The sequence below is a fragment of the Sorghum bicolor genome, chromosome 3 (assembly GCF_000003195.3).
Source record: "Sorghum bicolor cultivar BTx623 chromosome 3, Sorghum_bicolor_NCBIv3, whole genome shotgun sequence".
Lineage (NCBI taxonomy): Eukaryota > Viridiplantae > Streptophyta > Magnoliopsida > Poales > Poaceae > Sorghum > Sorghum bicolor.
This window is the reverse complement of record NC_012872.2, coordinates 65,256,911-65,325,658: the sequence shown is the minus strand read 5'-3', so window position 1 is coordinate 65,325,658 and position 68,748 is coordinate 65,256,911. Positions and strand designations below refer to the sequence as shown.

The 68,748-nt window shown below is 44.7% G+C and overlaps 10 protein-coding genes across 11 annotated transcripts; 6 read left to right on the top strand and 4 right to left on the bottom strand.

The window, feature by feature from the left end:
* LOC110434197 (probable sugar phosphate/phosphate translocator At2g25520) lies at window positions 6,426-8,535 on the top strand. Its single transcript, XM_021457997.1, has 2 exons — window positions 6,426-7,715; window positions 8,151-8,535. Exon 1 carries the CDS (start codon window positions 6,585-6,587, stop codon window positions 7,668-7,670), a length of 1,086 nt encoding a protein of 361 aa, XP_021313672.1. The 5' UTR covers window positions 6,426-6,584; the 3' UTR covers window positions 7,671-7,715; window positions 8,151-8,535.
* LOC8055260 (probable auxin efflux carrier component 9) lies at window positions 14,410-17,558 on the top strand. The gene is made up of 5 exons (XM_002458601.2): window positions 14,410-15,551; window positions 15,716-15,801; window positions 15,928-16,085; window positions 16,954-17,030; window positions 17,170-17,558. The coding sequence occupies exons 1-5, from the start codon at window positions 14,605-14,607 to the stop codon at window positions 17,234-17,236; spliced, it is 1,335 nt and encodes a 444-aa protein (XP_002458646.1). The 5' UTR covers window positions 14,410-14,604; the 3' UTR covers window positions 17,237-17,558.
* LOC8082404 (EID1-like F-box protein 3) lies at window positions 22,517-24,298 on the bottom strand. The gene has a single exon (XM_002456453.2). The coding sequence runs from the start codon at window positions 23,723-23,725 to the stop codon at window positions 22,826-22,828; it is 900 nt and encodes a 299-aa protein (XP_002456498.1). The 5' UTR covers window positions 23,726-24,298; the 3' UTR covers window positions 22,517-22,825.
* LOC8055259 lies at window positions 31,067-31,918 on the top strand. Its single transcript, XM_021457383.1, has one exon. The coding sequence runs from the start codon at window positions 31,201-31,203 to the stop codon at window positions 31,720-31,722; it is 522 nt and encodes a 173-aa protein (XP_021313058.1). The 5' UTR covers window positions 31,067-31,200; the 3' UTR covers window positions 31,723-31,918.
* Window positions 32,845-37,311, bottom strand: LOC8055258 (4-diphosphocytidyl-2-C-methyl-D-erythritol kinase, chloroplastic). The gene is made up of 11 exons (XM_021455436.1): window positions 37,009-37,311; window positions 36,157-36,252; window positions 35,985-36,053; window positions 35,296-35,400; window positions 35,144-35,200; window positions 34,829-35,029; window positions 34,358-34,450; window positions 34,188-34,287; window positions 33,992-34,091; window positions 33,476-33,561; window positions 32,845-33,262 (listed from the first exon to the last, which is right to left on the bottom strand). The coding sequence occupies exons 1-11, from the start codon at window positions 37,210-37,212 to the stop codon at window positions 33,159-33,161; spliced, it is 1,215 nt and encodes a 404-aa protein (XP_021311111.1). The 5' UTR covers window positions 37,213-37,311; the 3' UTR covers window positions 32,845-33,158.
* LOC110433405 (probable E3 ubiquitin-protein ligase RHC1A) lies at window positions 38,017-42,640 on the bottom strand. The gene is made up of 2 exons (XM_021455437.1): window positions 42,398-42,640; window positions 38,017-39,343 (listed from the first exon to the last, which is right to left on the bottom strand). The coding sequence occupies exons 1-2, from the start codon at window positions 42,544-42,546 to the stop codon at window positions 38,428-38,430; spliced, it is 1,065 nt and encodes a 354-aa protein (XP_021311112.1). The 5' UTR covers window positions 42,547-42,640; the 3' UTR covers window positions 38,017-38,427.
* LOC8055257 (basic leucine zipper 23) lies at window positions 45,912-47,510 on the bottom strand. 2 transcript variants are annotated; one of them, XM_021455622.1, is made up of 3 exons: window positions 47,255-47,510; window positions 47,045-47,138; window positions 45,912-46,925 (listed from the first exon to the last, which is right to left on the bottom strand). In XM_021455622.1, exon 3 carries the CDS (start codon window positions 46,828-46,830, stop codon window positions 46,177-46,179), a length of 654 nt encoding a protein of 217 aa, XP_021311297.1. In that variant the 5' UTR covers window positions 46,831-46,925; window positions 47,045-47,138; window positions 47,255-47,510; the 3' UTR covers window positions 45,912-46,176. The 2 variants fall into 2 exon arrangements, with proteins under 2 accessions (XP_021311297.1, XP_002456496.2); XM_002456451.2 differs by having other exon boundaries at window positions 45,912-46,878.
* On the top strand, window positions 57,145-60,096 carry LOC8082401. Its single transcript, XM_002458598.2, has 3 exons — window positions 57,145-57,887; window positions 59,060-59,249; window positions 59,487-60,096. Exons 1-3 carry the CDS (start codon window positions 57,193-57,195, stop codon window positions 59,712-59,714), a joined length of 1,113 nt encoding a protein of 370 aa, XP_002458643.1. The 5' UTR covers window positions 57,145-57,192; the 3' UTR covers window positions 59,715-60,096.
* On the top strand, window positions 61,426-64,830 carry LOC8082400 (probable glycerol-3-phosphate dehydrogenase [NAD(+)] 2, cytosolic). The gene is made up of 5 exons (XM_002458597.2): window positions 61,426-62,418; window positions 63,108-63,329; window positions 63,754-64,001; window positions 64,104-64,243; window positions 64,474-64,830. Exons 1-5 carry the CDS (start codon window positions 61,773-61,775, stop codon window positions 64,610-64,612), a joined length of 1,395 nt encoding a protein of 464 aa, XP_002458642.1. The 5' UTR covers window positions 61,426-61,772; the 3' UTR covers window positions 64,613-64,830.
* Window positions 65,743-68,330, top strand: LOC8082399 (putative glucan endo-1,3-beta-glucosidase GVI). The gene is made up of 2 exons (XM_002458596.2): window positions 65,743-65,996; window positions 67,172-68,330. The coding sequence occupies exons 1-2, from the start codon at window positions 65,930-65,932 to the stop codon at window positions 68,149-68,151; spliced, it is 1,047 nt and encodes a 348-aa protein (XP_002458641.1). The 5' UTR covers window positions 65,743-65,929; the 3' UTR covers window positions 68,152-68,330.

Sequence of the window (68,748 nt, the reverse complement as noted above, 5' to 3'; positions counted from 1 at the left end):
ACTCAGAGTCAAGCATCTGACAAATCCACCCAGCTAGTGCGATCGTGTGTCCTTCGGTGAAGGGAAACGATAGTGCAGCGCCATGTTGGTCGTCCCCGTCCTGACGGAAATAAATAAATGCAGAAAATTACTCTCCCCGCCGTGGATGTGCAGACTGATCAAGCGATCAGGTCGTAGGCAAGCCAATGAACTGTACTGTCTTGGCCATGCAGCGGAGATGCTACGTGCATCAATCAGGCAACAGAAACAGGGCATGCGAACTGTTGAAGGAAACTTGCATTCAGTGTTGCAGTTGCAGCGAGTCAGCATCAGCAGCAGGTTCGGTTCTGGGTGGTGGTACACTGTCCTCGTCAAGGCGAAGCTAAAAAGAGCTCGGCTGCCCAGGTCTCCATGAAGCTTTGTTATTAGTGGATCCATCCATACCATACCATACCATACATAAGGCGCCGGTGGCTGGAACATAACAAAAGCTCCGGCCATCTTGGTGCTCAGCTGCTGTCAACGATTTCCCTCCTGCGCACGTTACATACATAGCTCGGGCCTTGCCACTCACCAGTCACCAGAGACAGACAACGCTTCCTTAACCACACAGACTATCCGTGCGATTGATCCCTGCATGCCATTGCACGACCACGCACATCATCTTGTAGTAGAGTAGTAGTAGACTAAGTACTAGTAGTGTTGGATATTTGGATTGGCTGCAGTCCAATGCTTGCTTGCTAGATGTGAAGATAAAACAAAAGCTCTCGATACGTCCACTGCAGCTCTGAAGTGGCCTGAAGCTTCCGACCAAGGACGAACGCGATCGAACGAGACGCCCAAAAAGGTGCAGCTGCCTGGCATCTCTTTTCCGGAGATCGGAAAAGTCTCATGGAAGGGTACCTGGTTCACGTGGGAATATGCCAGCACAGGTACGCTGGAGGAAGAGGAAAAGAAACCAAAGCCGATGGAGAACGATGCCCAGCCCCCGAGCCATCAGATCTCATCTCGTCGGCCCGGGGAGAGGAGGGTCCTCTTCCTCTCCTCCCGTCCACTGGTCCACCACATGCAGTGCAATGAAGAATTGCAGATCCGCCGAGGTCACCAAACTCGCCACAGCAGTCGGTGTCGGTCACCGCCAACACCTCGCTCGCCCGCTCTACTCAGATTCCATCGTTTTCCTGCGCCCAAGCTGCGCTGCACCCGCACTGCACTCCGCCGGTCTCGCGGTGGCGGTATCGGTAGCCGCCAAGGCTGGCCGTCGGCGTCAGTCTCGCCAGCTCGCCGAACCGCACCAAACTGGGCTCTGTTTTTCCACGCGGACGCGGGCAAGCTCGCTCGCTCGTTCTCGTTCGTCGCTGGATGGTCCAATTTCCTTGGGTTCGGCACGGTGGGGAAAACGGAGGAGGGATCGTCGTCGTTTGGTCTGGTTTGTCCAATTGCACAGGGCTTAAGGTCCACGCTTAATTAACGCTTTGGGTGGAATGGAAGAAGGGTTTCCCGTCCGAATTAGGTGAGAAGCACACACACACACATCCAGACATCCTTAGAGATCCTGGAAGGCCGGAAGCCTGTCAGCTAGTCACATTGGATTGGAGAGGCGTTTCAAGGGCAAGGGCCCATGCTGCTGTTGCGATTCCAGCATCCGACTTTGCATCGGGCCCGGCCGGAGTGACGGGGGGTTTCAGACGTACTACTCATCACCGGAAGATCAATGACCCTGCGCGTCAAGTCAGACCAGGCCAATCAAGGACGGCTGGACTCCAGTTTCGACCGCATCAGTTTGGCTACGCTGAGGTCGTCGGGCGCGTCATGATTTTGGCGGCATCCATTTCCATTCTTTGAGCGGCGGAGATGGACCTTCCCATCCCCAAGACTAAGAGCACACGTAGTACACGCGTGATGTAGCCCGGTTTCGGTGGCGGGCATCTTGACTCGACCTCCGGCGCTGCCGCACAAACTCTCATGGTCATTATTGTTCTTGGTTGCAGACTTTGCAATGCCAGAGGGTAGCATGGTGCATGCTGTTGATCTTGATTCACACTGCGATTGTAAAGTACAGTAGCGGACTGCCTGGCCTTTTCCCTGTAAAGAACTCGCGTAAGCATGTTAGTGCCACTGAGGCGAATCTCGGAAACCTTTCTTGAGGAGTACAGTAGAATATACTACTCCTAAGTCCTAAGTTAACTCATGTTCGACAGTAAATAAACTACAGATCCTAAATGTCAAAGTGCCTAGGCATCGAAAACGTGATTTATTCGAGATTAAAACTTGTTGTGCTATGTCATAGGTTTTTTTCGGTACTTCTTTCCTTTACTGTGACAACTATAGTGCTTTTTCGTACTTCTTTCCACAACTATAGTGTGCCATACTTTCTTACCATCATAACCCATATGTTATAGGATTCATTTCTGTACCAAATTTAGTTATAAGTATGACTTTGATTTTTCTCGCTACACTTTCAGTGGCGGTCATAGTTTACCGAAGTTTAGGTGTGGCAAACTACGACACTAACCAAACATACCCAACTACATCAGCGCTATGATCAAGTGACTGTAGTAATTACGAATTAAAGAGGGTTGCTCTCTCGGGTGGATAAAATGTTTTCATGTTTGTCCCTTTTTGAGCAGCTCAGCATACTCTGCACTGCGTTTTGATTAATATAAGAAAACAAAGTAGAAGAAATAGACCGGCACCTTGTCCTTTGTTTAGACGGACTCGTATGTTGTTTGGGATAGGTGCAGGTATATATATCACACAAAAGGCTCGCTGATCTTTCGAAAAGAGAAGCTTCTTACTTTCATAAACAAATGTACATTTAGAAACATGTCATGTTTTCTACCCGGTTAAGGTTGAAAACGAATGAGACAAATCATGTTCTATCCCGTCATGTATTGTGGGAAAAGTAAGAAAATGGAGAGAGACTTGCGAAGAGGTGTTCTCTGTCCTTTTTTTTTAAGAAACTGCAAGGCCCCTACAGATTCTCCGTCCATTTTTAAGCGAGATAAACCCATATTTACAAAATGGAGGATAAGTTTGAGCAGCAAATGTTCTTTTGGTAACCATCCTAAAAGGAAAGCAAACATTATATTTTCTGGACAAATACAGTATTAGTTTAAGAATTTAGATACTCCTCGTGAGGAGGCCAAAGAATGATCTTAATGCACTTTAACAAGGCTCCTAACATACCGCATAGGCACACTAAGATTCTAGTTTAAGTTTTCAGCTGACGTTTGTATTTATTAGTTTCGTTCTCACATATCTTGTTTTTGTTCCCCTTTCTGACTACTAGTATATTGCCCGTGCTAACGCTACGGTGACTTTTAAAAAATAAACCATAAATTTAAAATGAATGTTAAGTTGTAAAGATCTTAAATCACTAAAGAGTATCCAATAGAAACATTGATAATCATATATTCATGGAAAACAAAAGGAATACAATATACATTAAAAAATATTGAAGTATACAAACACAAAACAGCGTAGTTCTCCTGCTTTTTTAAAAAAAAACAAAAACAAAACTAATATAAAGAAAAATACAAATGCCAAACAAATATAAAGGAAAATATGGTACAAATAAAGATCACACCTCTTCAACAAAAGGGTAGCATGTACTTTGAAAAAAGCATAAATAAGAAAATTGCAGCTCTCATCAATGACAACATTAGGTTGTGGAACATTTCCTGGTTCCTCTATTTCCTTCTTCACAACCATTCGTCATCCAAAATTAATAGCCTCAAGTAGATACCTTTCTAGTAGCTGTTATGTATGCTTTCATGGGGAGCCGAATGGACGAAGTGCATCATTAAGTGTCTGAATAGCATCTGAAAATATATAAGATGAGGAGCAGTAGGAAGGGCTGATAGCAGTAGCGGATGCTTTGTTACCTGACAGGTGTATATTCATCAGCATAGAACATTGAAAATACAGATAGGAAACAACACAAGTGGGCCTACTCAAGCATATGTTTCACCCTATCCCTATGGTGAATAACTAATGCAATCATGATATCATATTCCATTAGAGAGACTCGAAAATGATTGTGTGACCAAGACTGAAAGCGAAGCTTGCAACATAGATATGCAAGATTTTCATCAGTTAAAAACCTATATACATATGTAGCCGATGAGGTGGTCCAGGTCTTGCTACTTGCTAGACTCAATGAGATGGCCCTGGTCTTGTTACTTGTAATAACTCAATGAGATAAATCCTTAATGTCCTAATCGCTAATATTTGATTCAGAATCCACAACTTCAGGACTTTTACTCAAGTAAAAAACATGCCAAAGAACAGAACCACATGCACTTACCTTGGCCGAGCAGTTATTGAGCCCACACATCTGGTGCAAAGTTTATGGATCAACGTCAAACATGATAGGATTAAGCGGTTTTGTAGAAACAGTAATAACCTTCTCATTTTTTTGATAACCAACTCGTGGGATCAACTCAATAAATGCATTCAGAGTTGGGTAGCCAACCTAAAATGAAAGAAATGGTCAGAACAATAGGTGTTGTATGCAGTTGCAGGGCGGCACTGAACAAAAATATAGATCACAGTTGCGTAACTTGCACAGACCATCTTGAATTCTAGTCGGAGGGCGCCGCCGACGTGCTTGCCGGTGTGGCTGCCCCCTGGCGGCTGTGCCCCCGCCAGACGCGCCACTGGTGGCCTGTGCTCGTGCTGCCCTAGTAATCACATCAGATCCAAGCACAAATAGTAAGTTAGGGTTTGGGTGCTTGTTTTGTCATAGCACGAAAGGACGACCAGGGATGAGCGTACCTGGTGGCAGAGAGGTCGTGCGGATCCTTGGAGGAGTGCCCGACGAGGCCATCACAAGGGCAGCTCGCAAGTCACCGGAGAGGTCGCCCGCCGGGGAAGAGGAGTTTGCTCGTGACCTTGGAGGTTTTTTATTTTTTTTCCTTCATAGGCATAGGCATACATACATACATTGTTTTTTTTTCTATTTTCCAGTGACTTCATTCGAACTTGTGTCGTTCATATTCGTAAGAGGGGAGGGCGTGGGAGGGGAGGGCGTGGCTTGAGAGGGTGAGAAGCTTCACATAAAAGGCCGAGGGTGTGTAAGGTCGTGATCATACTTTTAATCTGGGCCGTTAAATCTGTAGGATATATGCTGTGAGTCGTTGATCTTGCAGGTGGAATTTGCCTGGAGAAGATTTCAATTATAGTAGAGATTCTGATTTTAACCGACTTTCAATGGTCAAATGTGGAAATAAAAAGAGTTAACGGAACTCCGAATTCCGCCCATCTACATCCATTTTCATCCCTAACTGGCCTCCTTTAGAATGTAGAAAAGCATAGAGATTTCGAAAGATCCAATACCTATAGAAAATTTTTGAATGAAGATTTTGGAGTAGAAAAAATGTTTCCCAACTAATTCTACAGGAGTTATAGATAAAAACATGAACTTCCAACCTTATTATTTTGTTTTTTATTTTTCCTACATTGTTTCTAAAGACATCTCCTTAAACTTTTTTTTACTTTGAACTACTATAGGGATATGAAGTATTAAACGAATGAGATAAATGATTCCTAATAAGTTTTTTTTTATTTCTACGTACTTTAAATCCTTTATTCTGAAGGGTGTAAGAGTTAAAAATTGTATCTGTCTATGCATCCCTTAAGTGTTTTAGGAGCCTAAAACACTTGATTTCTTTTTTCGCACCCTCTTTCTCCTCCTAATGCGCTGCAACTATACGTTACCTACAGTACCACCGTGTTGCGGTAGGGTCTCGTGCGAAGCTCCATGGCCGTGGAGCTTCAAGAGATCTTACCGTGCCTATGGCTACCTCTTTCTTCTACTCACTCTTATGCTGTCGTGGCCATGGTTGCCCCGCCTCAACCTGGCCTCCTCCTCCACCCGCTCCGGTGGCATCATTGCTGCCTTTGGCTCGCTATCATCTGTCTCATCCTCACCATCTAGGCTACTTGTCTTCCTAAAGATTTTTTTTAAAAAAACTCTCTCGCCCTAGCGAGATGTGCCGTTTTCAGTAATTTTTCTTGTGGGATTTTCAGTAAAAAATTCTGGTGCACCGACCGTAAGCCCGTTTCGTTCCAAGGCCAGTTGCCACGGCCCAACGACACACCAGTTGACACAAGAAGCTCTTAAATCTTTAGACATATATATAGAGCATTAAATATAAGTAAAAGAATTAATTATACAGTTTAATTATAAATTACGAGACGATTTCTTTAAGTCTAATTAATCCATAATTAAACACTAATTACTAAAAAAACAAAAATACTATGTTAACTTAATCTAAATTTTTTCGCGAACTAGCTGAACCCAAAATCCGACCGGGGCCAGGAAACAAGTCAAAGCACACAGAAGCTCAAGTTCCATCAAAGCATCAACGCAATTGTCCACGTGGCCAGCATCCCCCTCCGCCCAAGTCTGCAAGAACCCCTGCCCGCCCGCTCCAAATCCCCCCGTCACCTACCTCCGTCCCCAGATCCGCCTCCTCCTCCTTCCCTGCCTGCCTCCCCCCCTTCCAGATCTCCCGCCCACTCCAGAGTCGAGATCCACCGCCTCCCCGCCCCCTCACCGGAGCAGAGCAGCGCGAGGGAGCGCGGGACAGAGGCCAGCCATGGGCAAGGAAGGGGCCAGCGCCGGCGGCGGCGGCGGCGACGGCGGCATGTCGGAGTCGGTGATCCGCAAGGTCCTGATCTCGTACATGTACGTGGCGGTGTGGATCTTCCTCTCCTTCTCCGTGATCGTCTACAACAAGTACATCCTCGACCCCAAGATGTACAACTGGCCCTTCCCCATCTCCCTCACCATGGTGCACATGGCCTTCTGCTCCTCCCTCGCCGTCGCGCTCGTCCGCGTCCTCCGCGTCGTCGACCTCCCGTCCTCCCCCGCCATGACGTCGCAGCTCTACGTCTCATCCGTCGTCCCCATCGGCGCGCTCTACTCGCTCTCGCTCTGGTTCTCCAACTCCGCCTACATCTACCTCTCCGTCTCCTTCATCCAGATGCTCAAGGCGCTCATGCCCGTCGCCGTCTACTCCATCGGGGTGCTCTTCAAGAAGGAGACCTTCAAGTCCTCCGCCATGCTCAACATGCTCTCCATCTCCTTCGGCGTCGCCATTGCCGCCTACGGCGAGGCCCGCTTCGACGCCCGTGGCGTTGCCCTGCAGCTCGCCGCCGTCGCCTTCGAGGCCACGCGCCTCGTCCTCATCCAGATCCTCCTCACCTCCAAGGGCATCTCCCTCAACCCCATCACCTCGCTCTACTACGTCGCGCCCTGCTGCCTCGCCTTCCTCGTCGTGCCCTGGGTCTTCGTCGAGTTGCCCAAACTGCGCGAAGTCGGCAGCTTCCAGCCGGACCTCTTCGTCTTCGGCACCAACTCGCTCTGCGCCTTCGCGCTCAACCTCGCCGTCTTCCTGCTCGTCGGCAAGACGTCCGCTCTCACAATGAACGTCGCCGGCGTCGTCAAGGACTGGCTGCTCATCGCCTTCTCCTGGTCCGTCATCCGCGACACCGTCACCCCCATCAACCTCTTCGGCTACGGGATCGCCTTCCTCGGGGTGGGCTACTACAACCACGTCAAGCTGCAGGCGCTCAAGGCCAAGGAGGCACAGAAGAAGGCGGCGCAGGCCGACGAGGAGGCCGGCTCGCTGCTGCAGGAGCGCGACTCGCACGGCGACCGCAAGACTGACACCCAGGCCTAGCGAGTGTGATGGATCTCATGATCCAACCGCCCTCGCCCTCATTCGGTCGGTTCTGAACCCAGCCCCCCTGCCTAGTGTACTCCAAATGTGTGATCCATCCAACCCTTACAAGTTTGATGCGAAATTTGTTCATTTCTTGTCTTTGACTTGATCTGGTGGTAGCAAGGCAAATAAGCACGGGAAAGATGCAAGCTTTGTGTCGAACATGTGGAAAAAAAAAATATATGAGCAATTTTTGTCTTTTTTGTCCAGTTGTAGCTGTACTACCACTTAAACAGTGAGCAAAATTGTTTGCATTATCTATATTGCTATGATTGGTCTGTTTTGTTATCTCGTAATACATCAAAAATTGGATCCATTGGTGCGAAAGGAGTGCAATTTCTGAGTACCGATTAAAAAGCATCCAATGTTAAGTTTTATATATTGTCAATCCCTCTGTTGTTTTTTATATTGCTCTAATTATCTTGGGACATTGGACAGGAGACCTGGTGCAAACACCATCTGAAGATTGGTGGCCTGATACATGGTTGATTTCCACGGAGCTGACATCGGTTTGGTGCTTTGACGCCTAACCCCATTGGTTGTTCTTGTGGGGATTCTTGAGGAATTTGTTGTGTAGGGAACATCAGGACGTAGAACTGCCTGCTGGACCAGAAGAAACTTGGATCTCACAATGCCACTTTTCTTTTGTGGAGCCAATACTATTGTTTTGCTATTCTTTTTCCATTTTTTTTTGGTCCCTTCCGAGCGCCTGTACTGTATTCAATCAGTGAAGGGAACTCTACATCATCAGTACTTAAAATGACAATCATATGGTACTATCTACAACAACCTCTGTCCCAAATTATGGACATTGCTTTTGCTATACATTTAAATACACCCTATGTCTAGATACATAATAAAAAGAAATGCACGTAGAAAAGCCTAAAGGTCTTATAATTTGGGACAAAGTATCTTCTATCTGGAATGATCTTACTGAAATTCGTAGCAGTGAGTCTGTTTCTTGTATACAACATGTTTCTTGTATACTGAAATTCGCAGCTGTGAGTTATCAGCTAGTCATTTAAACAATATTTTCAGTCATGACTTATCAGCCAAGCGAAATTGGATGCCTCCTGAATCAGTCAAAAGTGTCTGCACTGAAATTGGACGCCTTGTTTCTTCCCATTAGTTGGAATGAATCCAACGGGGAATCTGAAGAATTGATTGTTTGCGGAGCATCAGCGTTCATCCCCTTAATCTACCTGCAGCACTAGAAGAAAGTTGTTTGCTACTCCTTTTTCATTTCATCCCTTGTTGGCAGAAATCATCCGGGAATCAATCATTCATTGTAGTGAACTCAGACAGTATAGTTTGGCAGGGCTCTGGATTCTCCTAGCCAACAAACGTTTTTTTCTTCTTTGTGATTCTCGACCACATTCTTAGAAATATTCTCCTAGCCAACAGACTTTTTTTTTTGGTGATTCTCGATCACATTCTTTGAAAATGTTTGGTAGAGATTCTAGATGGGTATTCTCTTTAAGAAAAAGAGTGAAAAATGAGAGGAGATGAATCAGAAACTGACGAAGCACCCTTTTGGGTGATTCTCCCTTGAATTGTTAAAAATGAGACCCTAACTACTTGTATATATTCATTCACTCTACTGAGAATTGCAACGGGGTCTTGTTCTTGTGCTCGTCATGTGGTGTGATGCTTCCCAGTAGTCCGTTGGCGCTGTTGCAGTGGTGGTTGGTGACTTGTGATGTCACTATGGCAGTAAACTCAACACCTCTACCAACAGACGGTAGGCTCAGCTTGCAGTAGATCGTCCAGCTCACAGGTTGCTTTGCCTTCTAGTACCTCAAACATCTGCAGTTGCTGGTTGGTAGCAAACCTAGCACAGGATAAGCATCGATAGTCAAGTGACGGTCTGCAACCTGAATTCCATTGTTGGAGAACCTTATACACAGTACATCCTTTTGCTCAATTGGCTGTTGATCTAAGTTCTAAGGTACCCTTCAGTTATGGTCATGGTCATGGTCATAGACTCATAGCCTTGTTGTTAGCAATTCATATGGCAAATAATCAACAAGATCTCTTTCGCACCTGTTTAGAATGCAGGAATGTATACAACCTGTATATAGATTCTACACGAATCAGTTCAATTTCAGAGAGGAAAAAAAAAGTATAGAGTTCATGGGGGAACAAAAAGTAGAGTACTTGGAAGCGTAGCTCGGGAAGGCGGTTGCAGTTGCACGTACCCAGCTTCACATGATCCGCGTTGTACTTGGCTGTTCGTTGCGTTCGGGCCGCAACAATCGAACGCCGCTGCCAGCTTCCTGACGGTTTCTACTAGGGTACCCTTTGGACTGTACCTTATTACGCCGTATTAATAGCCCGTGCAGTTAGACCATGGCCATGGCGGAACGGGACGACGCGGCGGCGGCGGGCAGCGGGAGAGAGGTGACGGGACATGGGCAGGCGAGACTGCGAGAGGCGTCAATGCAAAATCGAGAGATCTTGCGTTGTGTGCACAGCGTCGTCGTCGTTTTCTGTAGGCTTTTTTTACGTGGAACCATGGAGGCCCATAGCAGTAACACTAAGCCAGTAAGTGCCCCAGAAGGTGGCCACGGTTGCAGGAGCGCCGTCTGTTCGATCTGGGCCTTGAAACAGTGAACTACCCGGACTGCTGCCCATTCGTGATCCAAGTCCAAGAACACGCTTTAACGCGGCCCGTTCAAGCATGCAGCTTGTCGGGATGGTAGCAGTAGTAGATTCCGTTCCAAACCCGATCGGTCAGTTCCAAACCCAAGGGTTGAGGATTGTATATGGTCGCCGACTCTTTTTTTCTCGAGGCCTTGTTTAGTTCCGAAAAATTTTGGAAAATGGACACTGTAGCACTTTCGTTTGTATTTGATAAATATTGTCCAATCATAGACTAACTAGACTCAAAAAATTCGTCTCGTCAATTTCGACCAAACTGTGCAATTAGTTTTTATTTTCGTTTATATTTAATACTCCATGCATACGTCTAAAGATTCGATGTGATGGGGAATGTGAAAAATTTTGCAAAATTTTGTGGGAAGTAAACAAGTCCCGAGTATGAATCCATCAGCAACGTTCAAGGCTCCGCACCTGCATGCCATGGTACGCTTTGACGAGAAGAAAGAAGGAGCAGGCGGCAGAGTTCCCCGTTGATTTTTTTTTTGTGTGACAGAAATTAAAGCGCGTTCTTTCAGTCTTCCATAGTAGTACAGGAAAGGAAACACATTCCAATCTACTACTGGCGCGCCCGTGCTAACCACTGCCGGCCACACTTCACTCGTGCTAAAGTATGTACGTGTATATGTATATGGCATTCAGGTGTTGATTCTAGTCTGCAGTTTTAATTTGCCTAGTTGGAATAATGATGAAATGCTGTACTAGTAGCAACGAACGAGATGCCAAAAGAATTTCGTCTGCCTTTTCGGCTACCCTTTTGCTGTTTGGGAACAAAAATAAAATTATAGAAAAAAAAAGCAGATGGTGTGAACCGAGTGATGTTTATTTCTTGGGTCCTCCCGATTTTTTTAATGAAACCAAAACAAAAACAAAAAAAAAAGCGGTCGAGGCAGTGGCAGACCGTAAAAGCTGCGGCACGATCGTGGTCACTTCTCCGGCATCTGGCGGCTGGTTCGCGACGTAAAACGTACGACGGTCGACGGACTGGACCCGTCGCACGCACCCACGTCCGACCGTCCCAGCCGGCCATAGTGCCCACACAAGTGGCCGCCGGCGCCGGCTGACCTGACCTCCTTTTCCGGCCGGGGGGAGAGGGGAGAAACTGGGGCGCGGCTCGCGAAACAGCTCTCGCGCGCCAAGGGGGAAAAAACCGGAAAGAAAAGGCTAGGCCTGGCCAGGCCTTGGCACTTTGGGTTGGAAACACGTCGGCTCGCAACTGCATCAGCATGATGATTCTCTGTTTATTGCAACTCGTTTACTGGCATGCCACGAATAGCAGCCGCGGTTGGTCGATCGATCGACGAAGTAGCGTAGTACTAGTACTAGTAGTACTAGTAGTAATGGGCCGGCGAAGTTTCGTGAAAAATTCACAGGCCGCAAGAGCATTTGGTAGTAGTGTCATTGGCCTTGTTTAGTTTGCGAAAATTTTTGCCTTTGGCTACTATAGCACTTTCGTTTGTATTTGAAAAATATTGTCCAATCATGGACTAACTAGGCTCAAAAGATTCATCTCGTAAATTACAGGCAAACTGTACAATTAGTTTTTATTTTTATTTATATTTAATGTTTCATGCATACGTTTAAAGATTCGGTGTGACGGGGAATCTTGAAAATTTTTGGAAACTAAACAAGGCCATTATAGGAAGCCGATCGATATTTCTGGTCATGCGAGAACTGGAGTAGTGCACAAAATTGAAGTTCTTCTAGGCGCTTGCTTTTGCTTTAACTTTTGGAACGGCAACGCACTCACTGACTCACATAGTCACATTGCTGTCTGGGGGACACACAGTAAAACGCATAACCTGTAGGGTTTCGTGGGGGGGGGAGAAAAGTTGGACAACGCTTTTTTTTTTTGGGCTAGGTAGGTGACCTACCGTACGTACGGGCTTTGAACTGGAGTACTGTTTGTAGTAGTCCGGAATGAACAATAGCGTCGTTTTGCTCTTCACAAGCCCCTCTTCTTTAATGTTTATTTGGTTAAAATTATCTCCTACTATATAATCTAATAATATAACACAACAAACTCTTATCTTCTAAAATATAACTCTATCTGTATCCGATGGCAGACAGATACAATTGATACTACGGAAGCTAAAGTCTTGATGTGTGAGCTTTAGGGTTAGATATTCGAGAATAGGTCTGCGGTTAAATTGAAAGGTTGGGCAAGGCCAGTGTGGGAAGCCCGGTGTGACAATGGAAGCAGTATTTAGTGTGCGGGATAACAAAACAATAGACGCGTTGCCAAACAAAGAGCGTAGGAAGCCGAATGGTTAGGGTTATGATTGAAGTATCTCGATGATAACCTCGTAGAAGACATAGCTTAGCGCGTCGGCAAGAACCGTCAGAGAGACACGAATGGAGGGACATCAACATAGGGACGAGGAGGGTGCGGTCGAGTTTCAATACAAATAGAAATAGATATGATAGAGAAAGGTGGGGCTGAACAAAGAAGGCATGAGGCCAAAGAAAGAACAGACTAGAGTTGTTGGATCGGTGATTAATAAATCAAAATTCTAGGTCCGAGGGGCCTAGAAGTGGCAAAAATGTGTGGTTGGTTAAACCTTTGTCTTTAGCACCATGATGTATGCCAACAGAAACATAACATTCATTGCAACACTTGAAGTCAGTTGGTTATTCCATCACTTGGTGCGGTGATACACTATGAGACTCCACAAGTACCAATTATTAATGCAACGGAACACACATGCCGTGTGCATATATGCAAGCTTGACCCCTAGTAGAGTAGCAACTGCCAGCTAGAGCATATGTATGTTTCCAAATTTCCCTCCATTATTCAGCTCTACTTGAAAACAACTCTTCTTCTATCGTCTTAGATACACTGCCATATTATTAGAATATCTATGTAATAACCTATTTAATATAGATAAAACCCACACGAAACTCCAATCAAGACTCACCTAACTGAAGAATAACATATAACAACATTTGTATTTTCAAATAAATTTATTATGAAAATAGATTTAACAATTCTATCTGATAATATTAGTTATGTACTATAAATATTGACTTTTGCTACAGTTGTAGTTTTTTTGTTACTATATCTGTTAGATTTCTATACGTTTGATTGTGTTGTAGAATTTATACTACAACTGTCTACTGGATCGCATTTATAAAAAAAATTTGACAGATTTGATGACATAAAATCTGTCAATAGATAACTAGACAATCTCATAATTATTAATATTTCTTTGTATATATGGTCAAAGCTAAAATTGGTTGACCTGTTTTTTTTAAAAAAGTTTTTGACTTAAGAACAACATTTATTTTGGGAGAGAGAGAGAGAGCGCTACGCATGCCGTGGTGAGCTTGACCGCTAGCAGCTATTGACGTCTGATTTCTGACTGTCCGCGAAGAAACGAATAAAAGCACACCTGGCCACAGAGATGGAAACTAGCGAATTGAAACCGTTGATGTAGGGGTTGCATCGCCTACTGTTTCTGCGATATTCGCATTCTCATGCATGTGATTGTGATTCAACACGCAGCATGCTGCTTGCTGCATGTGCCTGCTGGCTGGATCATTGGTAATTTGGTCAGCCCCGGAGGAGGACCCTGCGCTCGGGAGTCGGGACACGGCTGCGAATCAAATCGACCTAGACATTCAATTTAGCAGTTAAAACTTCGTCCAAAAATTGCATTGGATCGCCAGTTAAAACTCCTAACAGCGCTGTACCCAGCACGAGCACACACAACTCACTTTTCTTTGAGTTGCTAGCTAGTGGCGTCAGCACTCAGAGCACCCAGCTAGCTAATTCCCATTAACTAGTCCCAGTGCGTGCGCATGCATGCATTTGTAATTGCAGCTATAGCTGGCTGGCCCTTTTACTTGCTGGTTTTCTGACGTCCTTTTCCGCGATCCAAAACCATCGGCGAACCCTGGCACCACCATATGCAGATCGCAGTTGCAGAGTCGTCCGTCAAGCACCACCCATCCAACTGAATTCCGCGTCAACTACACACACCTCCCAATCGGCCACTATATATACACGTCCATGCCAAAACCTAAGCCTCCCGCACTACATACCATACCATACCACAACAATCAGTCACAAGATCCAGAGCAGCAAGCAAGAACTACTGCTTCGTTCTGTCTAGTCTAGTTATATATATATATATATATATCGACGACGAGGGTTTAGTGAGGGTTCCTTTGGTTGTCGATTGCTAGATTGATTGTTAATTTGCAGCTGGTTTGAAAGGGCCGATCGACAGCCATGATCCCGGGATCCGCGGTGTACCACGTCGTGGAGGCGATGGCGCCGCTGTACACGGCGGCGGTGCTGGGCTACGCGTCGGTGCGGTGGCTCAAGGCCTTCTCCGACGAGCAGTGCGCGGGGATCAACCACTTCGTGGCGCTCTACGCCGTCCCCGTGCTCATCTTCCACATGGTCTCCACCAACGACCCCTACCACATGAACGAGCGCCTCATCGCCGCCGACACGCTGCAGAAGGCCGTCATGCTGCTGGCGCTCACGGCCTGGGCCTTCTGGTCCCACTTCCGCAGGCGGCGTGACGGCAAGGCGTCGTCGGCGTCGGCGGCGTCGCCGATCAAGTGGGTGGTGACCAACTTCTCGGTGGCGTCGCTGCCCAACACCATCATCATGGGCGTGCCGCTCCTGGACGGCATGTACGGGTCCGTCTCCGGCGGGCTCATGAAGCAGATCGTCGTCATGCAGTTCTGCATCTGGTACAACGTCGTCATCTTCCTCTACGAGTTCATGGCGGCGCGGGACGGCACCGCCAAGATCAGCCCCGCCACCGTGCCGCCGGCGGCGGCGGCGGCCGAGAATCGCGACCGTGTCATCATCGACGAAAACGGCGGAAGCAGTATTCATGAACATGACCACCGTAGCCATCACCAGGTGGTCGTCAACATTGAGATCACGGAGGTGGCGGCGGCGGCAGTTGCGTCGACGCCCACTGCACCAGTCGACGGCGCGGCGGCCGCGAAGGAGCTGATGAGCGCAGACGACGCTGGAGATGGAGATGCAGATGCTAACAATAACAAGGCGGCCGTGGATGTCGTCCCGCCGCCAACGCCGGTCCAGCCGCAGGTGCCGTCGGTGATGCACGTCGTGTGGATGGCCACGAAGAAGCTTCTCCAGATTCCGAATACCTATGCCAGTTTCCTTGGCCTCATCTGGTCTCTCATGGCATTCAAGTGCGTATACCCCTTCAATCTAGCTAGTATCATATTTTTTTTTCTTGAGGTGAAAATATCATATTTTTATTAGTATGTTGTTGCCATTTTATGTTTTTTTTATTATATATCTCAATTTCTCAATCGTGCTCACTAATGATTGCCCTAATATGTTTCCACTGCAGGATTGGATTCTCAATGCCAAAAATTGTTGGTGACTCTCTGTTCATCATCTACACAACCGCAGTTGGGCTGAGCATGTTCGCTTCAGGTACTAATAACCTCACTAAAAAAATAAATCTGGGCACGTATTAATTAAATAACAACTAATTTGGGTTTTCTTAAACTTACACTCGAATTTAGCAATACAAACGTTCGTATGTGGATTATTTTTCAGGGACGTTCATAGCGCGGCAGTCGCGGTTCGTGCCATGCGGCTACACCATCGCGTCGCTCTCCATGGTCCTCAAGTTCCTGATTGGCCCGATCATCATGCTGCTCGCCTCGCTGGCCGTTGGAATGCACGGCACCCTTCTGCACATTGCTGTTGTACAGGTGAGCCACCAACAGCTAGCCCAATACGTACAGGAACTAGCTGTACACCTTTTTTTTTTACCCATACCGTATTTATTTCTGTTCAAACAAACACTTGTATAGGCGAAGAGCAAAACAAATTTCTATAGTAGCATCGCATCATAACAGCAAAAATCTTTAAAAAACGGAAACGTGCTTACTCGTGCCCAGTAATGCAAGCCGATGATGACGTGTGCCCAGCCCCTGCCGCGATTTCCCGTTGCATGACAGAAAAGGCATAGGTTCATAGCGAAGAGACGCGTACCGTTACGTACGCAAATTAAAACCAGTGCACCCGGTAATGTTTACTGGTCACATCTAATATTTACACACATGTATATAGAGTATTAAATATAGACTATTTATAAAACTAAAAATACAGAAAGTAATTTGCGATACGAATCTTTCGAACCTAATTAATCTATAATTAAATATTAATTGTCAAATAAAACAAAAATACTACCGTTCCCGTTAAACTTTAATAACCCAACCAAACAACTCTTTAGATGAGACAGAGCAACGGAGCCATGGTAGCTAGGCAAGCAAAGTCAGCCCCAAGTATCTCTACTAGCTAAGAGTAGTACTTGTTCGTACAACATCTATCGTGTCCACATTCGATGATCATCTCTGAAGGAATAATGTAAGGTTGACCTGAAACTAATTAATAACCAATTCTTGTTACCTTGTTTATTTGGGTACGGAAGAAGGACAGCTACCAGGAAAATCAATACCAACCCTTTTAACTTAACTTATTAAAAAGCTTTTTTTTTTATTGTTCACTGCTAGGAGTATAGTAGCAGCATGCATATCTGGAAGCTCACATTTTGCACATGCGTACAATTAATCGCAGGCGGCTCTCCCCCTGGCCGTGACCTCATTCGTGTATGCGGAGGAGTACAAGGTCCACGCCGACATCATGAGCACTGGGTTTGTACTTTTCACCACTCGCTTCTTACTGTCCTGTTAATTATTCTGTGGGTTTAATAATGCGCTTCGTGATTCTATTAACTGGTTTTGCTGAATCCCAATGGATAATTATTAACCTTGGTGGTCTCGTCTGTTTCAGGGTTATTCTCGGGATATTTATCTCGCTGCCCGTCACAATTGTGTACTACATACTGCTCGGCCTTTGAATTTGGATTGAATTTATGATGGATGAGTATATGTCTAGCTAGATTGATTAAGAAAAGGGCTCCCGTCATGTACAAAATCTGAAGCGGGCACAACCGCAGAAGAATTGGTGGTTACACAGCTCAGATGAGTCAGATCGAGATGCAACACCATGCAGGGAAATGTTGCTGATGCTACCAAAAATCAATAAGATTACCGTGTGCTAGCTAGACAATACCTTAACTACATATGTTCTTTTTAGAAATAGTCCCTTGTAATATGTTCCAAAATATCTCAATGTATATATAGCAGGCATGCAATAGAAACAATTCATTGCAGAGCTCATGTTGAAACATTTCATTGTACAACAAAAGATACAGAATAAGGGCACTCACAATGCAAAACTCTATCACAGAGTCCAAGACAATTAATTACATATTATTTATAGTATTTTGCTGATGTGGCAGCATATTTATTAAAGAAAGTCTTATTTAGACTCTAAGTCCACATTGTTCGAGGTAATAAATAACTTTAGACTCTATGATAGAGTCCTCATTGTGAGTGCTCTAAGGGTTTAGAGTTTAGGGTTTAGGACGGAGCGAGCATGCATGGAGCTCCATGCTGCTGCTAGCGGCTGTGAACAGAACACACTGTTGTACAGTAATGTTGTACAGTAAGAACTTGTTTGGCAAAGCTTAACTTCACTAGTAGAGGTGTTTTTTTTGAGAATAGTTTCATAAACAACTTTCTAGGTGAAGCTGCGCTGTTTTGAAAAAAGTGTATGGCAAATAGCTTCACCAACTGCATCATGCATAGATGACATTGAGAAATGAGGAAGAGAGCTACAATAAGGTACTTTCTTCAGCTTCATCTCGACTTATATCTTTATGAGAGAAGAAGAAAAATAAATTCACCCATGAAACTGTTTTAAAAATAAATGTTTGACAAAAAATATCTCACAATAACTCATGAAGATGTTGTAAACTGTATTAAACAGGCCCAGACCATGGCATGGGTGGTTGACTTGGAACTGCCCGTTGTTTTGAGGCCTTGTTTAGTTCAAAAAAAATTACAAAAAATTTTCCAAACTCCGTGTCATATCGAACCTTGCGGCACATGTATGAAGTATTAATTATAAAAAAATAACTAATTGTATAGTTTAACTATAATTTACAAGACGAATCTTTAGAGACTAGTTAGTCTATAATTGGTTAATAATTATAAAATACAAACAAATGTGCTATTATAGCCATTTATTTGCAAAATTTGTATGGAGTCAGAAGACGCTGCGCGCGAGTGTGTTTGCTGCTACAACGCTTGCACATTTTTGCTGCGACCAAGCACGGAGTCACCGCGGCCGCCGGCAACCGTACCAACGGACTGACTTTTGCTGAGCACGTACAGAGCTAGGCACGGATGAGCCGTGGCTTACGCCTTGTTTAGTTAAAAAAAACAAAAAGTTTTTAAGATTTTCTGTCACATCAAATCTTACAGCACATACATAAAATATTAAATATAAACGAAAATAAAAACTAATCACATAGTTTGACTGTGAATCACGAGGCGAATCTTTTGACTCTAGTTAGTCTATGATTGAATAATATTTACCACAAACAAACGAAAGTGCTATAGTAGCGAAATCTAAAAAAATTTCACATCTAAACAAGGCCTTATTTGGTTTCGTTTTGATTTGATTTGATTGACGATTTTTTTTAGATTCAGAAGGTCCACGGTTTATGATGATTCTGAATTGCCGTTACACGGGCATATTTTACGAGAGAGATACGACGAGTGTTGTATTCGTGAGTCGTGTTCCGCAGTTTTAACTTTTCCTCAGGTGAGGCCTAAATTGTTCAGAAGCCGGTGATTTTTTTTTTTTGAACCTAGAGGCCGGTGATTATCACTGGTGTTTCAGCCCAGTTGCCTGTATCAAGGCAGCAGCAGGAGGAGTCGATTATTTTTTTAATTACAGAATAAACATCTCTGCCTTCGCGCTCACAAGTGAACATTTATGGCACAATCTTACAAAAGGGTACTTAGACCAGAGTTCCACTACCCGGAGGCAAGAAAGAGCCCTACTACAGTCCACCAATGTAAGTGTCAACAAATGCATACAAAACAACACCGAGCCCACTGCTCTACAAGTTCAGCTCACAAACATGGCAACTAAAAACAGAGATCCTGCTTAGAGCCTCTAAACTAGTCTAAAAATAAGCAGCAGCAAAGAGCTATCCTTTTATCCTTCTCTGGTCCAGACATGGCCACTAAAGAGATACAATGCCCCTACTTCGATTATGACAATGTGCGAATGTCAAAGTTGATCTGGAACCAACCATTTCAGTTTCTTAGGCTCTAGCCTTGTACGGCATAGGGGCTAACAAACTGTAAGTACAACGACAGTAACGAATTTGAAACCGGAGTGCAAATTAAAACTAGCCTTGTACGGCATAGGGGCTAGCAGCAGTTTTAGGATAACAACAAGAAGCCGTACACGCTGAATCTAACACAAATCGTTTTTTATGGATCAAGACATAGTTTATCAACTCACAATTAGCACATGCGTTCAGGTGTCTCGATCGCCCCTGGCTGTAGTTTAACTTGTTCCATGTACGCTGATAAGGAGTATATGTACTACAGCTATGAATTCCACGTGAGGTTAATTTGTAGACTATGATTGTCCACAACGTTGCAAAACGACGAAATTGTAGGCGTCTCTGAGTTGAAAAAAAAACTAGCGCCGAGGTATGTTGGTTCCTCAATGCTGAGAGGATAAAAAAATATTTTTTTACCAGTTGAATCAGCGCACTCCCTCTTCAACACACCAAGCAGCACGCTGATAGCTCTGAACTTTTGGGTCCCATATACAGTAAAGCAACGATGCTCACATTGTGCCCATTTGTGGTTTCTGGCATCGATATGAGCTGGTGTACGGAGTTAGATTTTTTAACCTTTGTTTAGTTGTCAAAATTTTTCAAGATTTCTCGTCATATCGAATCTTATGCTACATTCATGAAGCATTAAATATATATAATTAAGAAAACTAACTACAAAGTTTACCTGTAATTTACGATATAAATCTTTTGAGTCTAATTAGTCTATAATTAAACAATAATTGTCAAATAAAACCAAAAGTGCTACAATAGCAAAATCTAAAATTTTTCGCGAACTAAACAAGGCCTTAGCACTGGTAACGCTGTGGCCAGTCTGACATGTTCACTTGAACTTATACTGATGTTAAAAAATGATGTTCGTTAATTTATTGTAAAAAAGAAACTATTCTGTTGTTTAAAATTATGATTATATAGGTTTTTGCTGGTTTTGATGAATTATATTGCATCTGACTAAAAATCTAGTCCATTTATCCTCGGAATATTTTTGTCGTTGCCCGTAACAATTATTTTACCACATCTGCATATTGCTGGGACTGCCGGAACCTCCTGCTGTCACGCGCGCTTCCACTCCCCCTGCACGCCACCCGCCCACCCTAACACCCTTGACTCTTTCAAGCAAATGGATTTTTTTGGCTACATGAGATCTTGTTTAGATGTTTATGTATCTATCTAACTATGTTCTTGTTTAGTTCGCAAAAAATTTTCTAGATTTTTCATCACATCGAATCTTGCGGCACATGCATAAAATATTAAATATAGATAAAAAAGATAGTTAATTGCACAGTTTACCTGTAATTTACGAGACGAATCTTTTGAGCCTAATTAGTCTATAATTAAATAATAATTACTAAATAAAACCGAAAGTGCTACGGTAGCGAGACCTAAAAATTTTCGTGAACTAAACAAGGCCTGTATGTATCGAGGTAGAATTGAGTGAAAAATAAACTAACTTTTATTTCAATCAATCTCATCATATGTGGAGTGATGCTAATATATGAGAACCCAAATAAGGCCTGAAGCGGACACACAAAGTCGTGGACTTGTGGTCGTGGGCGCACAGCTCAGATCGATGAGCAAACGGTGCGACGGAAATGTTGCTGATGCTGCCAAAAATTGATAAGCTCTTTTTTTAATGAGAAAAATCGATCAGATTGATCACCGTGTGGTAGCAGTAGATCGATGGGAGTAGCTTACTAGGTTAATTATATATCTCTTTTTTTAAATAAAAGTCAAATATGTTCTTTTTGAGAAATGGTAGCTTAGATGTGTTCCAAAACATCTCAATGTATAGCAGTTAGCATGCACACAACATAATCCGATCGTGTCGTAGAGCGTATACTCCCTCTGTCCCTCAATTACTAGAATGCATGCAAGTCAAATTATCTTAAATTTGGTTAAGTTTATAGAAAAAAGTAACAATATCTATTATATAAAATGAGTATATTATAAAAATGTATTCTATAATATATCTAATGATATTAATTTGATATCATAAATCTTAATATTTTTTATAAATTCAGTCAAAGTTTAAAAAATTAACTTAAAACAACTCTAGAAATCTATTTATTCACTACAATCTTAAAACATTCGATTGTATAACAAGAGAACAGAATAAGAAAATGATATAGCGCGTCAAACTAATATAGTTTGCCCCTTTTGGAATTGAAGGAATAAAATCATTGGCAAACACACGGTCAGCAAAACCTGTGAGTTCAGCTGGGGTCTGTATTGATATGGAGACGAGCGGATCGCATTGGGCGGCGCCTGGAACTGCCCTGGTTTTTGGAGTGAGAAAAGACACTGCACGCGAGCGGCGAGCGTGTCCGCTGCTACACCGTTCGCACAATTTCGCTGCGACAGGAGGTGTGCAGGAAGGCGCATAGGATCGACTTAGGTGAGAATAGTCTGTTTCGAATGAGGCCTTCTTTAGTTCTAAAAAAATTTCTAAGATTTCTTGCCACCTCAAATTTTTGAACATATATACGGTATAATTTAACTGTATAAAACATTAAATATAATAAAAAATAATTAATGGTATAATTTAACTGTAATTTGTAAGATAAATCTTTTAAATCTAATTAATTTATAATTGAATAACAAATACAAATGAAAGTGTTAGAGTAGCCAAACTCGAAAAAGTTCACGTACGCAATGGCCTCGAAACAGTATTTCATATTGTATACTTGCACCAGTACGAAGACGATGGAAATGAAGAGGGTAAGCTCATTAGCACGAGCACATCTCCTCCCGCTTCATTATTTCATACTGTAGATGACAGAGCAGAGCAGATCCATGTTGTCTCGCCAAGTGGACAGTCCTGGCCTGGAGCAGCAGACTACTACGAGCGGAGCGTCTTTTTCAACTGTTCAAGTCAACACACACGACAGTCGATTCCGAGCGGAAAACAAGAGGAGAGTGAACACAGCAGCTCAGAACACATCACAAAAGTCTCCATTCAGCCGCGCGCACAGCTCGCTGAAACGGTAAAACATGGTGCCATATCCATCCAGCCGCGGACCAGAAAAAAGCACTACTACTACTGCCGCTGCCTTCTACTACTACTCCTACGGGCTCCCATGGCTACACAAAAGGACGCCGGCTAGTCATCGACACCGAGTCTGTGACACGGTGCTGCTGATGGTACACTGCTACAGTACGCCAATTACGCACAAGTCCATCGAGCACATGGCGTTTCCGTGGTGGACCTTGACATGTCGGAGTTTACGGCGCGACGGGTCCGCCATCGCTGCCGCCTTCCGTGGACGCGTCGTCGTCGTCGTCATCCTCGGAGTCGTCGCCGTCGTGATCGCCGTCGCTGGAGGTGAGGCGCGCGAGCCAGCAGTTGCCGTGGAGGTGACCGCTGACGCAGACGTAGTACTCGAGCCGTCCCTCGTAGGCGCCCAGCCTGCGGCACGCGCTGCGCGGCGCCATCCCGGCCGCCACCATGCTCCACACGCGCGCGCCGCAGTAGGGGCAGCGCACGCGGGTCTCCAGCGGTGCCTGCCGCCCCACCAGGCACGCCCGCGTCCGGGAGCGCATAAAGCCCCGGAACACGCCGCGGTAGGCGCCCACGTCGTCGTCGGCGCCGGGGACGGCGTGCTCGCAGGGGTCCGACACGTAGAGCAGGTCGCCCCGGCACCGCCGCGACAGGAAGCTCCGCCCGGACGTCTTGGAGAAGCGGGACACGCCCGTGAAGTGGCCCCGCACCGCCGCCGCCGCCGCCGCCGCGCCGCAGCAGAAGAGCAGCAGCTTCGCCAGCGCCGGCCACCCGCCCACGACCCGGCCCGGGGCCGCGCCCGTGAGCGAGGCCACCATCCGCGGCGCACGGGAGATGCAGAGCTCCCGCCACAGCACGCGCTCCGCGACGGCGCGCAGCCGCCGGCTGACGCAGGAGACGGTGCACAGCGCCTTGGGGTCGAAGTTGAGGGACCGGAACACCAGCGCCAGGACGTTCTCGTCCAGGATCCCCGTGTTCACGTCGTTGGTAGCCCGCCGCGCCGCCGCACCAATGCCGCCGCTCCGGTAGCTCGCGCTGCTGCTCCCGCTCCCGCCCGCGCCCGCGCCCGCGCCGCTGCTCGACGCGCCCAAGAACCGCCGCGTGTTCCGCGCGCCCTCGCTCATCGCTCGGCAATAATCGAGCAAAATCCCGTTGGGTGTTGTGGGCTTCTAGCACCGTGCTGCAATGCACGGCTGCTGGCAGCTAGAAAACGCGAACCGACTCGTTGCCAACCCAAGGCAGAGAACGAGTAGGCGATGCAGAGCGTGCAGAGGGCAGTGCCAGCCGCCAGGGGGGATGGAGAAGATATATACGGTCGCGACGGGAAGCCGGCGAGCCGGCGATCACTTCGCGTGCTCCCCGAACGGCGTGGGTGTCGGGGCAGGGCGCGACCGGCCAGGGGTGTCGTGGCGCCATCGGGCGCTTGACAAATGGCCACTGCAGCCTCGAGTGCAAATAATTAGTCGTGGGCTTAGCTGGATTGCAGGTGCGACCAACGCGAGAACCATCCTGTCAAAAGAGTCTCCCCGTTCCTCCCTCGATCACGCAAATATCTGCTCAGTGCTCGCCTCGCGCCGCTAAAAAACAAGTGATGGCGCTAAAAAAACAAGTAACTACAGCCAATTCACGTAAGGATGGATCTCAGCTGATGTGGCGCGATGCGGCATCTCAATCACACATGATCACAGTCATCACCTGGGCCTTGTTTACTTCCGAAAAGATTTCGGATTTCGGTACTGTAGCACTTTCGTTTGTTTGTGACAAATATTATTTAATTATGGACTAACTAGAATCAAAAGATTCGTCTCGCGATTTCCAGCTAAACTGTGTAATTAGTTTTTATTTTTGTCTATATTTAATGTTTTATGCATGTGCCACAAGATTCGATGTGACGGAGAATCTTGAAAACTTTTTGGTTTTCAGGGTGAACTAAACCCCAATTTTTTACAATTTGGCTCTTTTTTTAAAAAAAGTTCACAATTGGACCCCTGGAAAACTTAAATGCAGAAATGGACCCAGGGGGTCGGCGCCATGCATCATGGCGCCGAGGTTTCACGTCTCGGCGCCATGGATCACGGCGCCGAGGCCCCTGGCTGCCTTCTGTCGTGGATCCGACGTGGCAGGGAGCTCGGCGCCACAGATCACGGCGCCGAGCTCGGCGCCACAGATCTCGGCGCCGAGCTCGGCGCCGTAGATCCTGGCGTCGACCCCTTGAATACCACCAGGCCGCGGCTCGCGTTCCTCTGTTCGCGAGGCAGTCTTCCTCACCGCCGCCGCGCTCCCTGCTCGCCGCCGCCGCCGCCTGCTCGCCGCGCTCCCCTTCCATCCCCGCTCGCCGCGTGCCCCGCCCGTCCCCCTACTCGGCGCGCGTGCCCCGGCCCGGCCGCGCCGCGCAGGGTGCTGCTCCCTGCGGCCGCGCCGCGCAGGTGCTGCTCCCTCCGGCCGCGCCGCGCAGGGCGCCCTCGGCCCCCGGTGCTGCTCCCTCCACCCGCCGCCGGCTTCGTCGTCGAGGGAGCAGGGAGCCGCCTTCGCCGGCGTTTGGCTGTCACGGGGCAGGGAGCAGGGGGCTTCCCCTCTTCCGGCGGTCACGAGCCTGAGGCCCCTCTGCCCTGCGTCCGTCTGCTGCAGCGGCGGGATGTAAGTTTTTTTTTGAAATTAGTTATTCTAGTTTACATAATAATTGAGTTACTAATTTATTTAGAATACTTAGTAAACTGAAATAGCAAGTTTAGGTAGTTTTGTTAGAAGCCTAAATTTTGTTAGTTAGCAATTAGTAATTTATTTAGTTAGCTAGTTTAGGATTTTATTTAGTTAGAAGCCAAAATATCGAACCTAATTTAGCAGAATTCACATTGGTTTCTCTGTTTCCTAATTTATCGTAGTTTAACTATTTAATCTAATTTAGGTAATGTAGTTATTAATTGTTTTAATTTCTTTACTAAATTGAGATATATAAGTCTATTAGTTGTATATTAGCAAATATATCTATATATTAGCAATCCCAAATCCAAGTACATGAAGAATAATATACCCTAGTTAGTTAGTAAATTTAGTTATATAGTAGTACTCGTGTTAGTTAGTTACATACATTGTTAGGTGTTTTATATGTATTAGTTATATGCCTAGTAACATGGTTATTTTGTATATCAATTAGATGGACAATTTAGTAACTCTATATCATGGAGGAAGTGTGGAGAAAGATCAGTTTGGCAATGTTGATTTTGTTGGAATGCAAACGGTCCCTTTGATGTTTGATGAGCGGCCCTTGTTTTCTGAATTGATGGGTAGTGCTCGTGATGAGCTTAAATGTAATTTGAATGAAGAAGAAATCTTAGTTGAGGGGGTCATTCACCATGGCGGGTCAGGTACAATTTTTAGGCGGTTGGTCCCAATTGTATCCGAGGTTCAATGGGACAAATATGTCAAAACTGTCATGAAGAGTGAGTTTAAATGTTTGGATTTGGTTGTGCGCAACTTGTCCAAGGAGCCAGGCCCTCTAGTGGATTCTCCTCTTAATTGGCAACCACCCATTGGCCCTCTAGTGGACAATCCGGCACCCTCAGCTTCTCTGATACCCATTCAGAACGTGGGTGTGGAAGATGTGGTTGTCGTTCCTGATGCTCAATCCGGTCCCAATGAGGTTGGCTGCGTACATACCCCTATGACCCAGACAATTCCATGTAAGTGGCGTAGTTGCATTATTCATTTTGTTAGCATTCCTTCGTTCGATTTAGTTGTCTCAATTGTATGCATATTTGTGGTTTTGTTGTATGTGACAATCCAAGTAATGATTGTTGTCATCCTGTGCCTCCAACAATTAATGTTGACGCAGCTTTTATAGCATCTAATAGTTTGGATGTTAATATTGAGGATGATGAGGAGCCCTATGGCACAGCTAGAGCTGTTGATTCCGATGATGACCGGCCAGTTGCACCTTTAAGTGAACAAGAAATGGAGCTTATCAGACGTTTTTGTCCTGATCGTGATCCACTAGTTCACGAGTTTAGTGACCTCAGTCATTCTCAAAATGCTTATGCAGAGGGAAGAGATGATGAGCTGCTGGAGGCTTCTGAGCCTGGTGAGAGTGTGCAAATTCAGAAGGGCATGATCTTTAATGATTTGCCCAGCTTAAGAAGGTGGTTGCAACAATATTCTGTAATACGTAAAAGACCCTTCAAGGTGATGCACTCCCATGTTGAGCGCCGCTACACGGTTGTGTGTGAGATGTCAGATTGCAACTGGAGGGTCTGTGCTCGTAAACAAAAGGCCACCGGGAAGTTTAAGATCACAAAAATTGTAGGTCCACACACTTGTGCCCAGACTGACCTTCAACAGAAGCATCGACAGTTGACCTCTACACTTATTGCTAGTACGTTATGCACAACTTTAAAGGGTCAGCCCAACTTGAAGGTCAGAACAATTATGGACATGGCTCAGAAGATATTTAAATATGACATAAAGTATGGCAAAGCATGGAGGGCAAAGCAAAGGGCCTGGAAGATGATATATGGGGACTGGGAGGAGGGATACGAGCAGCTGCCAGCAATGTTCAATGCAATGAAAGCAGCTAATCCAGGCATGCATTACGAGTACATTCCGAAGCCTAATGAATGGAGGAATGGGAGGCAGATATTCTTTCGTGCATTCTGGTGTTTTCCACAGTGTGTCCAGGCCTTTAGGCACTGCCGTCCAGTGTTATCAATTGATGGTACTTTTCTGCTTGGCAAGTACATGGGCACTCTTTTGGTAGCCATTTCCTGTGACGCTGACAACGCATTGGTTCCTTTGGCTTTTGCTTTGGTGGAGAGAGAGAACAAAGACAGCTGGGGTTGGTTCATGCGCCTTGTTCGGATACATGTCATTGGCCCACATAGGGAGGTTGGTGTCATATCTGATAGGCACCAGGGCATACTCAGTGCCGTACAGGAGCAGATTCCTGGTTATGCACCTTTGCACCATCGTTGGTGTACTAGACACCTTGCAGAGAATTTACTTCGGAAAGATGGTACGAAGGACAACTTTCCTCTATTCGAGGAGGTTGCTCGAATGCTTGAGGTGCCGTTTTTTGAGGAGAAGTTGGAGCAGTTAAAAACCGCAACAAATGCAGAAGGTAGGCAGTGGCTGCTAGGTTTGATGAGGGAACCTGAGAAATGGACAAGAGCCCATGATAATGGTGGATGGAGGTACGAGTTTCAGACTAGCAACATGGCAGAGTCATTTAATAGTGTGCTCAAGGGTATACGTGCCATGCCAGTCAATGCCATTGTATCTTTTACCTTTTATAGACTAGTGGCCTGGTTCAACGATAGACATGCTCAAGCATTGCAATTACAGAGTAATAATATAAAATGGGCACCTAGAGCTAAGAAGCACCTTGACAAGGCAAAGGAAAGGGCTAGAACACATGACATAGAGTGTTTTGACCATGCCACTGGCAAGTACCAGGTCACTGAAAGTATACCTGGCTCTTCAAGATCTATGGAACAAATCAAACTTTTGATGGTCCAAATATTGAATCCAAATTCGTGCTCGGTTTTTGGAGAGAGAGAGCCGAGAGGGGAGATGAAAATATGAACTGGTAGCGAAGGCGTCGGGTGATTAGTACCAGGGAGCTCGGCGCCGTGATCTGTGGCGCCGAGCTCGGCGCCGTGATCTGTGGCGCCGAGCTCCCTGCCACGTCGGATCCAAGTCAGAAGGCAGCCAGGGGCCTCGGCGCCGTGATCCATGGCGCCGAGACGTGAAACCTCGGCGCCATGATTCATGGCGCCGACCCCTGGGTCCATTTCTGCATTTAAGTTTTCCAGGGGTCCAATTGTGAACTTTTTTCAAAAAAAGGGTCAAATTGTAAAAAATTGGGGAACTAAACATGGCCCTGCTCTCTCTCTCTCCCCCCAAAGCGGGTACTGTTGCGTGCTACCTGACACAAGATCTGGCGCGCCATTGCTATTTCTGTAATGCGTCAGATGTTATTAGAGCGTCACATCACATCGCTCGACGGCTCTACGCTATCAATCAGGCTCGCGTTGTTTATAGCAGGAGGTCTATCCAGATGATTTGTTTGAATTCTTAATCCCGGCCACCTTTCCAAATCGAGCCATACTGCCGCCGTAACAGGACACGTGCCGGGGAAACAGGCCGTTCTTGCCTCCTCGGTGCACGCGTGTCCAGCCGGATTCCCGGAGGCCCGACGCGTGCGCGCGCAGGGGACGCGTGTCGACCAGTCCAAAGCACAGCGTTTTTTTTTTTTTTCAAACGTCTCCTCCGCGCGCAAGTTTGATTTGATCGTCACCGCAGTTTCTTTTGCGTGCGCGTGGTGGCGGGCGGATCCCGCGCCGTCAGGCGCTGCGCGCGGAGAGCGACACGTGGAGCCCCCCGTCCTGCCCGGCTCTCGGGGCGCCAAAATATCTCGCCGGCGGGGGGATTCGGGACGGACACGTGTCGGCTCCCTGGAGACGCTTGTGCGGGGGACAGCATGGACGTGTCCGCATCGCGTCGGAGCCGACTGGCTCTCGTCTCTCGGCGGCGACTCGGAGTGTTTCAGTTCAGAATTTTGGCGTCGTGCTGTGCTTTTCATTCTTCTCAGGCCTTGTTTAGTTTCAAATTTTTTTGCAAAATCGACACTGTAGCACTTTTGTTTGTATTTGACAAATATTGTCCAATCATGGACTAATTAGACTCAAAAGATTCGTCTCGTCAATTTCGATCAAACTGTGTAATTAGTTTTTATTTTCGTCTATATTTAATACTCTATGCATGCGTCTAAAGATTCGATGTGACGGGGAATTTGAAAAATTTTGCAAAATTTTTTGGGAACTAAACAAGGCCTCACTTGTGCTCTGTGGCTGACGTAGATCCAGACGAGTGTGATGTGGAAATTGCTTAATGTTGCATCGCAACCACTCGCGGGTGGACACGTTGGGCAAGGATATACAGTATGGTAAAGCGCGCAAGGTTGGAAAGAAAATACAGTATGGTTTTTTTTTCAGGACATCTTGACGAGTGAAAGAATCACTTTATATCTAACAATCATATACTAGATCGATTATGCTCGGCTGAACATGCCTAGACGGCTTACAGGTGTAAGCTCCGGAGCAATGGAGCATGACATGACCTGCAAGATGACGGAATCTACATTAACGGTGGAGGCGGCTCTGTTTACATGCCATCGTTGAGGTGCAAGAAACGGTTAAAACTCGGTCTCAATAGTGTGCGAGACAGGAGTTGCAGATTCCAGTTGAATGGATTAGATTTGATAGATAAGCTCAAGTCGACAGATCGAATTTATCGTCGAATTTGCCAACATTTAGCAGTTAGCGAACAATATTTTTAACCATGACTTATCAATCAAGCAAATATGGATTGTCGAATGGGCGATAAGTGCGGGAGAGGGGGAAATTCTCTGCACTCGTGATGCATTCAGGCCTTCTCCTCTACAGCACGGACCCGATGTCGTACGATCACCCTTTTGATAGCTCCACAAGTATGATCCGCATGACAACCAGTCTGGTCGCTTGAGCTTATTACCAAATATATTAATCATTCAATAATGTTTTTCTCTCATAACAAATTAGCAAACAGTAATTTCAGTAAACAGGGCCAAACCACACTCAAGTGAAAAAATATGGTCCACGAGATAAAGTTCGTGGATACTGGTAGAGCAAGAAAGTGAGGGGGCCAAAGACCCCTAAGCACCTATGGTTTCTACTGATTTTTTTCAAAATTATTTCGTTCACAAGAAGTTTTCTTTGAAAAAAAATAGTTAAATTTTTGAGAAGTTTGTACCGCTCGTCCTTTGGAAAAAAGGGTTAAAAATCGCTCACCTTCAAACTGAAGATGCAGCCCAACCCAACGAGACCGAGCAGAGTGTGTTTGTCAGCTTTAGATCAATGCTGATGCGCTCATATTCTACGGTATTCATTGCATTTGCGATTCTGGACGCCCTGGCTCGTTGATTTCGTGGCTCCCCGTCACGGGTGCGGCTCACTGTCACGAAGAAAAGCGTAGCAACGCCTTGTTTAGTTTATGAAACTTTATAAAAAAATTTAGATTTTTCATTAAATCAAATTCTACAGCACATGTATGAAACATTAATTATAGATTAAAAAATAAGTGTACAGTTTGTTTGTAATTTAGAAGACAAATCTTTTAAGTTTAGTTAGTATATGATTAGTCAATATTTATTAAATATTAATAAAAGTATTATAGTGTTTATTTAAAAAAAAATTGCAACTAAACCACAGCTTTCCAGTTGGCCGACGGCCGATGGCCCGACAGCGCCTGCAAGGCTGCATGACCGTAAAAGTCACTGCGACGGCAAGCGGGAGAACAGCGTGTGCCGGCGTGTCGTGGGCAGCGTCGTGTCATCCTCGTCCACGTATGGACACAAAAGCTGACTGACTGCTATACTGTCTACTGACACGTTGCCATCGCCAGAAAAATCACCGCCAAAGGCGAGCCGCGGACGCGCGCACCGGCACTGCGGGGCGCGGGCAGATCGGCCGGGAACACTCGTAGAAAATCCGCCTACCCATCTCACCCGCCCACCCACCAGTCCACCATCCGTCCCCGACCCTTTCGCTGTTGTGCCCGAATAGGAATAATGGCGGCGGAGGCTCAGGCCGAGGGTCCCGCGCTGCCCCCAGCGCCCCCTCCGCCCCTGGCGCACGGGAGCTCTTCCGCTTCCCCGGAGAAGCGCGGGCTCCTGATCCCGGGGAACGACGGCGGCGGCGCGGAGGAGGAGCGGCAGCTGCCCGAGCCGAAGCGGCGCCGCGCGTGCGTCGCCGCGCTCGACAGCGTCCCCAGCTCGGTGACCGAGGAGGAGGCGGCGGACTCGCCTGGCTCGGGCTGCGGCGGGGACGGCGCGTCGTTCTCGTTCCAGCACGCGCGGGGCGGCTTCGTGGCGCTGGAGACCACGCCCAAGTTCGGGTCCTTCAACCCGCCGGGGGAAGCCGAGCTGGCGGGCCTAGATCTGAAGCCTCCGGGACACGAAGCGGAAGCGGAGGGCTCGACGGAGGCGGACGACAAGGTCGAGGTCCCGGAGGCGTCGGCTCCTGGGGCGGAGGTCAAAGACGAGAACTCGCAATTACTGGGCGGCGAGGTTGATGGCCAGGTCCAGGCATGAACTGTGCCTTGGTTTTGACCAGCAACGGAAGTTGCCTGTTGGTTGCTAGTAGTAGTAGTAGCCCTTTTTTTTGTGACTTCTAGTAGTAGTAGCCTAGTAGCATGCAGATAAGCACTTATCACCACTGTCTAGTACGTACTGTAATCACTTGTATTTACATTGTTAACGGCTGAGAAATGCAGTACATTTTGTCCATTTGATGCTCATGCTATCACATCACTCGCAACCAAGAAACTTCTGCTATAGTGAGAAAATGATAAGGCTTTCACGGGATCAGATTGTGTAACGAACAAAGTTCCATTTTCGTGAGGCGTTTCTCTTCCTTGACACACTGTGATAGCTCAAGCCGGCTTCGCCGACAGTGGTGGCCTTCCATGAGACGGTGTATAGCCAGTAATAATAGGTTATAGAGAGAACTATGTATAGCCTGTGCTCCATCCGTCCACAAATAAATGCATGTCTCGTTTCTTGAGAAGTCAGTTTTTTTAAGTTTAACCAGAAATATATCAAATAATATCAATATTTATATCTGCAAATGAGTATATTATAAAAGTATATTTAGTACTTAATCTAATGATACATATTACATATGATAAATATTAGTATATTTTTATATATATTTGGTCAAACTTAAAAAAATTGACTCTTTGAGAAACGAGATGTGCATTTATTTGTGGAGAAAGTATTTTTTTTCCAATCCCCCTTCTCAGCTCCAACCCTTTGACTTTTGTAGACTCCATCTCAGGCCTTGTTTAGTTCCTGAACGAAAACATTTCGTGACACTGTAGCACTTTCGTTTGTTTGTGATAATTATTGTTCGACTATGGAATAACTAGCCTCAAAAGATTCGTCTCGTCAATTTCGACCAAACTGTGCAATTAGTTTTTATTTTCGTCTATATTTAGTATTTCATGCATGCGTCTAAAGATTCGATGTGACGGAGAATCTTGAAAAATTTTGCGTTTTTGGGTGGAAGTAAACAAGGCCTCAGCAAACTTTGAACTGGGCTCAAGGCCCTGGGCCCATACGACGGCCCAACCATGGCTACTCCCTAACAGAACAGTGACCAAACTTGCCCCCCACCGCCCCCCCCCCCCCAAAAAAAAAACAGTGACCAAACAGTGATGAATAACGTCTAAACAGTTGTAGAGGTCCTCACAAGCCTTCATTTTATTCCCGTTTGAGGGAGTAATATAATATAGTACTTCCCTTGTTCATTTGATCCTAATATATCTACGGACTAAACTTCTGGAGGCTGGAGCCATTAATCTGACTGTTGGTCAAATCGATAGTTGCTATACTGAAAATGATCCATTTCAGAACCAGACTGTCTTATGAGCAATTGCCGATACCGTAGAATGCTTTCCTAACATGTCGGCATGTTGATCAAAGCCTGTATCCGTATAATCACAAAACTGATACAGAACCTGACTTAATCAGTCAGCGACCGAGGCTTCCAAACCATCTTTGCTAGACGTGGCATTGGACGAGATTGGTTCCCTGTACCACTCGTTCTCATCGCGAGTGAGCAAGCAAGCCTCTGCACAGAAAGATATCAACCATTCAGAATGACGGTTCCAAACCTCTAACTTGTTAGGACGATAGGATCACAGCTACATTCTAAGCACTTCGGCTTGTATTGTGTGTTCGGAAAATCAACCATGAATCCTTCTTGACTGCACCGAAATGGAAATGATGTGCAGTAGAACAATTGAGCATACGATTTTCGGAAAAAAAAAACAATCGAGCATACCTGACCAAAAAACATCCTTGTAGTCTTCATCGTCATACACGAATGCAGGAGGATCCGGGGAACCAATCCCAACAATTGTGCTTCCACTACAAGAGATATACGATGGTTAGTAGATGTATCATTCCAAATGCACAGAAAACATGTATGTTCCACTGCAATCAACATCAGAATGAAAAAATATTGAAACATGTACAGTTACAAATGCAGAGAAAAGAAGCACACAGGGGGATCTGTTCCCCCCAATTCGCTATAGTAGGTACACAGCATACAGTACCACTCATCAAATCGCTATAGTAGGTACACAGCATACAGTACCACTAATTGACATGCAGAATGCTTGGCAGTTCCTATGTGGACAACTCTACGGTTCAAATTCATAAGTGGATCCATCCATACACTCCCTTTGTGCTAATTACAGGAATCAGCCCCAATGCCAGAGTCTTTGAGAACATGTGTACAGTGTAACTGTAGACAAACAGATTCTTCAAAAAGCTTGATAGAAATATCCCTCCTTACCTTCCTGACATAAAAACAGCACTATAATCATCCCGGCTAGCTGCAATAATTCGTTTCTTCAACCTCTTAAGTGAAGGTAACACCTCAAAAGCTGGAGGCTCTAGAAAACAAAAAACAGAAGCACAAACACTGTTTAAACTGAAGTTATGAAACAGAATATGCTGAAACAAAATAAATTATTTAGAGACATGCATACCTAGGTCATTAACACAAACATCTTGTGATATCCCATTTTGAGTTATTTCCTTGAGCAAGGTCAAGGGATCAGCTTGACTTGTTTGTTCCAATTTGAATCGCTGCAGCACAAGAAGCTTATGATCAAAACACATGAATTTCAAATAAAGAAAGCAAGTGTTTACTAGTTACCTTGTAAACTTCAGCAGTTGAGCATGCTTCAGGCGGCTTTATAAGAACCATTGGTAAATTTTCCGGCAAGGGATTTGGGATATCTTGGACAATCTACATTTCAGTTCAAGCTAAGATTATGATGAGACACTACTACACAAAACTAAACGCTGGATATACATGTCACCATTTAGTTTGTATTTAACTAAAAGAGGTAGCTTGTCAATTTCTTTTGAAGAGCACTGTTAAAGTTCAAATTAGGTAACTTGTATGAAAAAGAAATAAGAAAAACAGGACAAGCTAAACGGGGGTAGCATGATCAACTAAATATTCTTCACCCTGGTAAAGTATGATATATGATTATAGATGCACTTGTATTTAACTTTGGAGAACTGTCAGCTGATTTGGAAAAAATAAAGATACTTCCTGCTGTAAGAAGAATAAATGAAGTATATATAGTGATCAATAGACTAGAAACCACGGGGAACATACCTCTCCTCTACCAGTACAATATGCTGCTCCTTGTGAAAAGAAAAAGGGGATATCTGATCCAATCTCACCAGACCACTCTTGAAGATCCTTCTCTGAAGCTATACAGCCAGCAAACTGGTTAGCAGCCCAAAGTGCAGTTGCAGCATTGCTGCTTCCACCACCGAGACCAGCACCAGTTGGGACCTTCTTATCAAGATGTATCTACATTTGAACAGAAATGGCACAAACCTTAAAACTTAACCAAAAAAAAATCACTTTAATGCCAAAAGAATGAGGAACTTCTCAAGATAAAAAGGCTTGTGCAACTGACGGTACCCAAAAAAAGTTATTAGTCCCTGTTTTCTGTCGGTAAAGGTTGAGTGCCTTGATGATCTGCAGGCTCATGAGACAATAGATAAGTTAGGGAAGTTGAGAATAACAAGTGTGCAGCTATTTCTACATTGTCAACATCTATAGAGCCATCATACCAAATTGCTTTCATCAACTGGGACACCTGGAACATTGGTTGACAGGCGATCTCTGCTTTTACTTGGTGACAATGAAAATTTGATCGTATCACCCAAACTTATCACCTGGAAGTTTATTATTAGAACTAGTGAGTACAGATGATAATTCTTGGCTGTCAAAAGCATGTGTCATTGCTTTTAAGTAAGACTTCATATTTGGTCAGATAATAGTCTATCATACAAATTGTTATTTTGGAGCAGTATGTCTAAATGGAAGTTAACCTTAGCCCAAACATCAAAACATATTTTCCTTTATCAACAGTATTGAAAAGAGAAGAATAAGAGGTTCATGGAAATTGAGTGGATTGCAAACATCCACAAACATAGCAACTTCATTTGAAGAACAATTAGGTATATTATTTAAATGGTGTTTCCTTTGCTGTTGATAATGGTGCTATGTATGTTTTAACCTATGTCCTTTTAATGTGTTGAATCGCGTATATATTTCCAAATTCGTGCACATGAAATCTATTCCAATGTTTGAACATAATAAACATATTTTTTTCTTCCTAAAAGGTCTCAAATGTTTTTTCCCTAACTGGTAAGATTTCATTAATAAAGCTGGATGCCATATAAATTGACAAAAAAAAACATTTCTAAAAATGACACTCATGCAGGAAAAAAAACAAAACAGGCACAAAAATGCTCACATGAAATAGAGAAGCCAGGTCGTGGAACCCATCTGGTCTCTTACCCGTTATCCTCAAGAACACATTAATCTGTGTGGCAAACATATGCACAAGTCTTAATCCGAAGAACGAAAGAAGCAACCAAAAACGTTTTCAATACTTATCAATCATCAGAAGAAAGATAGTAACATACTTTGCAAGGTGAAAATAGGTTAAGCCGTGTCATTCCAGCATCCTTGTCAATTTGGTCCGCTATCTGGTTAAACCTTGCTTGTGGGTCATAAGAGACCTAAAATATACACCATTACAATAGTAAGAAAGTTGCAAATGATGCTGTGGATTTCCCTAGCCAACAAAAGAATTTTCACAACTCTATGGGGGAAAAAACAAGCATGGAAGAATTCAGGAAAACTAGAAATAGAAACAAAAGAGAGGATGCTGTTAAATAATCAATCAACCCCTTGAAGAAATCAGTGGTGGAATATAATAACATATTAATGCGGGCCTTATTTCTTTCAAGGTTGCATATTATGGGATTTTTCATGAATATATTTAGCTTAGTTGAAACGAAATGTGAGGTCTAAACATAGGAAACATTTTGGATGCACTACAGGAATACGGAGCCTAGAAAAAAGAAAGGACCTGTAAGACGAAACAGCTGCAAGCTGAACACGTTTCATGGCCGCAAGAAAGCACATTTCCCTGTGGTCTGGTTTTGCTGTGCTGTGAGGGAAGGGACGGGACGCTTCGCGCGGAAGAGAGGAGACGCCCGCTTCAGCACAAGGCAACGGTGGCATCGCGCGGCGTAGTCGGTAACGGAGTGCGAGAGAATCGGCGGGAATGGACAGAATCCGCGTAGAAATGAAATTCCTTCTCCCGTTACCCATTTCGTGCATCCCCAAAGCGCATAAACAGACGAACAGCGCGGCCGAATCCTTGGTTTCCTACATTTCCTCCCGCAATCCGAACAGTCCTTACCAAATCCCCCCCCCCCCCCCCCCCCCCTTCCCATTCATAATTAAGGGTTTAGAAGAAAGGCGGTTACCTCCACTTGCCGCCTCCCCTCCTCGAACGACGCGTCGACCCTCAGGCTGACACCCCGGCACCCCCTGGCCCTCGAGCCAGGCCTCGCCGCGGGAGACGCCCGCGCCGGCGGTCGCCCCTGGGAGCGGAGGTTCCTGGGCCCGGGCGGGCTGGCGCGGTGGGACGAGTAGAGGCTCTGGGACAGAAGCTGCGCGGAGCAAGCCATGGCTGCTGCTGCCGCGGCGGCTGCCCGGGGAGCAGTGCGCTTGCTTTGGACTCGGATAATTCGAAAATAAGATTTTGGAGTCGGATAAGACAACGGGTCCGAGCGTCTTATGCGGCCAAGCGTCGCGTTCATCGCTCGTCATCGCCATGTGTTTGGAATTTGGAAATTTTTGCTGCGGGTTTAGGGGGTGTTTGTTTGGGTCGGTAAAGTTTAATAGATATTGTAGTATTTTTTGTTTTATTTGACAAATTAGTGTTCTATTATAAACTAATTAGGTTTAAAAAATTCGTCTCGTAAATTACTCTTTACTGTGTTTTTAGTTTCGTAAATAGTCTATATTTAGTGTATCTAAATATTTGATGTAACGAGTGATAAACTTTAACATTTGAAATCAAACGGGATCTGTTTCTCGTTGAGCGCATAATGGACGCGAGATGTTGCGCCTTCTCCCTCGTGCAAGGACAAGCGCCAAGCGTGCGAGGTGGAACTCAGCATCTGTTTCTCGTTTTCTAGTCCAATTATCCGGTCTATTCAACAGCATATGTTTCTCATTTTCTAACAGGTAAACTGACAAATGATTAATAGTAACAGTACGAGGGATTTGGCTGCTACCAGACTTTTAGAGATGGTATCAACTGAGGCATCAAACCAAAGTATTATAAGCAACAACTTGCAAGCAGTTGTGGGCAGATAGCCTGAGATCAGCTACAGGACACCCAAAAATGTATAGACTAAATGTATTGGAATTCTTTCAGTTTCGGTATATATTATAGTCGGAACAGAAGACTGATGCTATGTTTAGTCTAAAAAGACAACCATGTAAATATAATCATGTTTACCATGACATGATATTCTGGATGCATTCAGTTCACTTATTACTGCACATAGGGGATTATGTACTATAATAGCTTTACACTTAATATACCAAAACAGGAATATATACGGGCATTACAGCAGAGTTCATTGCTCCACAATGGACATGAGGAGCAAAGGTATGCACTGAACACAAGACAACAGGCAAGAACCATCCTTGCCTTTTATCTACGGCAAGCAGCCATTACAGCTGATGAATGCCTCACAAAAGCTGAAGCTGAAGATCAAGGCACGAATTGCAGATAGCTTGGACTCGATGCTGGGTTACAGTCAGTGGTCATAGTGGCACTCGGAATATGCTATCTGGTTTGGATCGTATACGGCAGGCTCATCAACACTTTCTTAGTATTGGTAAGGACTGGAACTGGAACCCGACGGGCCAAATGGCCAGAGAAACGAGAAGGAGCTGTGCCTTTCCTGGCTTTCGCTGCCACTGTTTCTTGGAGCAGGATCAAGATCTGTTCTGGTGACCTCAGGAGCATCAGCGGCTTCATTGTAGTAAGCTGAAGGCGCACGGGGGGTACTAGTACTGCCTGATCGCTGTGATGGCAGTGGATGGCGGCAAACAGGGCAAGAATTGTGTTGAACCAGCCAGGGGATGATGCAGTCAGTATGGTACAAGTGCTTGCATGGCATCTCCCGTGCCTCTGCCCCAAGCTCAAATTTGTCTTTGCAAACTGCGCACTGTGGATCATCGTCAAGATGCCTGCGATTTATTTTCACCACAGGCATGGAATCAATAGCTGACTGTGGAGCAGGTGCTGGGCCTTGACGGTTGTTCTGGATGAATAGCTGCCCAAATAGAGCTTCCAGACTGGGACCAACAACTAAACTCCTGAAATTTGGATGGGCAGTGCCAACTCTGCGGCCTCCCCTGAGGACAACATTAACATCACTGCTACCAACTCCAGGAGAAGGGATGCCGCCAAATACCAGTGTAGGAACAGCAGTTGGCCTCCTTCTATATTCAGTACCTGCCCCTTGTCTACCATGAATATCAAACAAACTATCTTCTACCATTTCTTCCATCCGTTGCCGCATAAGGGAAGACATGGCATCCATCATTCCAAATCTTCTAGCTCGACGCTCTTCAAAGTCCGGTTCAATTAGCCCGTAAGTGTTCAATCGGCCACCCATCTCACTGATTTTTTGGATAAAACCATCATTGCAGTTTGGGCATATGATATCCTGCCCACGGAGACGAATTGGTCGCCGACAGGCATAACACCAATGTGTGGCCCTATTGGACATCTTGTTCCTGTGACAAATTAAGCATTCAGCATAGAAGGAAGTTTCCATAAACAAAGCACTAGGGACAACAACTATAAAACAAAGTGCTTCTACCACATAGACCCACGAAACCAATCGACTGGTAAGCATGCTTATAAGGAACATGCATCTAATGGAGTGAAGCCAGTGCATATTTGCTTCAAATGTTATACCAACTTATGATACATTAATGTTATGGGCACTATGGGCCCATGATGGAGGTTAACATGCCTCCAAATAAGGAGTAAGTCCCCAGGTTGTAGCTATCATGGTTAGCATGCCTCCGAATAAGGAGTAAGTTGCCAGGTTGTAGCTGCATGTTAGTAGTAACTAGCAACTAAGTTAGGGTTAGTTAGAGATACAGATAGAATCGTTATCAGGTTATTGGTCTTTTAGGTATCACCTCTATATAAACAGAGGCAGAGCCGTCATTAGAACAAGCAAGAAGAAAATACCCAGAGCCCCCAGAGGGAGGGCTACTAACTGGTTCTTCCTGCTATCCGAATCAATCTATATCATTATGTTTTATAGCTTCATGTGCACACTATCATGGAGTCTTGGTACTAATACATCTCAGAAAGGAGTCTAATATTTTGAACTTGTTACAGATACGAAAATAGATTGTTTGGCCAAGGTTAGCAATAAATGGAGCTGTCCAATTAGAATGGTGTAATTTTTACTGTATTTTGTGTGCATTTTTCAAATGCCCAAACCTCAACTCTTGATTAGGGTCTAAAATAGTATTACCTTCAGCAGCGGTAGATTAAAAGCATGTTTGGATTGCGGCAGAGTGATTCCAGAGTACTCCGACCCTACCATTTTATTTGGATTGAGTGAGCACATGGTTCCGTCCTCCGTGATTAAGGGCATGTTTGCAACCTTTGTCAGTCCCACCTTGCTTAGCCAGCCTCGCCTCGTCTTGCTCCACAAAGGAAGACGAGATTTGCTTGCTCTGTTTGGTTCCCTTGCTGGGTTGCTCTCCTCTCCCTCCCTTCTCCCTACATACCATGACGTCATCCAAGGGAGAGCCTGACACCAGTGCCGACGAGCACGATTGGGAGCAGCAAACTCAATTTGAATCCTACCAAGCCGATTCTCTTTGACAAGAGGTTGATTCCAGAGGAGGACGAGATTAATTTGAGGCAATATGGAAGGAGTAGCTCGATCTGTATGGGGAAGATCTCAGGGGAAGAATCAGCTTGGGCATCAAGGATCTCTATTGGGCACCACGCAGAGCTTGATCTACATCGGGAGGATGTTCGATTTAAGGACTAGCAGGCGATTTGGGGCAGCGCGGTGCTTCCACCAATGGCCACTCATAAAGTCAAGTCATTGACTTGCTGGGAGCTTGATTCAGACCATGCAGCCTCTATTTGGCTGCATCAGAACTTGATTTATCCTATGCAGCCACAATTTGGCTGGTGCTATGACTCGTTTCACCTGCATGTTCTCAATCTGTCAACAAGCAAGAAGGTTCAGAGGGCAGCTCGGAGCACGTGGCAACGTAAACACGAGCGAGGGAAACCTTGCTCGTGCCCGTGGGCAAGGAAATCGTTGCTGGTCTGAGCAAGCTTGCGGAGCAAAGTAAGCTTTCTCGACATTATCAAATGCTTAACCTCAGCCAGCAAGGCGAAGCAAGTGGCGAGTAAAGGAACCAAACAGGCGCTAACACTGTAGCGCAATTCATTTCACTGGACCAACTCACTCCAAGGGGAAACGCCTCACCACATGTACAGAACGGACTTGACCTGGACTCCGCAAATCAAGCAGGCCATAACATTTCAGCAATATTATAGGCGTCCATTTTCTCAGGGGTAAAAAGGAGGTTGCAGTTAGGCACAACACAGATTTCTGACAAAATTTATCACAGTTAAAGTTTGCAAAACTTAATGCAGTGTGATGCTCATTACTATTTATTGAGGTGGACTGTCACCTGGAACTGGACAGTTCCATATAACAACCGCAGGAATTGGTAATGCCGTAGTAGATAATATAATTTTAGGATTTAGTGTTTATCATGGTTCATCTATTCAACAATGGATCCAAATTTTCATTGTTGAGACCAAAACAGTAAATAGGAGTAAACTGAAATACTCAGGGGATCCAAAGACTCCCTTTGTAAACAGCTGAATCAAAGCAAATCCAGTTTTTGGCCAAAATAAAATCAGACTTCTATTATCTCCAAAAGATTGACTATTGGTTCTTAAAATTCCTACCAAAAATATTTCAGTTCATTCTAAACCGCAGTTACCTTCAGCAAACAGGTTGGAACCAGAACCACCAATGAGGATCTTTCGAATTAACACTGGCTTTTCAAGGAATCCAGATCCCCCTATATATGATTACTTGCAATTTGGCTCATAGACCAGCTATAACTCATGCTTGAGAATATTCTAGTGATCGTCCGTGAAGCTCCTATGTGTGCACAAAGCAGGAGGTGGATGTACCAGTTAATCGACTGCTGATCCTATGCGAATCAACTGGATAAATGGAAATAGTTTTTATTTTTAGCACCAGGTTAATTTCAACATCTTGCAAATCGCAGCTTTCGGTGTTCCTCTAATAACTCTAATAATCGCATAAAAAAAAAGAAGGGGAAAGAGGAAAAGCAGACCGGCAACACATCCTTGCGGAGTGTATCCAATCTCAGAAGCAAACATTTCTCCTAGCGCAATAGAAAGGAGGAGAGAACCTACTAAGATCCCAGAGCTCAGTCCGGAATCACAGTCTGACACACATTTCTTGAGGGTTTCCCTCGACTCCAGAATAGCGGAGAAAACAACTACTAGGAGGATACGGGGACGGCCATGACTGGATCTACCAAGCCACAAACTACACGCTCTAAGCGCGTTGGCGAAAGAAAAAAAAAATCTACCAAACCACACATCCACCATAACCCAGTCCTCCAACAATCCCCTCCAACCGCTAGCAATCGGGCACGGAAGTTCGATCGATCGATCGATCAGTCCAGCGCACGAATCAATCCACCGAGGAAGAACGAAGGGACGGGAGCATCGGGGAGGGGTAGGTCCATTGGGAGTACCTTTGCTGCCAGGAGCGCCCGCCGTCGACGGGGGAGAGTGGGGAGATGAGGGTTGCGGGTGAGTGACGAGGCGCGTGACACACACCACATGTGCAGTGCGCCCGATCGGGCGCGGAGGAGTGAAACGGCCGCTGATCTCCCGCTCTCATATAATCCCGCAACAATCTTCGCGGCAGTGCTGCGTGTGCACTGTGCTGGTGAGTGACCCGGGAGTGGGCACCGGGGCCCCCCGCGCCGTTGGGGTTGGGGTTGGGGTCGTGGCGTGCCCGAAGAAGCTTCGAGGCGGCGTGGCGCCTTCCCGAGCCGCACGCCCGGGCGCGCGCCGTTATGGGCTCGGGGTGGGTGGTGGATCCGTGAGATGACCGCCCGTCAGGTCGGCACGTTTGCTTCAAGGGCAGAAATGAGAAACTGCCGGCCTGATGGGGTTTGGCGGTTTGGCCGTTCCGGTGCATCGGGCGGGGCGGGTCGACGTCGACGCGGCACGAAAGGGCGTGACGCCCCGCTGCTCTGGTTGCAACTCTGGATATTTTTTCGTTAACGGACGGAAAAGCTACATGTCATTTAGCATTTTTTTCCCCCGATGTCACACCTTTTAGAGTGTAAGGATGAAACATCTGAGAGTTTCATTCTATAGTTTTATAAACATTTAATTTCGAGGGCTCATAAAAAGTTGGTAATCGTATCAAGAGAGTTTCATCTAAGAGCAAGTTTAATAATACAACATATTTGCTGGCTGTAAGGTTTTTGTAGCCTTCTCCAGCCCACTCATAATAGTTAGCTATTCATTATTAATATATGGCTCACTTATCTCTCTCACAAAGTTTCTTGGTTCTTGTGCTAAGATGGCTGTAAGCTTACAGCCTGCTTCTCCTCTCTCTTCTTTTTTCTCTCCACCTCAGCATTTAGCCAGCTTATAGCCCACTATAATACTTGCTCTAAGGCCAGTCTCAATGCATACGTTCATGGCACAGTTACCAAGACTATAAACTAGGTAATCGAGCCACATGAGTTTCATAAAGATGAAACTCCTCTCTCATCTGATGAAACTCCTTTATTTAATGACTCTGCTAAGTCAGCAATTTTGCTTACGTGGCACCTTATTTAATGTGCATGACACTCTCATGAAACATGCATTGAGACTGATCTATGAAACTCATTTTTTCCCTCTCTTTTTAAATACGCTGCCATGTCATCCAAAATACCTATGTGGCAGTCTATTTAATGTAAATGAAACTTAGATTAAACTTCCACTGAGACTGGCCTAATGGTGATCATTGGACATACACATGTCGGAGAACAACCAACAAAAATTTGTGTAGTTAAACTTCTAGGCAAAATTCAGGAAACAAACACACTATTGGTACCGTCAATTCCACAAATAGTTGATAAACATATGCTACTGTTGTTGTCTTAGACGCTTCTTGGATCCAAGGGATTAAAGATTAACCCTTAAAATAAACTAATAAAAAATAAATTACAGAATCCATCAATAAGGCCTTGTTTAGATCATCCCAAAATTTAAAAACTTTTCAAGATTCTCCATCACATCAAATCTTACGGCATATGCATGGAGCATTAAATATAAACGAAAACAAAACTAATTGTACAGTTTATCTATAATTTACGAGACAAATCTTTTAAACCTATTTAATCTATAGTTGGATAATAATTATCAAATACAAACGAAAGTACTACAGTATTAAAATTCAAAAAAAATCAGAACTAAACAAGGACTAAACCACGAGATAAATTTATTAGGCTAATTAATTCATCTTTAATTCATATGTTACTGTAGTTATGAACTAATTAGACTTAAAAAATTCAAACAAGGCCTAAACAAGACCAAAGGGCTAATATTAGTTATTTTTTAGTTTATATTTAATGTTTCATACAGGTGTCCAAATATTTAATAAGATAAGATGTAAACTTTTGGTGGAGAACCTAAACAAGACCGAGGGCTAATATTTAGCCTATTTGATCCAAACAGGGCCTAGCTCAAAAGGCTACAAGCAAAATCCTACTACGGTCCTGCCAACAAAACCAAACAACAGAAAGAACATATTTACTCTCCTTGTCTCACTGAAAGTGTCGTTTTTATTTTTAGATTTCTTATTTGACCATTCGCTTTATTTAAAAAATATATAAATATTATTTATTTTGTTATGAATTATTGTATCATTAAAGATACTTTATTATGATTTATTTTATTTTATTAAAAATTGAATAAGTCCAAAAACGATATTTTGAGTGATACAGAGGGAGTAGAGTGATGCCTGTAGGCTTTTGCCCTGCCTGCAGCCTGCGGCTTCCCTCCTCGCTGGAGGTGTGGCGAACGACGAACCTCTGACATCGGTGGCGAACGACCGGGCGTTTTGAGGCTGAGAAGGGTAGCTCTCGCCAACGGCCAACCTCCACCGGCCAAGACCCAAGACTGAAAAGGGTAGCTCCTGAAAGAATATCTAGGAAAAAGTTGTTTGTTATGTGTAAGTGAACACGCTACAAAGTATTGTTGATGCTAAGCATTAGATGATGCTTAGTCGAAGGAAAGATACAAATACTCAGGGCACCATGGCATTTGACTTGCCAGGGCCATATGCTTACAGTCAACACGAAGAATGAAAATAAAGGGTTATGCTTCCTTCATGCCGAGATAAGGCGAACAAGTACCATCCACAATCACATGTGTTTGAAGCTCCGTGATGTACGGAATATTAACTAAACAGTAAGACTGAGATAAGAAAAAACTAGATAGAAGTGTAACGGCTCTGAAATCACTTAAATCTATAGGTATAGATACAACAACACTTTAACAAACAGTGGTGCGCTATGCTTTATTTAAACAAACTATGGTAGCAGCAACTCCCACCTATATATAACGATAGGCCTTGTTTAGTTCCCAAAATTTTTCAAAAATTTCCGTCGCATCGAATCTTGCGGTATATGTATGAAGTATTAAATATAAATAAAAAATAATTAATTATATTTATAATTTACGAGGCAAATTTTTTAAATTTAGTTAGTCTATAGTTAGACAATAATTGTCAAATATAAACAAAAGTGTTACCGTAGCTAAACCTAAAAATTTTCACGAACTAAACAAGACCTATGTATGGACAGCAAATTTCGAAGCAAACTACATTTTGAAAGACGATGCTGAAATGCTACTCATCTCCTTGCAGCAAGTCAGATAGTATTTTAACAGTTTAGTGCCGCTGTCAGTAAGACAATAGCTGCGGCATACTACATACCAAGTGTCTCGGATCAGGAAACTTTTTGGGCCAGTACTGCATTAACAGTGCAATTCTGCAGAACCCGTGTTTAGTTCTGTAGCATTTCGTTTATATTTAATAAATATTGTCCAATCATAAGTTAACTAGGCTTAAAAGATTCGTCTCGCAAATTACAGACAAACTTTACAATTAGTTTTTAATTTCGTCTATATTTAATACTCAATGCATGTGTCTAAAGATTCGATGTGACGAAAAATTTTGAAATTTTTTTTTTAGGAAGGAAATAAACAAGGCCATAGAATAGAACTTCTTCCATACTATCAGATAAGCACAGTACACACTGAGCAGTTACAAGTAGAATTACAACTTACACCCAGCAGGCTTCTAATTCTAGACAGGATATATCAGCTTCACAAACCTACCCATATAGCAACCACCAATTATTCAAAACTAGGATATAAGCAACAAAATCATACCAACAAGGTAACAACAGCAAGCAAACCAAAGCCGGTATGCATCTGAAGATGTTCAGAAGCAGCTTGGCCAAAGTCATTCAGCCATTGAGGCTGAGTTCACCAAGCTTGCAGCAGCATCCATGGAATTAACCACTTCAGGAATATCAAATTCACGTGAAATACTGTCGCTTTCATCCATCTCAAAACTAAAATTTGTTGGCGCGGAGCTCTCTTCTCGGGCTGGAACTGCAACCTCTGCATCATCATTAACAAAGCAAAGAGTAGGATCTGTGCAGATAACAGAACCAAAGCTCCGATGCTTTTGGAACGGGAAGGCGCCGACGATCTCTGCATCGATCTTGCCTTGGACATCAAACAAGAGGCCTCTTAACCTCACCACCTCAGCCTCGAGTGCCGCATGCCTCTGCAACCTCCTCAGCAGGTGCTGGTTGGTGGCGCGTAGCTTCTTGACCTCCTCCTCTAGGAAGGCCGCGTGCGCTTTCTTCTTCTCCCGGTACTTGCGCACAGCCTCTCGGTTTCCGAGAGGTTTTCGAGGCGTCCTCAGCTCTTCGCTAGAGGAGGCTATGAATTGCCTGTGCGTGTGGAGGCATCTGTGCGTATGCATGGCGGCCGATGGACCCGGCGGATTGCAAGTGTGTGTGTGAGTACATGCAGCTGTACTTTTCATGAAATCGTCGAAGCAATAGCCATGAAGGTGGTGGCTTGGAAGGTCTACTCCGTCGTCCATTGTGAGTTGTGACAAAAGGTGCCAGTAAAATTCTTCCTCTATGGTTAACTGGGCAAGTTGAACAGAGGTGCCAAAGCACTTCACCAACTCAAGAACTTTTGAAATTCCAACAAAATCAAAATAAATTTGAGCTTTTTTTGGTAGCTGAAAAAAAATTCAAGTAACCCCTAGATTACTGGTTAATGATTGAATAGTCAAGAGAACATGCAAGTACCAAATATCCATGGTGGCCAGGAGCATGAACATATTGACAACTCTAGGCACTAAATAGCAGAACCTCACAATATCCCAACCAGGACAAAAACCTCCTGCATAAGTGATCAGCATCAGCATCCGAATCAATATCAATATTATATTACTATATGATAGAACAGATTAAACCAAGAGTAGAGAATTGAACTTGTTCGAAGAAGCCGAAAAATACCCAGTCTGTCGAACCGCATCAAAATCTCATCTTGATGTAGGAAGCGGCAGAACCGAGGGAACGACCTCCCGAGACAAGGCGTCCTCCTCTTGCCCGTTTCATTTTTGGTTCCCTCTCCTCTCGCCTCTCGGCCAATCTTTTTATTCTTGGCGTTGGCTCATCTTTCTCCTTTTCTTACCGGAATCTAGGTGGGAGGAGAACCTCAGGAACAAACAGAGAGCAAGGGAGCGAGCAGCGAGGCTAGGAGAGTGACATTATCGGATCGGGTGCGGCGGAGAGGATAGAAAGTGAGCGCATCCTAGTTCGCAGCACTATTCTCTTCCTATTCATTTTGGTCTGCAACTGCTGCAACATTCGGCCCGGTGGATTCAGCCAGCCAGCATTCGAGCAAGTTGACTGACAAAAAATATCTTCGATAAATGTTAACCTCAACAGTGAAGCGGGAACTTTAGATTAATGCACTAATGTTCGTGTAACATTTATTTCCTTTTCCAGATAATCACAAATCCAAGTAAACTCTATTTCTAGCCTGTTAGATTTTGTCTGCCAATGATCCTGATCAATAGGACACGACAGTGGCCTATGTATCCTAGGACTGTGACACGTTATTTGTTAGGATTAAGGGAATGTTTGCATCTATCTATTAGCTAATAGTTAGCTTGATAATAGGTCACAACTATTATATAGCTGCTACTTTGGTTTAACTAGTGAAATAGCTATTAGTTGAGTATTCAGCTAATAATTAGCTAAATTATTAGCTAGACTTGTTTGGATTCAAGAAACTGATTATTAGCAGCTAACTACTATCTACTTGGATCCAAACAAGGCCTAACTCTAGTTTTGGCTCCTCAACGCTTGCCTTTATCTAAATTTAATCCTCAACAATAAAACCGTTTAACTTTGGCACCTCAACTATCAAAGCTATTTGATTTTTGAACCCATATCTCAAAACCACTCGAAATTGCCTAGGGGGGAGGTTCAAAGTTGAACGGTTTTGATAGTTGAGGTGTTAAAGTTAGACAGAGACAATAGTTGAGGGACTAAAAATAGCATTAATCAAGTTTTTTTTGTTTTTAGGTATTTATAAAATATATATTAAATTTACTTGTTGATAAATATTTATGTATTAAAATATATTCTACTTTTTCTGGATTTTTATATACTGATTTTTCTAAATATGAATCCAGATTTATTTCTAATATAATGTACATGTTTGAAATTCTTATATTTTGAAAATAAATTGTTATCGTTCAAAAGAGCTTGGTTGTAAAATTAACAAAACCAAAGTTATAGATCTAGATGAGATATACATCTTTATAGTTAATAATTTTTTTCATTCAAAATCATTTACGATCCTAAGATTTTGCTTGAAATTCTTGTAATTGACAACTATTTTAGTTTAAATCATTTATGGTCCTAAAATTCTGCTTGAAATTCTTGTATTTTGGAATTCAATTTTTTTGATTTGTTTGAAGGAACTCAGATGGAGAAATGACCAAAACCGAACTTGTAGACATCGATGAGATATAAACTTTTGTAGCTCATGATTTTTTTTTGTTTTCTAGTCATGTAAGGTCCTAAATTTATGTTTGAAGTTCTCATATTTTGAAATTTATTTTATTAATTGTTTGAAAAAACTCGGGTGGAGAAATAATCAGAACTAAACTTGTAGTTTTCTATGAGATCTACAACTCTATATTCACAAAAAAAGAGATCTACAACTCTATGGTTGAAGACCGTTTCATTTGAAATCATTTACGGTTCTACATTTTTGTGTGAAGTTCTTATGTTTGAAATTCAAAGTTTTCAAATTGTATGAACGAACTCGAATGGAGAAATAATCCAAATCAATGTGATAGATTATTTTTTTTCAAAAACTTACTATGGAAGTTTTATTTATGATGATTTTTGGAAAACCTGGTGCCAAACTTGGTACCGAAGCACAGGATGGGTGTGGGTGCGGCATGGCATGGGTGGCCTGTGCGCGACATGGGTAGGAAGAGCAGGCACAACGCGTTTGACTTCTTTGAATTCCTTCCCATGACATATTCAAAAAAGATTCAGATTCCAATAATGTAGCAAAAGATCTTCACCCAGATTAAACTTCAACTCTTATTAAGGGTTAACACAAAGGATTAGGAGATAGACGTGCTCAAACTTTGGTTTGTCAGGCTGATTCCATAGACTTTCAAACAACAAAACTAGACACAAACAAACACTCTACCACAAAGTATAAAACTTATACTAAGTTTTTCACAAAGGCATATTACAGATTTTATTAACAAAACAATTGTTTATATATTCAACTTCGAAAAGGCTATTGACATTGTCAACTAGGGATTTTGGCATTTTTAAGCATTTTCTTCATATGTTCCAAAACCTAAACAACTTTTGTTCAAAAGATCATTGAGAGTTTTTTAAGCTCGAAAGCAAGGATGGTTGGTTCATTCCCAAGAGTGATTCAAACAAACATGTAGCTTACCAAGTTACCATATCATGTGACGTTTTGATTTCAAACATTATGAAAACACCATATATATGATCTAAGATGCACTCATGTTTATGAAGGGGCCTAATAAAATCCGAATTAAATCCTTGACCTGCTCACACCACACTTGGACAAAATCTTTCATTGGCAAAGCTTGTTGTAAAAACTCTAGTCTATCTTATCATACTATTTCTCAGAAATTTTCTTAAAACTAATCATATTTTACTTTTTACTATGTAGTATGTGTAAAGTCTCATGCAAAATGACAAGCATCCTCCATAAAAAAAATCTCCCGTGGCATAAATGTTGTTTGGGATGGCTTAATAATGCGTCGTACAATTGTTAACAATTCTGCCAGTAGCTACTTTTTATTAAAAAAACCCCTAAAACTAACTTTCGATAAACAAATTAACTACAGGTAGAGATATGGACTTTATAACATAAAATTATTCCATAAATAATGGGTGAAATCATAGCCTGACTTTTTAGTTCGGAATTCCAACCACTCAGGCCAGGAATCGTAGTCAAATTTATATAACCGTGAATGAGTGGAACGATTCCTAGCCAGGAATCTCCGCCTTGTTTGTTTTCTTAAGAATGGAACTGCAGTAGGAATATAGTTATGTAAGGGGAACGAGTGAGATCCATACGGTTTGGTTCTTGTATGTTAATCTCTACATCTAAAAAAACCCAAATGATATCGTCATACCTCCATCGGCCTGCCTCCTCCGCGTTGCATGCGGGCCTCTGACGGTTACCTGTTCTCTCTCCCGTCGCCTGCCCTCATCCTCCACAGAAAAAAAGATCGAGCACCCATGTCTGCGGTCTGCCTACTCCGCCCATGCCCACGGCCGCCCCTGACGCAATAGCTCAGCCCCGCGCGCCCTTGCACACGGATTCGACCACGCCCAACCTCTCGTGCTCCAACTGCCTACCGCCCATGGAGGTGCGCCCCTTCCGGTGGTGGGAGGACGAGCTGAGAGCTCGTGTCCATCAATACTGCATACGCGGAGCTGGAGGTGGATGAGGCCGACGACGATGAGCCACCCTGGTTCCACCCGCCCCCGCTGCAATAGCTCCATCCCGCCCTTGCACACGGACCCGGCCTCCGCTCCCCGCCCTCGCTCCTCGCCCTTCGCCGCGGCTGACGAGGCACGGATCCTTCCCAGTTCCCACCCGTAATCCACACTCCACAGCAGCAGCCAACAGCGAGCGGCGGCTGACGAGGCGTTCAAGGTATCTTCCATCTCTTCTCTCCCTTCCTTCGTCTTTTCTCTTTTGTGAAGAAGAATCATCTGAATTGCTTGATAAGAATCAACGTGACGGATCAATATTGAACAAATGATGACTCATTGGCCACCGCCATTCCATGCCCACCAATTGTTTGTTTCGATGCCAACGTTGTGAAGCCGTCCGTGGATGCGTGTATGGTTCTGCCAAACATGGTGATTTTTCTATCCACGTTACAGGATGCATGAATGGAATCTCACCCTCGGTGATTGTTTTACTTTTTTCCTTCCTTCAATGAATGATAGATTAATCATGCTCTGTTTTATTAATCATGCCCGTGTGTTTGAGAGGAAAAAAATAATAATATTCATGACTGCACTACATTTGTCATAAGTTAGAAATCATTGGGTTATGCAACGCATTAGTGCACTGAGCATTACCAGAGCAGAGCTTAAGCTCAACGCCGACGAATGTTTCAGTAGTTAGAAATCACCAGCAGGTTCAGAGCAGAGCTTAAGCTCAATGCCGACGACTGACGAGTTCATGGAACAACCATTGAATTATTTTAATTTTAACTAATTTATTAGGAATCGCTCCAGAAGTTAAACTGAATCCTTACATTTTTAAATACCCCTATATCAAGTAGAGACTTCCAGTTTTTCTATGCCTTTCTTCTACCACATCCATAGTCTTAGCAACTTAGAAACTGAAGAACCATTCAAGAATCATTCCTGTCGACAAGTGCATTTCATTTATTTAAGATTTTCGCATGCCTTGTGGCCTGGATGAAATAACAAATTGTGAGCGGCCTACTAGCTGTTATCTAGGGATGTGTTGTATGCCTGTGGTTTTAGCACAAATGGGTTTGGAAAGCATTACTTTGCTATTATGAAATGGCAATTTTATATTGTCTGTAAATTTAAAACAAGTTTTTGGATGTGTATCGTTTTTATGGAGACTTAACCAACTACTCATTTCTATTAAATATTTAAATATGGGTGATCTATGTCTGTTTTGTAATTATGCACTTGAATGATCCTGTTTTACCTCTTCTTTTTGGTCTGCACAGATTTAGGTACGAACTCCTGAATCCAAGTGCTCAGCTGAAATGGTTGTCCCTGAATAAGGATAAGGACCGGTATGCATCAGTAGTACAAGCCATTCATGCTAAATGAGAACTTCAGAGCCTGCTAATTATTGGATCATGAGTGAGAAGAAGGTACCCGGAGTTGTGTTAGTTGTTTATTTCGGTTATCCGATAAAATTCTATAGTTATAATAAATACGTTAGATAGTATCATAAGAGTTCTCTTCATATGTCATCTTGGTATCCATCTGTAGATAAGAGCTGGCCTGTTTAGAGCACCAATGCTAAGTGGGTTGCAGGGTGTAACTTTTGCCCATGGTTTATCTTAGCCAGCTTTGGTTGTTCACAATTTGATGGAACAAGTATCTTGTGTTGCCACCAGTACTCTGTCATGTCTGGCATGCATCACTACCATAGTGTATATCGGTTTTGTTCACTTATCGGCTTTGCTAATGATTCAATGGACCGTGAGTTACTTGCTTATTGGTACAATTTTACAAAATAATGGTAAACTCTGTTAGGTCATTGTTTCCAACTGTCTTTGTTGATGTCTTGTGCAGTAAAAGCCCAGTAAGGGATCACTACTCCTGTTTCCCTCGAAAAAAATCACTGTCGCCCTTAGCAATCCATATGAAAAACTTATTCGCTGACCCAATACGCATGCTTGGTTTCTAGGTTTGATGTTTCTCAGTATTCCCTTCTAGAGCCGCAGAACATAAATTTTTGTTCTTTGTAATGTCGTGGGTATCTTCTTCACAGGTGCCTGGATGGAGTGGACCGTCAAACACACAAGTTTCAACATTTGGTGATGTTTACCCTTAAACAGATGAACAACAGTTTTCTATTTAATCTCCTTTTGCTGCTTGATTTTGTAATCAATTAGGTAATTAGTTTTCTCTTGACTACATGCATTTTTAGCCATATGAGAGGGTTCTGATTGATTTCCGAATCCTGTTGTAATTTCAGAATCCTATTGTGAAGCAACTATTCTTTGGTACGTAGTCTTTCCTAGACTGAGATTTTTCAACAACAAATGTCCCTAAGGCCTCGTTCGTTTCGGCCGGAATGACCCGTTTCGCTGCTCAATCCGTGTGGATTGCCACCGGCCCGTTTTGAAACCAGATCCGCCTCAACTTGTCGTTCGGTTTGGGCTGGCCCAGGAAAGAAATCTGGCCTGGTTTGGCCATTCCACCCCTTTCCACGTCTGGAACAAAGCCCGACCTCCTACCCTCCGGAACGGAGTCAGGCCTGAGACGGCGCAGTCGAGCACCACGAGCAGTCGAGACCCCGCAGCTACAGGCCGTAGTGGAGGCGACGGCGGCGACGGCGGGGCGGTGCGAGACGACGGCGACGCGACCGACTCCAACCCTACGTCCTTCCCCTTCTTCGTCCTTCTCGCCGGTGATCCCTCGCTCTCCCCTTCGTCCTCGTCTTCTCTCCCTCCTGTAGGGTTCTTGGATCTTGGGCATGGTGGTTGCGATTGATCGCTGGGCGACGACGCGCGCGTCGGCGACTCTTGGTGCGTTCGCGCTGAGGTCGAGCACCCGCAGGCTCCACAGGCGGGCCAGCTCCTTCGGCGCGGCACCGCGAAGTGCGTTCCGGTAGTTGTGGTACACGGGGTCGAATGCCGACTCCACCACGAACGCGCCGTCGTGGAAGTAGACGAGCACGGGGAGCCTCCTCCCGCCTCCGCCTCCGCCACTGGCGGCCACGGGGCGACGGCTCGGCCGGTACAGCCGCACCGCGAGGCCCGTCCTGTGGTCCACGACGACGTCCCTGGAGGCCACCCCGGTGCGCGAGTCCATGGACGCCGGGACGAACGTCGTGCCCATTAACCGCTGCACGCGGCCGCTCTTGTACTGGATTAGGAACGGCGAGAAGTCGAACTTCACCTCCATGTTTGGGTCCGTCGCCCTGCTGCGGAATGCCGACGACGCTGCTGCTTCCACCACCGCTGCTCCTCCCCTCGTCGCCGCCTCCCCTGCTCTGAGCAACAACGCGCAGAGGCAGAGCCCAGCGGTGACGAGCAGGACAGGGGAAGCAGCCATGGCCTCCGAACAACAACATATATACTGGTCCTCCGGATCGGATTTGTTTATCTTTCCCTCTGTTTCTTTATTCAGAGAGATCCAATTTCTGTTCTAATAACTAAGAGAGGAGCGGATGTGGCCTTGCTGTGTCAAATTCTTGAGATCGAGAGCATTAGTTGGGGCATCACCATTCAGGCATTCACCAATCACACCGCTAGTAGTAGTTTAACTCTCAAAACTGTTACCAGTCGTAGCAGTGTTTCAGCTTGACAGCATCTTCCTAATCCGTGTGGTCAGTGAAAAGTGAGATGCCTTTTCCCAATTTCCCTGGCCAATGAGCTTATCAGCCTGCTTACGTACAGCATATAATAGTATGTGGTTACCTCTGACTGCACTACTACGTAGCAGCATGTTTATTTACCATTGACGTGTTTTTGTTAGGAGTGTACAGTACCTACTTGCAGTTTGCATGCATCAGCACAACATGTTACAACAACTTGGCTTAAGAATGTTTTACTGTTCTATACTCCTATGTGATTGTAATATTATCAGCAATTTCAGCGTTGGTTTCTTGTAGAGAAGTGTGGCGTAGCTCCCTGCAGCGTCGCTTCAATTATCAGCTATTTCAACTTGGCTTAGCACGTCGCTTCAATTATCAGCTATTTCAGCGTTGGTTTCTTGTTATTTGGCTCAGAATAAACTCTTATTTGACTCAAAAATTGTTTCTTGTCATTTGTAGATCTCTCCTCCACCATTTAGAGTTGGGGAAGGTGAACCTCCGCCTTCTTGGGATCCAGTACCAACTCCAGAAGGTACTCCTTAATATTTATCTTCTATACGACATTGTCAAAATATTTAGCTTTTATATAACATGGTTAATAATATTTAGCTTTTTTATAAAATTATATGCTTCAGTTCTACAATGAGTCTATCACTGCGAGATCGCATTAGAAAGAGGAGGGAGGAGGAAGATGATGACATGATGCTATTTATTTTCCCTGCCTTATATCTTATGAGTTCTGTTAGAGGGGGAGAAAGGAGGAAACGCCATACTTCGGAAGAAACAGACGAGGTTAAAGTTCGTAGACTCCTCGAGGGACATGTCAAGAACTGTCAAGTTGCATTTAGGATGGAACCATACATCTTTAGAGATTTGGCAACTTACCTTAGAAGGAAAAGGCTTGTTGTTGAAACTAGGATCACTATGGAGGAGAAATTGGGTTTCTTCTATACATGTTGTCACAAATTAAGGACAGTTCTACTTTCTAGCCCTGTTCAACCCTTAGAGATGAGAATATTTTGATAGTTGAGTTGCTAGTAAGAGGATTTGGACTATAGAGATGTATTTCTAGTCAGGGATATGTTTGTTGTTAGCCAATTATGCTGTCCTTCCATAGTAAGATCGAAAGCTGAGATATGCTCCTGTCATAAATAAAGACTTCACTTGTGCTAAGACCAATACTTGTTCTTATATTTAGCTAAAAATAGTCGGTCAGCAGCACAAGTAAATGGATGAGTTTTACTAAATTACTACTCTATTTGCAAAACATCTGTCCTATAAGTCATTTGGTCAATTAAGTTAATACATTTGGTTTCTGCAGGCACATGGCTTTGACAGTTCTTAAAAGATATTGCTGGGAGCTTGTTGTTTTGCTTCATACGATTAAGTGGAGTATTGGAAGGCTAGATTACGTTCTTTTTTGATTTTTGCATTTAATGGAGTTTTGATCTGGTTGATGTTGCCTTTGGGTATTTTTGTAATTTATATTTTGGATCTAGGAAGCATTTCAAGTTTAAACATGATATTAGCACTTTGAGTCTGAGTGACCGTAGACATTTTTTGGAAAAAGATGAGTGGTCATGCACATGTGTGCGCCTTTGAGCCGGTGATCACGCCGTGCAAGTAGCCAGGAAAAATTTTGCTTTTACCATCTTGACAGTTTGCAAATGTAAGGCTAAAGTCAGCTGAGATTTTGACAAGGTTTTCATCAATTGTCCTTGAATGGAAGTCAATTCTAAAAAAAAATTATCAATTATTGTTTTTTATGATCATAACTTTGTTAGTGCAGAAATTGTTATTAAGAGTCAGATGTTAGTTTTGAACATTAAAGTCATATTGTGCTTATCTATTGAACATGTTATGAATCTTGGCTGGCTGTTTCACTGTATCCCAGTTTTCAATCCTGGCCGGTTGAACCGAACAGTGCATTTGAAACAGCCGGTTTAATTCCTAGAGAGAAAACGGAGGAAGCATCGGGTTCTAGTGACTGACCAGGATCCACTCGATCCTGGCCTGGATGAGATACTGGTCTGACACCAATACGGTGGTGCCGAACGAGGCCTAATTGAAAACTTCTGTGTGAGCTACTATTTTTGGAATCGGTAACACTTTCTCATGGATGAGAAGGGAAGGGAACGATTGCTTTTTCATGCTCTTGATACATGATTTGAATTTGGAATGTATGATGTATCTTGAAAACCGTTAATATAAAATGTTGGGTCATATTTTGTTAATAGAAATGTACGTGTAAAAAAGATCATTGTCCCGTTGCAACGCACGGACATTTCACCTAGTAAGATATTAGGAAGCAAACCGAACCGTATATCACGCATGATGTTTAAGATGGGCTTGATTCTATTCCACGTCAAGCTTAACCGAACGATAATTCTTTGTTAGGGCCTGTTCGGTTAGACATTCCTAGTCTGAAACGACCCAGAATATTTCTAGTCCAGTACAAAATATCGAATGGTTTCAGGCCGTTCCAGCCCAGAAAGGAACGGGCCCTTAAGCCTCGTTCGTTTACGCTAGTTTCAGGTCAGAAATGAATCCTGACGCAGTGACCTATACAAAAATATAATAGTGTTTTCAGCTGGAATATTTTCAGGTCTCTATTCCCCTCGAAACGAACGGCCCCTAATTGATCCAGGTGGATTGGGTCTTATTCCAGGCTGATCCAAGAGAAACGAACGAGGCCTAACCGAACGGGCCCTCTGGGCCGCCCAGCCCAGGCCAGGCCTCTGTCTGATTCGCTCTGCTGAGGCAACTCGCCTACCATTGAAACCGCGGAAGAGCAACAGCCCACTCGAGCCAGCGGAACCCCAAAATGTTCGTCCTCCGCAAAACCCTCCTCCACGGCCTCCCTGCGCCGCCGGCCGCCGCCGCGGCCGCCCCCTCTCGGATCTCCTCCCTCCTCCGCCTCCTCCCCTCCGCCTCCTTTTCCGGGGGCAGCGGAGGTGGGGACGAATGGGGCGCCTCCTCCTTCCCCGGAGGCGGCAGCGGCGGGGGTGGGGACGAATGGGGCTCCACCTGGTCCACCGGCCTCACCAAGGACCACTTCGACGGATCCTCGCCCTCCGTCGGCCGCCCGGCCCCTTCGCCCTCCGTCGGCCACCCGGACCCTTCCCAGTCCGCGCCCATCTCCCATGAGCGGGCGGCCGTTCGCTCCATGGACGAGTGGGACGAGATGATCCGGGATCTGGAGCGTAGCAATGTCGAGGCGAAGGCGTTTGTGGATTCATGGGACGACCGTTGGCGGGAGACCTGTGCGCTGCTGAAGCAGGTGCGGGAGCCGGGCGCTCGGGGCTCGTACCTCAAGGACTCGGAGAAGCAGGAGATGTACCGGCTGCACAAGGAGGACCCCGCGACTTACACCGTGGAGCGGCTCGCCAAGGACTTCCGCGTCATGCGACAGCGCGTGCACGCCATCCTCTGGCTCAAGGAGATGGAGGAGGAAGAGGAGAGGAAGAGGGGCCAGCCGCTCGACGATTCCATCGAAATCCTGCTCGACAGCTGCCCAGAGTACGTCAAATCGTTCGTTTGATTTGGTTTTCTTTTTGTATATATATAGTCCAGGTTCTTATAGTTTAGGCCTGTAGGAATAACTGAAATTTGCTTGAAAAAAACTGAAAGTGTTAAAAAGCTCGAAACATACATAAACTCATGGGTATTGGTTAACGACACCAATTTGTTAGAAATCCAAAGAGAGTAAGGACACTGATTTTTTGCACCATGCAAATTTTCATCGATTGAATTATCAACTGCTCCAAACTCTACATCATTGAAGGAAAACAAACCTGTGTCTGTTTCAAAATGGATGCTGTAGTTTGGCGCTCTGTCTTGAATGAATATATTATTAGATGTGTAGTCAAAGAAAGAAGTGATTGACAAATTATTTTCAGGGTACGATCAGTTAGATAATTGGCATATGTAAAAATTTGATGAGTTCAATCTTGTCAGATTATTTTTTTAAAATGTCTCTGTACAAACCGTACATATCTGATCATATTGTGGAGTTGTTAATGGATGTATTGGTTTTCTGCAGCGTTTCATTTGTCATGTGATATGCATGTAAGTTTTGTCATTAGTGCTTGATAGATATCGTGATAGATATCAACATATGCAATTAGGGCACATTTGGTTGCTGCCGTTCTATGCCCTAACTATTAGTTGGCTAGACAAATTTAGGCGCCCGAATCAGCGACCCAGGAATCAGGCCGCGCGTCGGCTGCAAAGTGAACACGTTGGCCATGCGGTGCCTGCTGAGCAAGTCAAAACATGGCTGGGATCCAAACTCTTATCCTGCCTACGGTCAATGACCAATTTATGGCCAGGCATGCAAGGGGGTCTATCCAAATGCGCCCTTAATTTGTACAGTATTGTTTGCTATACTACCTCTTGTTACAAATACATGTTTGACTTTGCATGATCTTCAATGCATATATTTGACCGCTAATATCTTCTAGAATGTTTTCTTAAAATCCTCAAAATTTATGAGATTTTGCAAGTGATTTTTCATACAAATATACACATATATCATGCATGTCTCCAAACTAAAAACAATGAAGTTATTGATGTTTGTTGTTTTTATGTTTTTACTAAATCTTGTTCTATTTGACCTAAGGAAGTAATATTTTTTTTCTGAGTGTCAACAGTATGCAACATCTGAACCTTCTTTTCTTTTTCTCTTGCAGGTTCTTCAATTCCCATGACAGGGAATTTCATGTAGCAACCCTTCCATATAAACCTGACTTCAAAGTGATGCCTGAGGGCTGGGATGGCACAGCACGAGATCCTGATGAGGTTCTATACGAAATTTCAAAGAAGGAAGATCAAATGTTGTATGAGGAATTTGTTCAGCGGTTGGAATTCAACAAGAAGAAGGTAAGCACTTTCTTTGACCTCCGTCATCTATTGGACCTGCTTTGCGTTTCTGATGAGCAATCTGATCTGCTATAGTTCAGTGCGGATGTGTGTTAATGTTACACTCCTGGATCTCATTATTTATAATGGCCACAAAAAAACCGTTGTTGAAACTGTCTCGCTGTTGTGGGTTGCATATACGACTTCATAATTAAATTTTGAATGGTAAGATGAGACAAATCATATGTTGGACTGCAGGTGGCAGGGGAGGTTAAGTGCCACAAGTACAGCCGACGCCGGCCAGACAATGGATGGAGCTACATGGTCGAAAAGCTTGGTTCTCAGGGAAAGCGTGGTGTTGGAGGGGGCTGGAAGTTCATCAGCTTGCCTGATGGATCAAGCCGTCCACTAAATGATATGGAGAAGATGTATGTTAAGCGGGAGACTCCAAAACGGCGAAGGAGGATAATTGCACCATACAAGTGACATTGACAACCTCAGTTTGTCGAAATGCAATTTTTCTCAACTGTCTTTTGACATTCTCCAGGGAGGCTGAAGCTGAAACTGTGAAGTTGTTTGGAACCCCCAGAACTGGTCCTGTCTGTGTTTTCGCAGCACAGTAGATGGTTTGATGAATATTGTATTTTGTAACATGGATGATTTTCCACATTTAGGCAGCTGAATAATCATCTTTTGAGCTGTTGGTGTTCCTCCCCTCTCTATACATACATTTCCGAGCAACATTTCCAAGCCACGTGCTTTGTTGCAGGATCTGCAAGGCAAAACACTTTGCGTATAGACATTTTTCTCATAAGCTGAAACTCGAGATTTATTTTCTTTTGCCCTCAGTGAATGGCTTGGTGTAAAATATTGTTCTGTGTCGTTTCAGCTTCACGAGCATACTCTCAGCTTAGGGTTTGTTTGGATGTAGTCAGATTCACATCAATCCACATGTGTTGAACACATGTGGATTGAGATGAATACGACAACATCCAAACAAGACCTTAAAATTAACTTCATGTTTTTTTTAAAAAACGGCAGGTGCTCTTTGTAATAATCAATTAAGATAGGAAACTACTCTTGTGGACGAAACTTTAACTCACTTGGGAAATTGGAAAATCTCTGGTTTACTGAAACGGGACATCCAGTGTCTCTTGTGAGTAGTTGCAATGGAGTAGCAATCAGTATCAACCACTCTTGGAACTTGGTTCTTGGCTGAGTCGGCTCACCAATTTTGTCTTGACGAGCGAGGTTGGTGAATAGTCATATGCCGTTCCTTGCATTCAGCAGTATTTTTCTCTCATAATAATCAGCCAGTCATGACTTATCAGCCAAACGAACAAAGCGTGGATCAAGTTCATACTGCATTTTTAATTCGGCTAATGGACCCCGACCATATTGCCTCCGAATTCGTACTGGCCTCTCCAGGCTGCCTGTTTTCGTGCAAGTTTCGCCTTTGTTGGGTCGATGTTTACGCACGACGAGCATCGCTTGAGATTGGTTCAAGATTATATATATATAGAATGTGTCGATCATTCAACAATGTTTTTTTAAAAAAATAATAAATAATATTTTTAATTTCTTTAAGAGAGAAAATTCAGGCCAGAATGACGTAAAAAAAAAGAACCGCTGCAGAAACATCATTTCCTGTGACGTGATGGCCATACGCCCGACGCGCCCGCGCGGAGCTGGGCAGCTGGCGCCGGTGCGGCACTTGGCCTGGCAGAAGCTCCCCAATCTGCCGCCGTCACCCACCATGGACCACGGTGATGATCCATCATCATCAATCAAAAATTCAAAAATCGTCGAACCGGTCTACTCCACCAACCCCCACCCCTGCTCGCCTCACCTGCCACAATGCCACCTTTCCCTCCCGTACCTCGCCGTAAAACCAAGGCCTTGTTTAATTCCCAGAAAATTTTGCAAAATTTTTTACATTCACCGTCACATCGAATCTTTAGACGCATGCATGAAATATTAAATATAGACGAAAATAAAAACTAATTGCACAGTTTGGTCGAAATTGACGAGACGAATCTTTTGAGCCTAGTTAGTGCATGATTGGATAATATTTGTCAAATACAAACGAAAGTGCTACAGTACCTGTTTTGCAAAATTTTTTGGAACTAAACAAGGCCCAACTCGATTTCGCACGGCCCAGGTCACTGTTCTCTCTTCCTTCGTGGCGAAGGCGACGTGTACCGGCGCACGAACCCAACCGGCAACCGCGACAGAGGCGGCCGGGCCGGCAGCAAGCCCCGCCTCCCTCGGGCTCTCCGGCCGTCGCTTTGTTTCTGCCACCTCGCCGCGACTCGGCGGCCAAACCCACCCGAATTCGCGTCGATCTGAGCGAGCTCGTTTCTGCTAAAAGGAAAAGCCATCCGCTCCTTTCTCTCTCCCGAGTTTGTTATTATTATAGCTTTGCTTCCGTCGCGTGATCCAACCTTCCCCGTCTCTTCGGCCGAACGAGTCAGACCGGGCAGGTTATGTAGCCTGCCTTGCTTGCGGCGAGAGGCGAGAGTGGAAGAGGAGGTCAAGGCAATAATGGGCGGGGCGGAGGGGCTTGGGCAGCCGGACGGCCACGCGAACGGGGCGGCCGTGGTGGAGGAGAAGCTGGACGCGCTGCGGCGGCAGCTGGGGAAGGCGGACGGCGACCCGCTCCGGATCGTCGGCGTCGGGGCGGGCGCCTGGGGCAGCGTCTTCTGCGCGCTGCTGCAGGACGCGTACGGCCACCTCCGCGACAAGGCGCAGGTCCGCATCTGGCGCCGCCCGGGCCGCGCCGTCGACCGCGCCACCGCCCAGCACCTCTTCGACGTCATCAACGCGCGCGAGGACGTCCTGCGCCGCCTGATCCGCCGCTGCGCCTACCTCAAGTACGTCGAGGCGCGCCTCGGCGACCGCACGCTCTACGCCGACGAGATACTCAGGGACGGCTTCTGCCTCAACATGGTCGACACGCCGCTCTGCCCGCTCAAGGTCGTCACCAACCTGCAGGAGGCCGTCTGGGACGCCGACATTGTCGTCAACGGTGTGCCGTCCACGGACACCAGGGAGGTGTTCGGGGAGATTGGGAGGTACTGGAAGGAGAGGATCACTGCCCCCATAATCATCTCCCTCGCCAAGGGAATAGAGGCCTCGCTGGATCCACTGCCACGGATCATAACTCCCACGCAGATGGTTAGCAATGCAAGTGAGGTTCCTCGACCTTTCGTCTAACCATCCATTAAATCGTGCTAGTATTTCTCTATCGAATTCAAACCGGGCTCTGTTTTTATTTGTGGCTCTCCTCGGTTATATCGAATTTGGAGCTCTGCCCTTAGCTTCTTCAGTCTGGTACCTCAATATTCAATTGCAATTGTAGGTCTTGGCTTCAAATTTCATTAGAACTATTTAAGTTATGTTGTCAAAGACAGCTTACATGTAAATGGAATTGTCTTCATTTGGTGTCTATTAGTAGAATGTTGTAATTTCAACAATGGTTGGTTCTTGATAACTCTGCGGAGTGCTGTAGAATCATCAAGACATCTAGAAACAGCTATATTCATTTTATGGCTAGACTTCACATGATATTCTCCATAAGTTTCTTCAACAATTTGAGAAAAACAATTGATTAAACCAATTGTTTGTCCTATCATCCTGCATTTAGGTCCTTAAGTTTTCTATTACTTTAGCAGTCCTGTGAGCCAATTGATAGTGCTTCACCAAGAGCTGCCTGACTCATATTCTAGTTTCCTGTTTTTTGCATACAAAACATTGTAGTGTTTCATACATGTTTATCCATATCAAATCAGATATATATTTGTTTCTTGCTTCCTTCTAATATTTGTTTTCCCCTCTTTGACTTTGTATGATTTACTATGTACTATTGGTATAATGCAGCTGGAGTTCCAATGGAGAATATTCTTTATCTTGGTGGACCTAATATTGCTTCTGAAATTTACAACAAAGAATATGCAAATGCACGTATTTGTGGAGCTGACAAATGGAGAAAACCTCTTGCAAAGTTTTTGAGGCAGCCTCATTTTATTGTGTGGGATAACAGTGATCTCATCACTCATGAAGTCATGGGTGGCTTAAAAAATGTCTATGCTATTGGTGCTGGTAATTTCTATTTGTCTTTTTCACTGTTTCCTTTTTCTTCTCGAACACACGGGAGAGCTACGTATATCATTATATTTAGAAGAAAAAGAGGGGTTAGAAACCCTTGCAACACCACACATGCCACCCCACCACATTTTTTACTGTTTCCTCTTGACTTGAATTAATGTTCATGAGTCAGTGCTTTGCTTCGTAGAATTTTCTGATGCCCTGCTTCCTATGAATGTGTTGTCTTAAGGAAACTAAAAAATGTAAGTCATAGCATCTTAATTACTGATGTCACCTATAAGAAAGATTCAATAGGCAATAAGTGATGAGAAATGCATGGTGCAGTGAACTTTATTCTATGCACATAGCTTGGCGCTTAGTGACACCCCCAAGCAGCCTATGGTTTCATTAATTTGCTGAACATTATGATATCTTGCAGGTATGGTAGCTGCACTAACCAACGAGAGTGCAACCAGCAAATCCGTTTACTTTGCACTTTGCACATCTGAGATGATCTACATCACACATATTCTGGAAGAAGAACCTGAAAAACTTGCTGGACCCTTATTAGCTGACACTTATGTCACATTGTTGAAAGGTCGTAATGCATGGTATGGGCAGAAGTTAGCTAAAGGTGAATTGACATTAGAAATGGGTGACAGTATTAAAGGAAAAGGGACCATTCAGGTATGCCCTTTTAATTTTGATTGGCATCTACACTTCAAAGAACTGCATGAATATGCCTAAATGGTTCATGTAATGAATTATCCTATTGCCATTTCATTTCAGGGTGTCTCTGCAGTTGAAGCGTTTTATGAGCTTCTTAGTCAGGATAGCTTAAGTGTCATGCATCCAGAAGCCAACAGATCTGTTGCGCCGGTTGAGATGTGCCCGATCCTAAAAGCACTACATAGGATTTTGATCACGAGGTTAGGACCTAAGACCAACGCCACATACTCTACACCAGTTACATTTTCATTGGATTACCTATGTCAGTAACCTATATTACTAACCCATACATACTGATAACTTGATTGGCATGGTTCCTTCTGCCTGTGCGCCAGTTGTTCTACTTTATGTTTCAATTTCAATAGTTTGGAAATAGTTCAGTGAACCAAGGTTTACTGATATTTGACTGAGTTGGCCTGTTTATGCACAGGGACCGTCCTGCTGATTCGATTCTTCAGGCTATAAGAGATGAGACAATGTATGATCCACGTGAAAGAATTGAGATGGCACACGGCCATTCACTCTACCGACCATCTCTGCTTGGTCAACCAAAAGATGTCAAAACCTAGAATTTATTTTCTTTCCCTTTCCCTTGTTGGTTAGAACTTAGACGATCTTGTGAGTTGCTATATGTTTATGCACGGTGTAATTGTTGTTGTAACATTAGTGAGCTCTGAGAAGGGACCTGATTCATGTTAGCTTGGTAAATATTAGTAGCCTTGTATGATGCAGGGCATGATTTTAGGGGAAAAAAAATAAAACCGATTTCATATGTTTTCTGAGTTAAGAAATTCTATGAATTTCCTTAGATTAAATCATATTTTACTATTTTAGTATTTTAAATGCATATTTTCAGGAAAAAAAGTATTTGCATACTTTTTGAAAATTTGTTTCTACAACTTTTTTTTGATAAAGTAGAACTGACTCCTGAATTATTGCAAGGGTGGCTGACACGTGTGGAAGGTTGATGTGATTCTACGTCAGACAACATCTCTTTTAAAACTATTCATTCAGGATGTGAACCGGATGGTCTTGAAAACTGTTTTTGAATTAAAGAAGGTAAATTTGATTTTCGCAACTGTTTTCGTGGGGCAAAATGAAAGAGCGTCGGCCCATCTTTGTGGGCCGTTTTTTTTTCTGTTTTTTGACGAAATTTGAGTCGTTTGCCAACAGAAGAGCTTTTTCTCCTTGATCACACGTGTTATGAAACAAAACGCCTGTTCTCATTTTTTTTCTGGAAGAGACTGTTTTTTGTGTAAAATTTGCACTGATATTCACAGCTTAGTTGGCAAAAAACGGACCAATCCGCGATGTGCGTGTCAAAGTGGCTCTAGTCGATGTGTTGAGCGCTGTGAGCCTGTGACCATACCACTACCAGACCTCCTTTTAAAGTTTCTCCAGAACTCAAGTTATTCCTAAGTTTCACGTCGGAGTAATATAAATTCCTTTTACGGTCCAAATAAGGCACACACATGAAAGAAGGTGGATCTTTTTTTTTTCCTTTCAGCAGATTTCATCCCAAAAAATGATTGTTGCTGTTGACCATAATGGAGAAGTAAAGTTTCCCGTCGAAGCACCAAACCTGCTGATTGTGGAGGCAGACCAGGCAGGGAAAGTCCCGGCGGCGGACGTGCAGTTTCCATCACGCGTCAATGCATCAACCGCATCGCGACTCACGTAGACGTTCAGGCCGTGCGTCTCGGGTGGGCCTATTGGGTCGTGGCCAATCGGTGGTTACAGGGCCCCCGCCCTTATATATAGCGCGCGAGCCCTGCCGGAGGTGGAAGAGGGACAAAGGCTCGGCAAGGAAGCGAGAGATTTTTTTTGCAGAAAAAAAAGGAAACTGCCTGTGCTGCTCCTGCCTCCAAAGCCTGACGGAAACCGCGATGGCGAGAATGGCCGCTTTGTTGTGGATCGCCGCCTGTGGCTTGCTGCTCTGCTCGTCCTTCTCAGGTGATGAGCCGCATCGCTTAACAGCTGCTATAGCTGGTGAATTTGTTTGGTTTTTACCTTCTTTACTGTATGTCCATCTGATCCATGGTGTTGCGTATACGGCGCCGTAGTTAGTAGTACATGCATTGTTTTCTTGGTGGTAGGAACATGAGAACAGAGCCCAAGGTTACATAGGCTGAATTTTGTTTGTTTTTTTATTTCTTTCTTTCTTTTCGATTCGACGAGTAATTGATTCTTGCAAATGTCAGATACTGTCGCTGTTTGGTTTCTGTTATTTATCTTTTTCTTTATGAACAGAAGCGGCAGGAGTTCTGCCGAGGCATTGAAGATTAGTGCTCGCTTTCAGCTGTGCCTTTCCGTTTCACGAGAGATCTTCTTTGGATAACCTTTTACCGTGGATTTTTAGCCATTACAGCCTGCTCTGGCTCTTACCTGTATACCTCTGTTTTATATCCCCGTCGAGAAATCATTTACGCAGTAAACAGCATCCTTTATTTTGTTTGTTTGTTTCAAGCTGCTGCTGGAGGGTTGCTTTCGCTGTTCTGTTCTTGACGACTTCACGTTAATGCATGGTCGGCCTCCCTCGTCTAACCCTCTTGACAGATGGTCTCTCCTTCCTCCATGGATCAGCTAGCCATGGTTTGTTTTAATTTCTGTACGGGTTCTTGTTGCCATGTTCGTTCGTCTGTCAATCTGAAGTTATGTGTTCAGTTATGATGATAGTGAAACATCAACGGAGTATATATAGCCACTCATGAAGAGTAGTAGCGCAACAATGCACGCTGTAATTGCCGATAGCCACAAAGGAGCGATCCAAAAGTACAATTTCTATTTCAGCCTGTGCACTTTCCGTTTCAAAGTTACTGCTCCTCCCCAGAGAGCAACTGAGGAAGTCAAGGAATTTAGAGGATCCATGTCCATATATGGGGGTGTTTAGTTCTCATTTTTTTCCAAAATTTTTTGGGTTTTGCAAGAAATCTCCCAACAAATTGGTAGGAGTTGTATTCTACTCCTACCATGTTGGGAGAAATAAAGGTTAGATTCAACAAGATACTTGTCCGTGAATTGTATTGCCTTTTTGTTAAGTTGACTTATTACTTATACTACGGTGTACTTCATGCATGCTTTGTTCAGTGGTCCTCTGCTTACTTGTTCAAGAGTTGTGTGTCGTACAGGAGTCGAAGGCATCGGCGTGAACTATGGCATGATCGCCAACAACCTGCCGTCCCCTGACAAGGTGATCGCGCTGTGCAAGGCCAGGGGCATCACCGACGTCCGGCTGTTCCACCCGGACACCGCCGTCCTCGCGGCGCTCCAAGGCTCGGGCCTGGGCGTCGTCCTGGGCACCCTGAACGAGGACCTCGCCCGCCTGGCCTCCGACCCCTCGTTCGCCGCGTCGTGGGTGCAGACCTACGTGCAGCCCTTCGCCGGCGCCGTCCGCTTCCGCTACGTGGCCGCGGGCAACGAGGTCATCCCGGGGGACCTCGCCTCGCACGTCCTCCCGGCCATGCAGAACCTCGAGTCCGCGCTCCGCGCCGCGGGGCTCGGCGACGGCGACGGCGTGCGAGTCACCACGGCCGTGTCGACGTCCGTGCTGGGGTCCTCGTACCCGCCGTCGCAGGGCGCCTTCTCGGAGGCGGCGCTGCCGTCGATGGCGCCCATCGCGTCGTTCCTGGCGTCCAGGTCCACGCCGCTGCTCGCCAACGTGTACCCGTACTTCGCCTACTCGGCGGACCCGTCGTCGGTGCCGCTCGACTACGCGCTGCTGCAGTCCGCGTCGGCGGCCGTGACGGACGGCGGCGCGTCGTACGGCAACATGTTCGACGCCATCGTGGACGCCGTGTACGCGGCGCTGGAGAGGGCCGGCGCGCCGCCGGGCCTGGAGGTGGTGGTGTCGGAGACCGGGTGGCCGTCGGGCGGTGGCGGGGCCGGCGCCAGCGTGGGGAACGCGGCGGCGTACGTGAACAACGTGGTGCGCCACGTCGCGAGCGGGCGCGGCACGCCGCGGCGGCCCGGGAAGGCCGTGGAGGCCTTCGTCTTCGCCATGTTCAACGAGAACCAGAAGCCCGAGGGCGTGGAGCAGCACTTCGGCCTGTTCCAGCCGGACATGACCGAGGTGTACCACGTCGACTTCACGGCCGCGTCTTCCTCGTAGACGAACGACAAGATAGTACGCTGCATGGATTAAGGACGCATTAGCATTTTTTTTTTCTTAAATTTTTTGAAAGAATTTTTTTCTTAATTTTTATTTACTGTCGCATCGACATCGATCTGCTTTATTGTGCACGAGCTATTTATTACAAAATGATGATTACTCAGCTAAGGCCTTGTTTAGTTCCCCAAAAATTTTGCAAAATTTTTCACAATTACCGTCACATCGAATCTTTATACGTATGCATAGTGTATTAAATATAGACGAAAATAAAAACTAATTGCACAGTTTGGTCGAAATTGACAAGACGAATGTTTTGAGTCTAGTTAGTCCATAATTGAATAATATTTGTTAAATACAAATGAAAATGCTATTTCTCAAAAATTTTTAAACTAAACAAGGCCTAAGTAGGATTCATCGAATGCATGGATCGGGGATGATTGGTGGCATTTGCACATATGAGTACTCTACACTGCGTATATTATTAATATTTTTTTATCTCTGCATGGAGAAACTTTATGGATTTTTTTTGGAACTGCATATACAGTGCCCATTAGTACACAAATATCGTGACAGTCGACACTTGTCGAGTTCGCACCT

Coding starts and splice junctions, on each gene's coding strand:
- LOC110434197 (XM_021457997.1), top strand. CDS start 6,585: ATGGGCAAGGAAGGGGCCAGCGCCGGCGGCGGCGGCGGCGACGGCGGC.
- LOC8055260 (XM_002458601.2), top strand. CDS start 14,605: ATGATCCCGGGATCCGCGGTGTACCACGTCGTGGAGGCGATGGCGCCG. Junction 15,802..15,927: donor GCTGAGCATGTTCGCTTCAG/GTACTAATAACC, acceptor ATTATTTTTCAG/GGACGTTCATAGCGCGGCAG. Junction 17,031..17,169: donor GCCGACATCATGAGCACTGG/GTTTGTACTTTT, acceptor CGTCTGTTTCAG/GGTTATTCTCGGGATATTTA.
- LOC8082404 (XM_002456453.2), bottom strand. CDS start 23,725: ATGAGCGAGGGCGCGCGGAACACGCGGCGGTTCTTGGGCGCGTCGAGC.
- LOC8055259 (XM_021457383.1), top strand. CDS start 31,201: ATGGCGGCGGAGGCTCAGGCCGAGGGTCCCGCGCTGCCCCCAGCGCCC.
- LOC8055258 (XM_021455436.1), bottom strand. CDS start 37,212: ATGGCTTGCTCCGCGCAGCTTCTGTCCCAGAGCCTCTACTCGTCCCAC. Junction 35,030..35,143: donor GGACTAATAACTTTTTTTGG/GTACCGTCAGTT, acceptor GTTCAAATGTAG/ATACATCTTGATAAGAAGGT. Junction 34,092..34,187: donor TGTTTGTGTTAATGACCTAG/GTATGCATGTCT, acceptor TTTGTTTTCTAG/AGCCTCCAGCTTTTGAGGTG.
- LOC110433405 (XM_021455437.1), bottom strand. CDS start 42,546: ATGAGAGCGGGAGATCAGCGGCCGTTTCACTCCTCCGCGCCCGATCGG. Junction 39,344..42,397: donor GGGCGCTCCTGGCAGCAAAG/GTACTCCCAATG, acceptor AATTTGTCACAG/GAACAAGATGTCCAATAGGG.
- LOC8055257 (XM_021455622.1), bottom strand. CDS start 46,830: ATGGACGACGGAGTAGACCTTCCAAGCCACCACCTTCATGGCTATTGC.
- LOC8082401 (XM_002458598.2), top strand. CDS start 57,193: ATGTTCGTCCTCCGCAAAACCCTCCTCCACGGCCTCCCTGCGCCGCCG. Junction 57,888..59,059: donor CTGCTCGACAGCTGCCCAGA/GTACGTCAAATC, acceptor TTTCTCTTGCAG/GTTCTTCAATTCCCATGACA. Junction 59,250..59,486: donor TGGAATTCAACAAGAAGAAG/GTAAGCACTTTC, acceptor GTTGGACTGCAG/GTGGCAGGGGAGGTTAAGTG.
- LOC8082400 (XM_002458597.2), top strand. CDS start 61,773: ATGGGCGGGGCGGAGGGGCTTGGGCAGCCGGACGGCCACGCGAACGGG. Junction 62,419..63,107: donor GCAGATGGTTAGCAATGCAA/GTGAGGTTCCTC, acceptor GGTATAATGCAG/CTGGAGTTCCAATGGAGAAT. Junction 64,244..64,473: donor CATAGGATTTTGATCACGAG/GTTAGGACCTAA, acceptor GTTTATGCACAG/GGACCGTCCTGCTGATTCGA.
- LOC8082399 (XM_002458596.2), top strand. CDS start 65,930: ATGGCGAGAATGGCCGCTTTGTTGTGGATCGCCGCCTGTGGCTTGCTG. Junction 65,997..67,171: donor GCTCTGCTCGTCCTTCTCAG/GTGATGAGCCGC, acceptor TGTGTCGTACAG/GAGTCGAAGGCATCGGCGTG.